At 43.5% G+C, this 72,089-nt stretch overlaps 1 protein-coding gene and 1 non-coding gene across 8 annotated transcripts; both read right to left on the bottom strand.

Annotated features, from left to right (window-relative positions):
• Positions 1-43,634: 43,634 nt before the first annotated feature.
• LOC140198082 (bromodomain-containing protein 2-like) lies at positions 43,635-65,678 on the bottom strand. Of its 7 annotated transcripts, none has more exons than XM_072258964.1 (14): positions 65,281-65,678; positions 62,711-62,781; positions 60,975-61,117; positions 60,305-60,614; positions 57,787-57,924; positions 57,493-57,628; positions 54,180-54,400; positions 52,536-52,898; positions 50,919-51,047; positions 49,726-49,932; positions 48,797-49,020; positions 48,118-48,428; positions 45,760-45,879; positions 43,635-45,236 (listed from the first exon to the last, which is right to left on the bottom strand). In XM_072258964.1, exons 4-14 carry the CDS (start codon positions 60,533-60,535, stop codon positions 45,097-45,099), a joined length of 2,220 nt encoding a protein of 739 aa, XP_072115065.1. In that variant the 5' UTR covers positions 60,536-60,614; positions 60,975-61,117; positions 62,711-62,781; positions 65,281-65,678; the 3' UTR covers positions 43,635-45,096. The 7 variants fall into 7 exon arrangements, with proteins under 7 accessions (XP_072115065.1, XP_072115063.1, XP_072115062.1 ...); XM_072258962.1 differs by lacking the exon at positions 65,281-65,678 and adding an exon at positions 63,976-64,056; XM_072258961.1 differs by lacking the exon at positions 62,711-62,781.
• Positions 54,538-54,677, bottom strand: LOC140198499 (small nucleolar RNA SNORD10). Its single transcript, XR_011886167.1, has one exon. It is a non-coding gene; the product is annotated as a small nucleolar RNA SNORD10 (small nucleolar RNA).
• Positions 65,679-72,089: the final 6,411 nt, after the last annotated feature.

The raw sequence follows: 72,089 nt of genomic DNA, 5'->3' as shown, positions 1-72,089 counted from the left end.
AAGAGTTCGGGACCAGACCCTTCAGCTTGACTGGAAAAAGCGCTGTCTTTAGTCTTGCTGCAGGGTCTTGGGTCAGAACATCAACTGTACTCTATTCCATAGACGCCAGGCCTGCTGAGTTCCCACAGCAGTTTGTATTTGTTGGTTGGAGTTCCAGCATCCGCAGATATTCTTATGTTTGTCTCTCGCTCTGTCTCTCTATCTATCTATCTATCTATCTATCTCTATCTCTCTCTCTCTCTATCGACTATCTATCTATCTCTATCTCTATCTCTCAATCTCTCTCTCTCTTCCTTCTTCCCTCCCTCTCCCTATCTCTCTCTCCTCTCACACACACACACACACACATAGTCAGAATTGCGATTGGCTGTTTATGTTCCCCCCAGACACTCCGCCCTACTCTCCCTACACCAGAGAGGTTGCCTGGCTGGCTCAGTTCCTCTGGTATTCTCTGTACGTTTCTCTAGTTTACCAGCAGCTGCAGAATCTCTTACGCCTCTGCCTGAAGGAACAGCAGAAAACAGACAGGCATACATTAACTCAAAGTTACCTGTTCTTTGCGACGTTCTGGTATGAGATTGCTGTTCAGATAACAATAAAAATAAAACAGTCAATTAATATTCCGCAATTCCAGCCCCCTCAATTTCAGTTTTTCTTTAACAGCCATTGACAGCATTTTCAGTTGGATTTCACGTTCCCTTCACTTAATATCCATGCTTTTCATTGCAGAATATTGAAGATTGAAATTGTTAAGCGGGAAAGTTATTTATTTAAGAAACATTGTCATGAAAAATATAAGGTGGAATGTACACCGATTAATACTATAGAAAGACGGGGAGGAGATTTCAATAGAGAGTTTAACGTTGCTTACTAAACCAGCAACCGGATGGTTTGTTCACGTCACCCACAAGCAGAATCATCTGTTCAAGGACGTTCTTGGTATCTCACAGAAACACTGACAGCTTCACTAGTATACCAACTTAATATTAATATCCCCATTTCTCTATTTCTCTCTCTCACTCTCTCTCTCTCTCTCACACACACACACACACACACACACACACACACACACTGGATCCACGTGTCCGCACTGCAACTCAACAGATGTCGTTTGGACAGAAACATGTCTCACTCACTGGTAGACGAAGCAATCGCCTGCGGCTGAAGACGGTCGACAATGATACGACTCGTTTGCTGCCAGTTCTTTTGTACACTGTCAGCACGCGAGTCCGATTCTGAACCTGAGTTGTCTCACTAAAGGCCCAGTGCTATTAACTTTGATATATTCAGGTGCTTTCAGCGAATCTTCGCGTTATAATCAATGCAGAGTGATGAAACTTTAGCGAAGGCGCATCCTCTCTCAGTACAAGGGCTGTCTTGCTCTCCCTCTTCACCCACTCGGACGGAGTTCTGCAGATGAGCTTTCCACTTCTTCCATTTCCGTTTATCTCTAGACAGAGAAACTGTGCATCTCACGTACACAAAAACAGCAACAAACCTGCTGTACACAGCACTCGCACCAGAAGGTATCAGTCGAGATTCCACTTGGTGGAAGCAGATAGAATAGCACAGTTTAGGAGACATTTACAGAGTTTGAAAATAAAAACCACAGACAGATAAGGATAATGTGCAGGCAGTGAGAATTAGATTTCCGGTATGGACTGCTCAGACGCTGAGAGTCAAAGAGTCATTTCCTGTGGTGCAACTCTCCTCTGTCCTATAAAGCGAGCAAGTGCTACTCAGAACTCCTAACCGACATCAAATGACAACAGCCTTATAGTTTATTCCACGGTCCATTGCCCATTCCCATCAGACATCTTCCTTCTCTTTACCTCTCCTTCTTTCACGTCTCAGTGAATTAATATTCCGCGATTCCAGCCCCCTCAATTTCAGTTTTCCATTGACAGCATTTTCAGTTGGATTTCACATTTCCGTTACTTAATACCCTTGCTTTTCATTGCAGAATATTGCAGATTGAAATTGTTAAGCGGGATAGTTATTTCTTTAAAAAACATTGTCATGAAAAATATAAGTGGGAATGTACACCGATCAATACTATAGAAAGACGGGGAGAAGATTTCTATAGAGAGTTTAATGTTGGTTACTAAACAAGCAACGAGATGTTTTGTTCACGTCACCCACAAGCAGAATCATATGTTTGAAAGATGTTCTTGGTATCTCACAGAAACACTGACTGTTTCACTCAGCATCCCCAGTTAATGCGCAGTACACCCATCTCTCTCTCTCTCTCTATCTCTATCTCTGTCTCTCTCTCTCTCACACACACACACACACACACACACACACACACACACACACACAAACTGGATCCACGTGTCCCGCGCTGCAACTCAACAGATTCCGTTTGGACATGAACATGTCTCACTCACTGGTAGACGAAGCAATCGCCTGCGGCTGAAGACGGTCGACAATGGTACGACTCGTTTGCTGCCAGTTCTTTTGTACACTGTCAGGACTTGAGTCCGATTCTGAAGCTGAGTTGGCTCACTAAAAGTCCAGTGTTGTTAACTTTGATGTGCTCAGGTGCTTTAGGCGAATCCTCGCGTTATGACCAATGTAAAGTGGTGAAGCTTGCTGCGACGACACGTCCTCATTCGGTACAAGAACTGTCTTTCGCAACTTCTTCGCTCACTAAGGCGGAGTCCTGCAGATGAGCTTTCCATTCCATTCATTTCCGCTTTTACCTAGACAGAGAACCTTTACAGGCCTCGCTGACATAGACCAGAGCATGATCGAACCACAGAAGCTGTGCATCTCACGCATACAGAAACAGCAACAAACCTGCTGTACTCAGTTTTCGCACCGATAGGCGTCAGCCGAAACTCAAGTTGCTGGAAGCAGATAGGATAGTACAGTTTAAGAGACATTTACAAAGGAGTTTGAAAATGCAAAACACAGACAGATAGAGACAATGTGCAGGCAAAGAAAATTCAATTTCCAGCATTGACTGCACAGGCACAGAGAGTCAAAGACCCATTTCCCTCGGTGCAAAGTCTCCTCTGTTCTATGAAGCCAACAGATACTACAAAGAGTTCTAACTGACATCAAATGACAACATTGCGATACTTTATCCTACGATTCATTGTCCTTTCACATCAGACACCTCCCTTCTCTTTAACAGTACTTCTATCATGTCTCAGCTCTTCGCATCACCCAATTTGCCCACCCCCACCTTCTCCCTCAACTGATCTCAGCTATCAATGCCCCACCATTTTCTTACGCTAACGTCTTGTTTCTTCCTTTCAAGTCCTCATTAAGGGTCTCAGTCAGAATTGCGGCTGACTGTTTATGTTCCCCCACACACTCCCTCCACCAGAGAGCTTGCCTGGCCAGCTCAGTTCCTCTGGCATTATCTGTAAGCTACTCTCGTTTACTGGCGTCTACAGAGTCTCTTACGCCTCCGCCTGAAAGAATAGCAGAAAACAGATAGGCATAAATCAACGCAAAGTTATCTGTTCTTTGCAACAAGCAGCGACGTATGCATTGCTGTTCAGGTAACAATAAACATAAAACAGTCAATTAATATTCCCCCATCCAGCCCCCACAATTCTCACTCACTGCTAGATGAAGCATCCACCCGCAGCTGAAGAGGGTCGACAATGGTACGACTCGTTTGCCTGCTAGTTCTTTTGTACACCGTCAGCACCTGAGTCAGAAGACACATCCCCATTCAGTACAAGGATTGTCTTGCGCAACTTCTTCGCACACTCGGACCGAGTTCTGCTGTTGAACTTTCTATTTCGTTCATTTCCGGTTTTCTCCAGACACAGAAACTTTACAGGACACAGACACGCTGACATAGACCAGAGCTTCATCGAACCACAGAAGCTGTGCATCTCACGTACACAGAAACAGCAACAAACCTGCGGTACTCAGTCTACGACCAGTAGGCATCAGTAGAGGTTCAAGTTAGTGGAAGCAGATAGAATTGTACAGTTTAAGAGGCAGCTACAGAGGAGCCTGAAAATGCAAAGCTCAGACAGATACAGACAACGCGCGGGCAGAGAGAATTAGTTTTCCAATATGGACTGTGCAGGCGCGGAGACTCAAAGAGCCATTTCCTGAGGTGCAAACTCTCCTCTGTTCTATGAAGCCAGCAGATACTTTTCAGAGTTCTTAGCTGACATCAAATGACAACAATGCGATAGTTTATTCCACGGTCCATCGTCCTTCCCCATCATCACCTCCCTTCTCCTTACCTCTCTTTCCCCCACCCACCTACCTTCCACTAAGCTGCTCTCACCTATCATCCACTCCCACGCCCCACCGTTCTATAATTCTAACTTTTTTCTGCTTCCTTTCAAGTCCTCAGTAAGGTCTCAATCTGAATCGTGGTCCTCGGTTTATTCTCCCTGCCCCTCCTCCTCCGCCCCACCCTCCCCCCAGCATTTTAATTCCACATCCCATCCCCATTCTGATATGTCTATCCACGGCCTTCTCTACTATAAAGATGAAGCCACACTCAGGTTTGAGGAACAACACCTTATATTCCGTCTGGGTAGCCTCCAACCTGATGGCATAAACATAGACTTCTCTAACTTCCGCTAATGCCCCACCTCCCCGTCGTACCCCAACCGTTATTTATTTATATACACACATTCTTTCTCTCTCTCTCCTTCTTCTCCCTCTGTCTTTCTGACTACTCCCCTTGCCCAATCTCTGGGTTCTCCCCCCACCCCACCCCCTTTTCCTTCTCCCTGGGCCTCCTGTCTCATGATCCTCTCATATCCCTTTTGCCAATCACCTGTCCAGCTCTTGGCTTCATCCCTCCCCCTCCTGTCTTCTCCTATCATTTCGGATATCCCCCTCCCCCTCCCACTTTCAAATCTCTTACTGGCTCTTCCTTCAGTTAGTCCTGACGAAGGGTCTCGGCCCGAATCGTCGACTGTACCTTTTCCTAGAGATGCTGCCTGGCCTGCTGCGTTCACTAGCAACTTTGATGTGTGTTGCTTGAATTTCCAGCATCTCCAGATTTCTTCGTGTTTAAGTTGAAGGACCCACTTGGTTTCTCTAAAAACACTGACTGCCTCCCTCAGCATATCACACTATACTTTATTACGAGTTTGGAGAGATTTGGCATGTCAACAAATACACTCAAAAACTTCTATAGTTGTGCCTTGGAGAGCATTCTGACAGGTTGAATCACTGCCTGGTATGGAGGGGCGACTGCACAGGACCAAAAGAAGCTGCAGAAGGTTGTAAATCTAGTCAGCTCCATCTTGGGTACCAGCCTACAAAGTGCCCAGGACATTTTGAGAGAGTGGTGTCTCAGAAAGGCAGCGCCCATTATTTAAGACCTCCAGCACCCAGGGCATGCCCTTTTCCCACTGTTACCATCAGGTAGGCGGTACAGAAGCCTAAAGGCATACACTAGGCGATTCAGGAACAGCTTCTTCCCCTCTGCCATCCACTTCCTCAATGGGTATTGAATCTTTGGACATTGCCTCACTTATTTTTAATATTCAGTATTTCTGTTTTTGCACATTCCATTCCATTTACGTATACTGCCATTGATTAATTTGTTTATTTATTATTATTATATTATTTAATATTAATTTATTTTCTCTACTAGATTATGTATTGCATTCATCTGCTGCTACTAAGTTAACCAATTTCACGTCACTTCATTCTGATTCCAATGCAACCCACCCCCAATTCTCTCACAAGTGCTAGAGGAATTCAGCAGGCCAGGCAGCATCTATGGAAAAGAGTTCGCGACCAGACCCTTCAGCTTGACTGGAAAAAACGCCGTCTTTAGTCTTGCTGCAGGAACTTGGGTCAGAACATCAACTGTACTCTATTCCATAGACGCCAGGTCTGCTGAGTTCCCACAGCAGTTTGTATTTGTTGGTTGGAGCTCCAGCATCCGCAGATATTCTCATGTTTGTCTCTCGCTCTGTCTCTCTCTCCCTCTCTCTCTCTCTCTCTATCTATCTATCTATCTTTCTATCTCTATCTCTATCTCTCTCTCTCCCTTCCTCCTTCCCTCCCTCTCTCTCTCTCTCTCCTCTCTCTCTCTCTCTCTCTCACACACACACACACACACATAGTCAGAATTGCGGTTGTCTGTTTATGTTCCCCCCAGACACTCCGCCCTACTCTCCCTGCACCAGAGAGGTTGCCTGGCCGGCTCAGTTCCTCTGGCATTCTCTGTGCGTTTCTCTAGTTTACCGGCGGCTGCAGAGTCTCTTATGCCTCTGTCTGAAAGAACAGCAGAAAACAGACTGGCATATATTAACTCAAATATTAACTCAAAGTTACCTGTTCTTTGCGACAAGTTGCGATGTTCTGGTATGAGATTGCTGTTCAGGTAACAATAAAAATAAAACAGTTAATTAATATTCGGCGATTCCAGCCCCCTCAATTTCAGTTTTCCAATAATAGCCATTGACAGCATTTTCAGTTGGATTTTACGTTTCCGTTACTTAATATTCATTCTTTTCATTGCAGAATATTGCAGATTGAAATTGTTAAGCGGGAAAGTTATTTCTTTAAGAAACATTCCCATGAAAAATATAAGTGGGAATGTACACCATTCAATACTATAGAAAGACGGGGAGAAGATTTCTATAGAGAGTTTAATGTTGGTTACTAAACAAGCAACGAGATGTTTTGTTCACGTCACCCACAAGCAGAATCATATGTTGAAAGATGTTCTTGGTATCTCACAGAAACACTGACTGTTTCACGCAGCATCCCCAGTTAATTCGCAATATACCCATCTCTCTCTCTCTCTCCCTCCCTCCCTCCCTCCCTCCCGCTACACACACACACACACACACACACAAACTGGATCCACTTGTCCGCACTGCAATTCAACAGATGCCGTTTGGACATGAACATGTCTCACTCACTGGTAGACGAAACAATCGCCTGCAGCTGAAGACGGTCGACAATGGTACGACTCGTTTGCTGCCAGTTCTTTTGTACACTGTCAGGACGTGAGTCCGATTCTGAAGCTGAGTTGGCTCACTAAAAGTCCAGTGTTGTTAACTTTGATGTGCTCAGGTGCTTTAGGCGAATCTTCGCGTTATGACCAATGTAAAGTGGTGAAGCTTGCTGCGACGACACGTCCTCATTCGGTACAAGAACTGTCTTTCGCAACTTCTTCGCTCACTAAGGCGGAGTTCTGCAGATGAGCTTTCCATTCCATTCATTTCCGCTTTTACCTAGACAGAGAACCTTTACAGGACTCGCTGACATAGACCAGAGCATGATCGAACCACAGAAGCTGTGCATCTCACGTACACAGAAACAGCAACAAACCTGCTGTACTCAGTTTTCGCACCCATAGGCGTCAGCCGAGACTCAAGTTGCTGGAAGCAGATAGGATAGTACAGTTTAAGAGACATTTACAAAGGAGTTTGAAAATGCAAAACACAGACAGATAGAGACAATGTGCAGGCAAAGAAAATTCAATTTCCAGCATTGACTGCACAGGCACAGAGAGTCAAAGACCCATTTCCCTCGGTGCAAAGTCTCCTCTGTTCTATGAAGCCAACAGATACTACACAGAGTTCTAACTGACATCAAATGACAACATTGCGATACTTTATCCTAGGATTCATTGTCCTTTCACATCAGACACCTCCCTTCTCTTTAACAGTACTTCTATCATGTCTCAGCTCTTCGCATCACCCAATTTGCCCACCCCCACCTTCTCCCTCAACTGATCTCAGCTATCAATGCCCCACCATTTTCTTACGCTAACGTCTTGTTTCTTCCTTTCAAGTCCTCATTAAGGGTCTCAGTCAGAATTGCGGCTGACTGTTTATGTTCCCCCACACACTCCCTCCACCAGAGAGCTTGCCTGGCCAGCTCAGTTCCTCTGGCATTATCTGTAAGCTACTCTCGTTTACTGGCGTCTACAGAGTCTCTTACGCCTCCGCCTGAAAGAATAGCAGAAAACAGATAGGCATAAATCAACGCAAAGTTATCTGTTCTTTGCAACAAGCAGCGACGTATGACATTGCTGTTCAGGTAACAATAAACATAAAACAGTCAATTAATATTCCCCCATCCAGCCCCCACAATTCTCACTCACTGCTAGATGAAGCATCCACCCGCAGCTGAAGAGGGTCGACAATGGTACGACTCGTTTGCCTGCTAGTTCTTTCGTACACCGTCAGCACCTGAGTCAGAAGACACATCCCCATTCAGTACAAGGATTGTCTTGCGCAACTTCTTCGCACACTCGGACCGAGTTCTGCTGTTGAACTTTCTATTTCGTTCATTTCCGGTTTTCTCCAGACACAGAAACTTTACAGGACACAGACACGCTGACATAGACCAGAGCTTCATCGAACCACAGAAGCTGTGCATCTCACGTACACAGAAACAGCAACAAACCTGCGGTACTCAGTCTACGACCAGTAGGCATCAGTAGAGGTTCAAGTTAGTGGAAGCAGATAGAATTGTACAGTTTAAGAGGCAGCTACAGAGGAGCCTGAAAATGCAAAGCTCAGACAGATACAGACAACGCGCGGGCAGAGAGAATTAGTTTTCCAATATGGACTGTGCAGGCGCGGAGACTCAAAGAGCCATTTCCTGAGGTGCAAACTCTCCTCTGTTCTATGAAGCCAGCAGATACTTTTCAGAGTTCTTAGCTGACATCAAATGACAACAATGCGATAGTTTATTCCACGGTCCATCGTCCTTCCCCATCATCACCTCCCTTCTCCTTACCTCTCTTTCCCCCACCCACCTACCTTCCACTAAGCTGCTCTCACCTATCATCCACTCCCACGCCCCACCGTTCTATAATTCTAACTTTTTTCTGCTTCCTTTCAAGTCCTCAGTAAGGTCTCAATCTGAATCGTGGTCCTCGGTTTATTCTCCCTGCCCCTCCTCCTCCGCCCCACCCTCCCCCCAGCATTTTAATTCCACATCCCATCCCCATTCTGATATGTCTATCCACGGCCTTCTCTACTATAAAGATGAAGCCACACTCAGGTTTGAGGAACAACACCTTATATTCCGTCTGGGTAGCCTCCAACCTGATGGCATAAACATAGACTTCTCTAACTTCCGCTAATGCCCCACCTCCCCGTCGTACCCCAACCGTTATTTATTTATATACACACATTCTTTCTCTCTCTCTCCTTCTTCTCCCTCTGTCTTTCTGACTACTCCCCTTGCCCAATCTCTGGGTTCTCCCCCCACCCCACCCCCTTTTCCTTCTCCCTGGGCCTCCTGTCTCATGATCCTCTCATATCCCTTTTGCCAATCACCTGTCCAGCTCTTGGCTTCATCCCTCCCCCTCCTGTCTTCTCCTATCATTTCGGATATCCCCCTCCCCCTCCCACTTTCAAATCTCTTACTGGCTCTTCCTTCAGTTAGTCCTGACGAAGGGTCTCGGCCCGAATCGTCGACTGTACCTTTTCCTAGAGATGCTGCCTGGCCTGCTGCGTTCACTAGCAACTTTGATGTGTGTTGCTTGAATTTCCAGCATCTCCAGATTTCTTCGTGTTTAAGTTGAAGGACCCACTTGGTTTCTCTAAAAACACTGACTGCCTCCCTCAGCATATCACACTATACTTTATTACGAGTTTGGAGAGATTTGGCATGTCAACAAATACACTCAAAAACTTCTATAGTTGTGCCTTGGAGAGCATTCTGACAGGTTGAATCACTGCCTGGTATGGAGGGGCGACTGCACAGGACCAAAAGAAGCTGCAGAAGGTTGTAAATCTAGTCAGCTCCATCTTGGGTACCAGCCTACAAAGTGCCCAGGACATTTTGAGAGAGTGGTGTCTCAGAAAGGCAGCGCCCATTATTTAAGACCTCCAGCACCCAGGGCATGCCCTTTTCCCACTGTTACCATCAGGTAGGCGGTACAGAAGCCTAAAGGCATACACTAGGCGATTCAGGAACAGCTTCTTCCCCTCTGCCATCCACTTCCTCAATGGGTATTGAATCTTTGGACATTGCCTCACTTATTTTTAATATTCAGTATTTCTGTTTTTGCACATTCCATTCCATTTACGTATACTGCCATTGATTAATTTGTTTATTTATTATTATTATATTATTTAATATTAATTTATTTTCTCTACTAGATTATGTATTGCATTTATCTGCTGCTACTAAGTTAACCAATTTCACGTCACTTCATTCTGATTCCAATGCAACCCACCCCCAATTCTCTCACAAGTGCTAGAGGAATTCAGCAGGCCAGGCAGCATCTATGGAAAAGAGTTCGCGACCAGACCCTTCAGCTTGACTGGAAAAAGCGCCGTCTTTAGTCTTGCTGCAGGAACTTGGGTCAGAACATCAACTGTACTCTATTCCATAGACGCCAGGTCTGCTGAGTTCCCACAGCAGTTTGTATTTGTTGGTTGGAGCTCCAGCATCCGCAGATATTCTCATGTTTGTCTCTCGCTCTGTCTCTCTCTCCCTCTCTCTCTCTCTCTCTATCTATCTATCTATCTTTCTATCTCTATCTCTATCTCTCTCTCTCCCTTCCTCCTTCCCTCCCTCTCTCTCTCTCTCTCCTCTCTCTCTCTCTCTCTCTCTCACACACACACACACACACATAGTCAGAATTGCGGTTGTCTGTTTATGTTCCCCCCAGACACTCCGCCCTACTCTCCCTGCACCAGAGAGGTTGCCTGGCCGGCTCAGTTCCTCTGGCATTCTCTGTGCGCTTCTCTAGTTTACCGGCGGCTGCAGAGTCTCTTATGCCTCTGTCTGAAAGAACAGCAGAAAACAGACTGGCATATATTAACTCAAATATTAACTCAAAGTTACCTGTTCTTTGCGACAAGTTGCGATGTTCTGGTATGAGATTGCTGTTCAGGTAACAATAAAAATAAAACAGTTAATTAATTTTCGGCGATTCCAGCCCCCTCAATTTCAGTTTTCCAATAACAGCCATTGACAGCATTTTCAGTTGGATTTTACGTTTCCGTTACTTAATATTCATTCTTTTCATTGCAGAATATTGCAGATTGAAATTGTTAAGCGGGAAAGTTATTTCTTTAAGAAACATTCCCATGAAAAATATAAGTGGGAATGTACACCACTCAATACTATAGAAAGACGGGGAGAAGATTTCTATAGAGAGTTTAATGTTGGTTACTAAACAAGCAACGAGATGTTTTGTTCACGTCACCCACAAGCAGAATCATATGTTGAAAGATGTTCTTGGTATCTCACAGAAACACTGACTGTTTCACGCAGCATCCCCAGTTAATTCGCAATATACCCATCTCTCTCTCTCTCTCCCTCCCTCCCTCCCTCCCTCCCGCTACACACACACACACACACACACACAAACTGGATCCACTTGTCCGCACTGCAATTCAACAGATGCCGTTTGGACATGAACATGTCTCACTCACTGGTAGACGAAACAATCGCCTGCAGCTGAAGACGGTCGACAATGGTACGACTCGTTTGCTGCCAGTTCTTTTGTACACTGTCAGGACGTGAGTCCGATTCTGAAGCTGAGTTGGCTCACTAAAAGTCCAGTGTTGTTAACTTTGATGTGCTCAGGTGCTTTAGGCGAATCTTCGCGTTATGACCAATGTAAAGTGGTGAAGCTTGCTGCGACGACACGTCCTCATTCGGTACAAGAACTGTCTTTCGCAACTTCTTCGCTCACTAAGGCGGAGTTCTGCAGATGAGCTTTCCATTCCATTCATTTCCGCTTTTACCTAGACAGAGAACCTTTACAGGACTCGCTGACATAGACCAGAGCATGATCGAACCACAGAAGCTGTGCATCTCACGTACACAGAAACAGCAACAAACCTGCTGTACTCAGTTTTCGCACCGATAGGCGTCAGCCGAGACTCAAGTTGCTGGAAGCAGATAGGATAGTACAGTTTAAGAGACATTTACAAAGGAATTTGAAAATGCAAAACACAGACAGATAGAGACAATGTGCAGGCAAAGAAAATTCAATTTCCAGCATTGACTGCACAGGCACAGAGTCAAAGACCCATTTCCCTCGGTGCAAAGTCTCCTCTGTTCTATGAAGCCAACAGATACTACACAGAGTTCCTAACTGACATCAAATGACAACATTGCGATAGTTTATCCTACGATTCATTGTCCTTTCACATCAGTCACCTCCCTTCTCTTTAACAGTCCTTCTATCACGTCTCAGCTCTTCGCATCACCCAATTTGCCCACTCCCTACCTTCTCCCTCAACTGATCTCAGCTATCAATGCCCCACCATTTTCTTATGCTACACACATAAAAGTTGCTGGTGACGCATCAGGCCAGGCAGCATCTGTAGGAAGAGGTGCAGTCGACGTTTCAGGCCGAGACCCTTCGTCAGGACTAACTGAAGGAAGAGTGAGTAAGCGATTTGAAAGTTGGAGGGGGAGGGGGAGATCCAAAATGATAGAAGACAGGAGGGGGAGGGATAGAGCCAAGAACTGGACAGGTGATTGGCAAAGGGGATACGAGAGGATCATGGGACAGGAAGTCCGGGAAGAAAGACGGGTGGGGGGGGGACCCAGAGGATGGGCAAGGGGTATATTCAGAGGGACAGAGGGAGAAAAAGGAGAGTGAGAGAAAGAATGTTTGTATAAAAATAAGTAACAGATGGGGTACGAGGGGGAGGTGGGGCATTAGCGGAAGTTAGAGAAGTCGATGTTCATGCCATCAGGTTGGAGGCTACCCAGACGGAATATAATGTGTAGTTCCTCCAACCTGAGTGTGGCTTCATATTTACAGTAGAGGAGGCCGTGGATAGACATGTCAGAATGGGAATGGGATGTGGAATTAAAATGTGTGGCCACTGGGAGATCCTGCTTTCTCTGGCGGACAGAGCGTAGGTGTTCAGCAAAGCGGTCTCCCAGTCTGCGTCGGGTCTCGCCAATATATAAAAGGCCACATCGGGAGCACCGGACTCAGTATATCACCCCAGCCGACTCACAGGTGAAGTGTTGCCTCACCTGGAAGGACTGTTTGGGGGCCTGAATGGTGGTAAGGGAGGAAGTGTAAGGGCATGTGTAGCACTTGTTCCGCTTACACGGATAAGTGCCAGGAGGGAGATCAGTGGGGAGGGATGGGGGGGACACGAATGGATAAAGGAGTCGCGTAGGAATCGATCCCTGCGGAATGCAGAGAGAGGCGGGGAGGGAAAGATGTGCTTAGTGGTGGGATCCCGTTGGAGGCGGCGGAAGTTACAGAGAATAATATGTTGGACCTGGAGGCTGGTGGGGTGGTAGGTGAGGACCACGGGAACGCTATTCCTAGTGGGGTGGCGGGAGGATGGAGTGAGAGCAGATGTACGTGAAATGGGGGAGATGCGTTTAAGAGCAGAGTTGATAGTGGAGGAAGGGAAGCCCCTTTCTTTAAAAAAGGAAGACATCTCCCTCGTCCTAGAATGAAAAGCCTCATCCTGAGAGCAGATGCGGCGGAGACGGAGGAATTGCGAGAAGGGGATGGCGTTTTTGCAAGAGACAGGGTGAGAAGAGCAATAGTCCAGATAGCTGTGAGAGTCAGTAGGTTTATAGTAGACATCAGTGGATAAGCTGTCTCCAGAGACAGAGACAGATCTAGAAAGGGGAGGGAGGTGTTGGAAATGGACCAGGTAAACTTGAGGGCAGGGTGAAGGTTGGAGGCAAAGTTAATAAAGTCAACGAGCTCTGCATGCGTGCAGGAAGCAGCGCCAATGCAGTCGTCGATGTAGCGAAGTAAAAGTGGGGGACAGGTACCAGAATAGGCACGGAACATAGATTGTTCCACAAAGCCAACAAAAAGGCAGGCATAGCTAGGACTCATAGGGGTGCCCATAGCTACACCTTTAGTTTGGAGGATGTGGGAGGAGCCAAAGGAGAAATTATTAAGAGTAAGGACTAATTCCGCTAGACGGAGCAGAGTGGTAGTAGAGGGGAACTGATTAGGTCTGGAATCCAAAAAGAAGCGTAGAGCTTTGAGACCTTCCTGATGGGGACTGGACATCCATGGTGAAAATAAAGCGGTGGGGGCCAGGGAACTTAAAATCATCGAAAAGTTTAAGAGCGTGAGAAGTGTCACGAACATAGGTAGGAAGGGATTGAACAAGGGGGGATAAAACCGTGTCGAGGTATGCAGAAACGAGTTCGGTGGGGCGGGAGCAAGCTGAGACAATAGGTCGGCCAGGACAGGCAGGTTTGTGGATCTTGGGTAGGAGGTAGAAACGGGAAGTGCGAGGTGTGGGAACTATAAGGTTGGTAGCAGTGGATGGGAGATCCCCTGAGCGGATAAAGTCGGTGGTGGTGTGGGAGACAATGGCCTGGTGCTCCTTAGTGGGGTCACGATCGAGCGGTAAATAAGAGGAGGTATCCGCGAGTTGTCGCTGTGCCTCGGCAAGGTAGAGGTCAGTACGCCAGACTACAACAGCACCATAGACTACTCTATTCCATAGACGCCAGGTCTGCTGAGTTCCCACAGCAGTTTGTATTTGTTGCTTGGAGTTCTAGCATCCGCAGATATTCTCATATTTGTCTCTCGCTCTGTCTCTCTCTCCCTCTCTCTCTCTCTCTCTCTCTCTCTCTCTCTCTCTCTCTCTCTCTCTCTCTATCTCTATCTCTATCTATCTCTCTCTCTCCCTTCCTCCCTCCCTCTCTCTCTCCTCTCTCTCTCACACACACACACACACACACACACACCCAAACACACACACACAATCAGAATTGCGGTTGTCTGTTTATGTTCCGCACAGACACTCCGTCCTACTCTCCCTCCACCAGAGAGGTTGCCTGGCCGGCTCAGTTCCTCTGGCATTCTCTGTGCGTTTCTCTAGTTTACCGGCGGCTGCAGAATCTCTTATGCCTCTGCCTGAAGGAACAGCAGAAAACAGACAGGCATACATTAACTCAAAGTTACCTGTTCTTTGCGACAAGTTGCAACGTTTTGGTATGAGATTCCTGTTCAGGTAACAATAAAAATAAAACAGTTAATTAATATTCCACGATATTTCACACACACACACACACACACACACACACACACACACACACACAAACTGGATCCACGTGTCCGCACTCCAACTCAACAGATGCCGTTTGGACATGAACATGTCTCACTCACTGGTAGACGAAGCAATCGCCTGCAGCTGAAGACGGTCAACAATGGTACGACTGGTTTGCTGCCAGTTCTTTTGTACACTGTCAGCACGTGAGTCCGATTCTGAACCTGGACCGTGCAGACGCTGAGTCAAAGAGTCATTTCCTGTGCCATGAGCTTCCAGTGCCGCAAACTTGCCGATGCAGCACCCTGAAAGCACCTGACCACAGCTGGCTCTTGAGTCTGTCCGAAAACTTCGAGCCTCCGACCTGCCCTCCGACACCGAGCACCGTGCACCATCTCTGCCGAGCGCTTCGACCCCGGCCCCGGCAACAGGCAATAGGCAAAGCCGAGGATTTGGGGCCTTCCCTTCCGGAGATTCTCAATCGCACAGTAGCAGTGGCAGCGAAGCGAGCATTTCAGAAGTTTTCTCCAGATGTTCCTCCGTGCTTCTCACGGCTGTCTCCATCAAATCAGGATTGTGCACGGCATCCTACTTACAAATACGATATCATTTTGGAGCGGCCGCACACACTGCATCGCGCCACCATCTTCTCCTCCTCACCCTCTCCCCAAACATAAAATATCATTTTTAATATCTTTAAAAATAATAAATTAAAATTATCGAGTTATCAATGTATCCAATTGGTCAAAATCCAATAGTCCCGAAAGCCTGCTACTCTGTCATCAGCAAAGTCTGGATACAGGATATCAAAATTGTCCTTCTACAAAATAATTATGAATGTAGATTCAATATACATTTATTATCAAAGTACATATGCACGATGCAACCCTGAGGTTCAAAGCCATGAAACAAAGAAAACTATAGACTCCTTTCAAAGAAAAATATTATCTCCCCACCGCCTCCACTCCCATGCAAGAAAAAAAATTGTGCATAGAGCAAAAAAAAGCAAGCGTAAAACACAGAATACAAAACGCCAACCCACAAGGTCGTCATCGAAGGAGTCCAGGAGTATTCAGTTCAGTTTAATCTAGTGTTGTGAATTGCATTAACTGTACACTGCCCTGATCAAAATTGCACAAAATAGCAACAAACGGAAGGAGTAACCAGAAACCAGAAACACATAACAACATGAGCTACAGAGTCCAGTCCACAAAGCACATCACTAAACCTTGCCCAAGGCCTGGGTCTCCAACACCATTCTCCAGCAGCATGGAGGGAGAAAGGTGCAATTTGAATGCAGGCACCTTCCTCAAGGAGTAGCGAGTGAGGGGGAGAGAGAGAGACCATCACACGCAAACACCTTCCGATGGCAGCAGCAAGTGAGAGGATGGGAGACGGCGCTCAGCACCCGCTCACCATCCACTCTTGCCTCGGTGATTTCAATCTTCCTGGATGCTTTATTTGGTGAGAAATTGAGTTGACCATGGACTTGCACCCCATCTCCAGGCTTTTGGCCGCCAGGCTACATACATCACTTGAAACCTCACTGATCACCCTTGGAACAGCAAAGGGCCGGATTGTTCAATCGACCCGAAAACACACCACCAAAGTGCAGATCTTCAGGCTACAGCAGTAGGAGAACCACACTTGAAATTTTTCAAAAGTGTAAAAGAAGTGAAAGAAGTGGTTTCATGAGCCATCTGAAAGATGTTTGTTGCCCTTGGTTGCATTGTTTGCTGGTGCCATCTGCTTATAAAAAAATGCAGAGTCAACCATACCTCTATGTACTCCATATTTCACAAAGTACTAATTTGAAATAAGGCTTTGATGTTCTGCTGGATCATCAAGTTGTTGAAAGACACACATTGGTCTGGCCTGAACCTCTAGCACAATGGGATATTTGTAAGTGAGTGCTGCTAATCAGCATATTCCAAGCAGTGGCACAGTCGCCGTGAACCAAGTGCTAGGAAAGGGATTGCTATACATCGTAACTTGATAGCCAGCATGGATCTGCTGGACCAAATGACTTGTTCCTGATCTCTATTACTCTACATGTCTGTCGAGAGAAATGCTTTACTCTTCTGTGGTTAAGAAGGCATATGGTGCATTGGGATTGAATTTAAGAGCCGAGAGGTAATGTTGCAGCTATATAGGACCCTGGTCAGACCCCACTTGGAGTACTGTGCTCAGTTCTGGTTGCCTCACTATAGGAACGATATGGAAACCATAGAAAGGGTGCAGAGGAGATTTACAGGGACGTTGCCTGTATTGGGGAGCATGCCTTATGAGAATAGGTTGAGTGAACTAGGCCTTTTCTCCTTGGAGCGACAGAGGATGAGAGGTGACTTGATAGAGGTGTACAAGATAATGAGAGGCATTAATCGTGTGGATAGTCAGAGGCTTTTTCCCAGGGCTGAAATTGCTAGCACAAGAGGGTATCATTTTAGGGTGCTTGGAAGTAGGTACAGAGGAGATATCAGAGATAAGTTTTTTATGCAGAGAGTAGTGAGTGCGTGGAATGGGTTGCCGGCAATGGTGGTGGAGGCGGAAACAATAGGGTCTTTTAAGAGACTCCTGGATGGCTACATGGAGCTTAGAAAAATAGAGGGCTATAGTTAAAGCCTAGGTAGTTCTAAGGTAGGGACACAAAGCCCACACAGCTTTGTGGGCCCAAGGGCCTGTATTGTGTGGTACGTTTTCTATGTTTCTATGTTTCTTTGATGAAATCCACAATTGTGTCTGCGGGCTGAAATCAGCGTGGGGGGATTAATTAAAAGAAAGCAAGTGCAAGCAGTGTAGACATTGTTTGAGCGGCCATTGTGTGAGTGGGACAGTGTTAGATTTGTCTGCCTTTGGCTCAACACGGGTAGGCAGGGAACGACTGAGGCAAGCACAGTCGGAAGTTCTAGGGAGGCAAGTAAGTAAGTTTCTAGTAAGATTTTTTTCTCTCTGTTGGTACACAGCTAGTGTGTAGAGAATGAGTCTGGATGTAGTGGTATATTCTTTGTGTGAGTGGTGAGAAATCTAGGAGACCTCCAATCTCCCTGATAATGAAAGCTGCATGAAGTACATCAAGCTACAGCTCCTTAGAGACCATGTTAAGGAACGGGAGCTGCAGCTGGATGACCTTCAGCTCATACAGGAAAAAGAGGTGATAAGATAAGATCTGCAGGGAGGTAGTCACCTCTAAATTGCAGGAGGGAGGTACCTGAGTAACTGAGAGGAGAGGGAGAGGGAGAGGGTAAAGGTAGCCAGTGCAGGGTACTGCTGTGGCCATTACCCTTAACAATAAGTATACCATTTTGGATATTGTTGGAGGAGTGGGGTGACCTTTTAGGGGGGAGGCCGCAGGAGCTAGTCTGGCTCTGTACTCAGAAAAGAAGTGGGGAGAAGAGGTGTGCAATAGTGATGGGGGAAAGCAGATTCTGTGGGCGTGAAAGAGACACTCAGATGGTATGACACCTCCCGGCTGCCAAGGTCAGGGATGTCTAGAATCAGGTCCACACCATTGTACAAGAGAAGGGTGAACAGCTGGATGTCATGGTACGTATTGGTATCAACACAGAGGTAGGTAACACAAGGAGATCCTGAAGAGGCAATACAGGGAATTAGGCAGTAAGCTGAAAAGCAGGACCTCTAGTGTAGAAATCTTTGCATTGCTCTCTGTGCCCCATGACAGTGAGGGTAAGAGTAGGATGATTTGTCAGATACATGCATGCCTGAGGGATTGTAGCGGGGGCAGAATTTCAGACTTCTGGTTCAATGGGATCTCTTCTGGAGAAAGTATGACCTATACAAAAAAGAATAGGATACACCTGAACCCAAGGGGCACCGATATATTTGCAGACAGCTTTACAAGAGCTGTGGGGAGGGTTAAACTTATTTGGCAGCCGAATGGGAACCGCATGGGAGTAGATATCAGACCACTGGAAAAGGTCACTGGAGAGTTTGTAATAGGGTTCAATGAAATGGCAGATGAACTGAAAAAGTATTTTACATTCCTCTTCACTGTGAAAGTCACTAGCAGTATACTGGAAGTCCAGTAGTGCCAGGGGACAGAGGTAAGTGCAATTTTGATTGCTAGGGAAAAAGTGCTTGGTAGGTTGAATGGTCTAAAGGTAGATAAATCACATAGTCCACGTGGTCTGCACCCCAGGATTCTGAAAGAGGTAGCTGAATAGATTATGGAGGCATTACTTTACTTTACTTTACTTCATTATCGCCAAACAATTGATACTAGAATGTACAATCATCACAGCGATATTTGATTCTGTGCTTCATGCTCCCTAGATTACAAATATTCAATATTAAAAATATTAAAAATAGTAAAAATTAGTAAATTTTAAAAATTTAAATTATAATCATAAATAGAAAATAGAAAAATGGAAAGTAAGGTAGTGCAAAAAAACCAAGAAGCAGGTCCGGATATTTGGAGGGTATGGCCTGATCCGGTTCAGGATCCGTTCAGCAGTCTTATCACAGTTGGAAAGAAGCTGTTCCCAAATCTGACCGTACCAGTCTTCAAGCTCTTGAGCCTTCTCCCGGAGGGAAGAGGGATGAAAAGTCGTGTCCTTGATTATCCTGGCAGCACTGATCCAACAGCGTGCGGTGTAAAGTGAGTCCAAGGACAGAAGATTGGTTTGTGTGATATGTTGCGCCGTGTTCACAATTTTCTGCAGCTTCTAATGATTAATTATCATAATTAATAATGATCCTTCAAGAATCACTGGATTCTGGCATGATTCTAGAAGGATGAAAAATTGCAAATGTCACTCTAAGAAAGTTGGGAGGCAGCAGAAAAGAAAATATAGGCCAGTTTTTCTGACCTTAGTGGTTGCAAAGATGTTGGAGTCTATTAAGGATGAGGTCTCGGGGTACATGGAGACACATGATGAAATGAGTCAAAGTCAGCATGGTTTCCTTAAAGGAAAATCTTGCTTGACAATTCATCGGAATTCTTTGAGGAAATAACTAGCATGATAGACAAAGGAGAATCAGTGGATGTTGTGTACTTGGATTTTCAGAGTGACATTCTGCTCCACTATTCAATAAGAGCATGGCTGATCTGGCCATGGACTCATCTCCACCTACATTCCTTTTCCACATAATCCTTAATACCCCTACTATGCAAAAATCTATCCAACCTTGTCTTAAATACATTTACTGATGTAGCCTCCACTGCTTCATTGGGCAGAGAATTCCAGATTACCACTCTCTGGGAAAAGCAGTTCCTCCTCATCTTCATCCTAAATCTACTCCCCCGAATCTTGAGGCTATGTCCTCTAGTTCTAGGCTCACCTACCAGTTGAAACAACTTTCCTGCCTCTATCTTATCTACCCCTTTCATAATTGTATAGGTTTCTACAAGATCTCTTCTCATTGTTCTGAATTCCAGCAAGTCAGTCTCAGGCGACTTAATCTCTCCTCAATCTGTCCTTAAGGCAAAATCTTGCCTGACGAACCTGTTGGAATTCTTTGAGGAGATTACAAGTAGGATTGATAAAGGGGATGCAGGTGGTGTTTTATATTTGGATTTTCAAAATGCCTTTGACAAGGTGCCACACATGAGGCTCCTTCCCAAGTTAAGAGCCCATGGTTTTACAGAAAAATTACTGGCCTGGTTAGAGCATTGACTAATTGGTAGGAGGTAGCAAGTGGTAATAAAAGTATCCCTTTCTGGTTGGCTACCTGTGCCTGGTTGGCTGCTTGTGCCTGGTTGTCTGCAGGGATCAGTGTTGGGACCACTTCTTTTTATGCCGATAATTCAAGGTTTTGTGTTGGCGCGTGGTCAAATGGTTAAGGCGTTCGTCTAGTGATCTGAAGATCGCTAGTTCGAGCCTTGGCTGAGGCAGCGTGTGTGTCCTTGAGCGAGGCAATTAACCACACATTGCTCTGCGATGACACCGGTGCCAAGCTGTATGGGTCCTAATGCCCTTCCCTTGGACAACATTGGTGGCATGGAGAGGGGTGACTTGCAGCATGGGCAACTGTTGGTCTTCCATACAACCTTACCCAGGCCTGCGCCCTGGAGACCTTCCAAGGCACAAATCCATGGTCTCAGGAGACCAACAGATGCCTATTATTATTATTATTACTCATGGTTTTGCTGTTGGAATAAATGGCATTGTTGCTAAGTTTGTAGATGATATGAAGACTGGTGGAGATACAGGTAGTGTTGAGGAAACAGGTAGGCTGCAGAAGGACTTAGACAGATCGGGAGAATGGGCAAGAAAGTGGAAAATGAAATAAAATATTGGAAAATGAATGGTCATGTACTTTGGTAGAAGAAATAAATGTGCAGGCTATTTTCTAAATGGGGAGAAAATCCAAAAACATGAGATACAAAGAGAATTTGGATTCCTTGTGCAGAAAATCCTAAAGGTTAACTTTCAGGCAGAGGTGACAGTGAGGAAGGGAAATACAATGTTAGCATTTATTTCAAGAGGTCTATAATACAAGAGCAGGGATGGGATGCTGAGGCTTTATAAGGCACTGGTGAGGCACTAGTAAAATCAAGCTAACCCTTCCTTTCTACATACCCCTCTACTTTTTAATCATCTACATGCCTATATATGAATTTCTTAAATGCCCCTAATTTATCTGCCTCTACAGCCATTCCTGGCAGGGGTTTCCATACACCCACATCTCTGTGTAAAAAAAACTTAACTCTGGCATCACCCACCCCCTTATACTTTCCTTCAATTATCTTAGAACTATGACCCCTCATATTAGCTATTTTGTCTTGGGAAAAAGTCTATAAATATCCACTTGATCTCTGTCTGTTAATATCTTGTATACCTCTATCAAGTCATCTCTCATCCTCCTGTGCTCCAGAGAAAAAAGCCCTAGCTCATTCAAATTTATCTCATGAGACATGCTCTCTAATCCAGACTGCATCCTGGTAGATCTCCTCTGCATCTTCTCTAAAGCTTCCACATCTTTCCTATAATGGTCGACCAGAACTGAACCCAGTATCACAAGTGTGGTCTATCCAGGGTTTTATAGAATTGCAACATTACCTTGTGGCTCTTGAATCCAGTCTCTGAATAACGAATGCCAACTCTTCATATACACACATTGTTCTGGAAAAGCTCAGCAGCTCAAGCAGCATCTATGGATGGGAATAAACAGTCGTCGCTTCAGGCCAATACTGTTCATCAAGACAACATGTCATATGTCTTCTGAACAGCCCTACCAACTTATGCAGCAATTTTGGGGAGTCAATGTTCCTCCACGCTGCTAAGAATCCTTCCATTAACCTTGCACTCTCCTTCACATTTGACCTTCCTGTGTGTATCACTTCACACTTCTACTGATTGAACCTCATCTGCCACTTCTCCGCCCAGCTCTGCCTCTAGTCAATGTTCCATTGTCACCTACGACGACCTTCTACAATATCTACAGTTCCACCAACCTTCATGTCATCTGCAAAATTATTGACCCTCCCCTCCACTTCCTCATCCAAACTATGTCTCAATACACAAGAGTAACAGAACAGATCCCTGCGGTACACCACTGGTTACCAACTTCCAAGCAGAATATATTCCATCTGCTATGTTATATGGGAAAAACCATTCTGAATCCACACACTGTGGTTTACCTGGATCCCATGACTCCAACTTTTTGAATGAGTCTCCCACGGGAAACCTTATCAAACTCCATACACCATTTACACCTCATCCACTACTCTACCTCTAATGTGTTTTTTTCACATTCTCAAAGAATTCATTCAGGCTTGTGAGGCATGATCTTCCCCTCACAAAGCCATGCTGACTATCCCTAATCAGACTATGCTTCTACAAATGCTTCTAAGTCCTGTTTCTAAGAACATTCTCCAATAATTTGCCCACCACTGAACCAAAGCTCAGTGGTCTCTAATTAGTAGAGTTATTCCTACTCCCTTTCTCAAACAAAGAAATATACTCTTGCCACCCTTTAACCATCTGGTATTACCCCTGTGGTCAGTGAGGATGCAATTATGACCGCCAAAGACCTTTTATCTCGCTTTCGATAATAACATGGTGTATACCTCATTATACATGATGCATACCCCATTAGATCCTGGGGTGTAATGTCCCTTGGGTACTTCAGTTTCCTCCCACATCAAGTGGATTGATCAGTTAATTGATTACCATAAGTAGCCCCTAATATGTGAATGATATGCGAAGAAATTTTTTTAGTCAGAGGGTGGTGAATCTATGGAATTTGTTGCCACAGGCAGCAGTGGAGGCCAAGTCATTGGGTGTATTTAAGGCAGAGATTGATAGGTATCTGAGTAGCCAGGGCATCAAAGGTTATGGTGAGAAGGTGGGGGAGTGGGACTAAATGGGAGAATGGATCAGCTCATGATAAAATGGCGGAGCAGACTCGATGGGCCGAATGGCCTACTTCTGCTCTTTTGTCTTATGGTCTTATGGTCTTATGATTGGTGGAAACACTAAATGTGCTGGAGGAACCTAGACCCTTCATCTGGACTGGAAGATAAAGTTCAGATAGCCAGGAAGATAGCCCGTCTTTTACAGAACCCCTCTCAGCCACTTATCTCCTACTTTAATCTATGGCATCTGGTTTTAGTTAATTCTGCTATGGGGAAGAATTTCCTACTATCCACCTCATAATTTTCTATACCTCAATCATGCCCCCAAGCGTGTTTTAACGATGTGACCAATTCACTGTCCAGATGAAAAATCTTGTCCCGAAACATCGACTGCTCATTTCCCTCCACAAGTGCTGCTTTCCAGTTCCTCCACTGTTCTTGTGTTTTTCCAGTGTCATGCCCCGAAGCCGTTGCTGCAGCAGTTCCCTTAGCTACCTCCAGATGGCAGAGGTTAACTGCCTGCCCATTTCATGAAACAGCTCCAAAAATTATCAGTCTACTTCTTCTGCAGTGGGGTTCGGATCTTCTGCTGCCTGCCAGGGTCAATGGCAGGCAACGTACCGCCTAATTTGTAAAACCAGTGTGCGCAAAAATCTTGTGCTGTGCAATATGTGCGCACTGAATAATACAGCCAATACAGTATAAATAAGCCAGTTCTAAAATCTGTAGAGAAATCAACTCAAGCTCCACGTTGTCAACACGGTCCGCAGCAGAAACCGGAAAAGGAAATATGATTGTGTACGATCGTAAAATATACTTAATATGCCAACGAGGCAGATGGTGATAACCTTTTGTGCGCAGTTTAAATTCCCTTGTGCGCTCATAGCAAAAGATGAGTGCGTCCGCACATGCGCACACCTTAAGAGGGAACATAAAGCTGGCACCCAAGGCAAAACCGTCTCTTCCAGCACCATCCTTCTGCGGGAGGTCAGCTCAATGGCGAGATCTGGGGCAGTGGAGGGTCCGTCTTGGTGTAAGCCCACACGCTGTCAGTAATATCAGGGACACACAAAATAGTTCAATAATGAAAGTACCAGAAAAATCTTAATAATGGCTAGTCTAAGCCAGTCAGGCACGCACATACACACGTGAACTGCAGCAGCCAGGGTGACGTCAAGTAAGATGTTGGGAGGATACTCCGTTGCTGTGGAGGAGATGTTGCGAATCTCCTTCAACCCACATGGGTTCATTTTGGTAGGTCCAATGTGAAGACAGAATATAATATTAATGGTAAGACTTTGGCAGTGTGGAGGATCTGAGAGATCTTGAGGTCCATGTCCATAGGAGACTCAAAGCCGCAGCACAGGTTGACAGTGTTGTTAAGCAGGTGTATGCTGTGTTGGCCTTCATCAACCCGGGGACTGAGTTCAAGAGCCGTGAGGTAATGTTACAGCTATGTACGACATTGGTCAGACCTCACTTGGAGTACTGTGTTGAGTTCTGGTCACCTCACTACAGGAAGGATGTGGATACTATGGAGAGAGTGCAGAGGAGATTTACAAGGATTTTGCCTGGATTGGAGGGCATACCTCATGAGAATAGGTTGATGTACTCGGCCTTTTCTCCTCGGACCAATAGAGAATGAGAGGTGACCTGATAAAGGTGTATAAGATGATGAGGGGCATTGATCGTGTGGATAGCCAGAGGCTTTTTCCCAGGGCTGAAATGGCTCAGGTAAGGGGTCGTGGTTTTAAGGTGCTTGGAAATAGGTACCGAGGGGAGGTCAGAGGTAAGTTTTTCAAACAGAGTGGTGGGTACGTGGAATGCACTACCGGTGGTGGTGTTGGAAGTGGATGCAATAGGGTCTTTTAAGAACCTCTTGGGTAGGTACATGTAGCTTAGGAAAACAGAGGGCTATGCGCTAGGGAAATTCTAGGCAGTTTCTAGAGTAAGTTACATGGTTGGCAAAACATTGTGGGCCGAAGGGCGTGTTATGTGTTGTAAGTTTTGATATTTTATGTTCTATGTTCCATGTTTAGAATTACAGTAAAAGAGCCACAGGGAATGAAGTTCGTGTAATGGACACCTAGTCAGCATCAAGTGAAAATATAGCAGAGATACCTTTACAGCTTTGTGGATAACACAGTAAGTACCCCACTGTGGACCACCTGGAGGACAAAACCAGCAGAAAGGAGTGCTTGGAACCTGAAGTATTGTGGGAAAGTGCAATTTCAGAGATTACAAACCTCAGATAAATCTTTTGGTAATCTAGAAGTTAACTGTAGAATGCCATCATCAAGAATGTGATGAAGTTAAGGAAATACATGTTTCTAAAGATAGGGATTAGGATTAAGACTGTGTTATGACTGTAGTGGCATCAACACTGGACGTCGAGGTGGAAGGACCTGAGCTCAAATCCAGCCAGGTCCCAACCTGGCCCGGGCAGTAGCAGTATCTGTGCAGAAGAAAGGCCTGGCAACCTACTTCCATATCTTGCCATGAAACCCCTATAGATTATTGCACTGTCCATAGAGTCACCAGCACTCAACAACAACAAAGGCCTAAGCAACGCTTGGGAGGTGTGTGAAGAAATGGTATAAAAGTCACAATATGTGATGACCAGCAGCAGTGATCTCAGTGATCAGTCACGGAAGTAGACCCTGAGCCAGGGACTCAGAGACTAACTTGCCAAGATCAAACCAGAAGCAAGTCTCTCAAGAATGGGGAATATCTGAATATATGTTCTGGATAAGGAGGAGCTTAGGAAGAGGCAATGACCTCTAACGGCAACTCCTTTGCTTACACCTTCGGAAAAAGCTCGATTTCTTTCTTTAATATCTCTATTTTCCCCTTCAGGGTTCTTTTGAGAACACTGACTGTGATTCTTTGTGGGAATGGGACCTGTTCTCAGGGTCTCACGACTGGCCGTTATTCGACACACTAAGAGCTTCATTCAACTTCGGAGATCCCGAGATTTCGTGGCTCTGGAGACGGGGGATCGGAGGTTGGTGTCCGGGCAGAGGATCGGTGTGTCGTGAGAGATGGAAGATCTAAGGTTGTATGCCCTGGGACCCGATATCTTTGGGCACAGAGCTCAGAAAGAGCGTCACAATGGACTTTTAACAACGTAATCCAGCGAGTTATTTGTTATGTCTTCCCTCTCGCTGTGAAACAGAGACACCTCTTTCTCCCTTATTAAGGAGAGAGAGAGCTTCTGGTTTGTCGAATACTAGGTGAACGAGCAGTCTTTGGTGCAACTGCAAATCTTGTCTTTGCTGTTGCTTTGCTCATGCTTGGGTGCTCAGGGGTGGGTGCCAATGCTTTTTGTTGCCGGTGAGGGAGGGGAGGATCGTTGCTTGTTGCCGCTTACGTGCAGGAGGGAGGGGAGCTATGGGGGACTTTGGGGTTCTAACATTTAACTGTCATTTATTCTTTGGGGCACTCTGTTTTTTGTGGTTGGTTGTGAAGAAAAAGCATTTCAGGATGTATATTGTATACATTGCTCTGACATTAAATGTACCTTTGAAACCTTTGATTTTGGAAGTTGTTAGAGTAAACCAGAGTTGTGTAACCAGAAATAGGTGACTACTCAAAAAAATATGGTGAACTTCCGAGTTGTTTGAAGCAATATAGTTGCTGGGAAATGTCGTTGCCTGGTGTGTTTTATCATGTGTTGTGTTCAATTGGCAGCAATATGTACACACACCGATGTATGTATGTATACCTGGCAATTTGCCCAGTTGCAAAAATGTGTGTGCGCACGTACACACACACACACACACACACGCACACACACACACACACCACACACACACGCACACACACACACACACACACACACACACACACACACACCACACACACACACACACACACCACACACACACACACACACCATGGATTTATTTATTAGTTATTAAGAGATATAGCACAGTGACAGGCCCTACCAGCCCAATGAGCCCGTATCACCTAACTATACCCATGTGACCAATTAACCAGCAAACTGGTACATCTACAGAAAATGGGACGAGACTGGAACACTTGAGGAAGCTCACACAATCACCGCGGGAACATGCAAACTCCTTAAAATCAGCGGCAGAGTGGAACCACCGCTGTAATAACATTATGCTAAGTTCTACACTACCATGCTGTCCTTGTCATGATTCAAGACAGCTACCCATCTACCACTTCAAGGGATGGTCAATAAATGTTGGACTTGTCTAAACGATGGACTGAAGAAATAAATAAATAAAAAGTCATGATGTAAGAAACTTTGGTTCGGCTGCACTTGGAATATAGCTTTGCAGCATTACAAGAAGAATGTGAAGGCTTGTTGAGGTTTACCAGGATGCTGCCTGGATTAGAGAGTATGAGCTATAAGGGAAGGTTGGACAAACTTGGGCTGTTTTCTCTCAATCATCAGAGGCTGAAGGGAGACCCGAAAGAAATTTATAAAACTGTGAGAGGCTTAGGTAAACGGCTAGTATCTTTTACACAAGGTCAAAATGTCAGATAGTAGAGGGTATAGCTTTATAGTGAGAGGGGTTAAGTTTCAAAATGTATGGGTCAAGTACTTTTATGTAGAGGGTGGTAACAGGCTGCCAGAGTTGGTGGTGGAAGCAGTTACCATAGTAGCACTTAAGAATCATTTTGAATGGCACATGAATAACCATGATTTTGAGGATTATGTGTCATGTACAGGTATAAGGGATTCAGTTTAATTTGGTACTATGCATGTTACAAACATCATGGGCCAAAAAGCCTGTTCTTGTCTCTGAGGTGAATGTAATCTACTTAAATGCTTGTCTTCAAGTACTCAACTCTTCTACCCTGCAAGAGTAGATCTGACTCACTATCTTATCTATGCCTCCATGGGCCCAATAGTCGAATTCTGTTCATATACCTCATGGCGTTATGGGCTTGTGGTCCCTCTGCATTGTGGGATTGGAACTGCTAATTCCGCTCACGAGGTTGTACTCAGTGACAGTGTTGCTTTGGGTAAGTCCAGACCATGTCCTGGAGGTTTGTCCTTGTTCCCAACGAGCCACCCATTCAAGAACTGGTTTCCTGTCGCACTGCCCAGCTCTCCTGCAATGGGCCACAAACTGGAGAAATGGAATGAGGATCGACTTTAGGGAGAGGTGATAGGCAGTTAAGGAGAAGAGACAAGAAGCCAGAGTAGGGAAATTAAGATGAGGGAACGTGGAGAAGTCAATGTTCATGCCATCAGGTTGGAAGCTACCAAGATGGAACATGAGGTGTTGCTCCTCCAACCTGAGAGCGGTCTCATCATGGCAGAAAAGGAGACTATGGACCAACATGTTGGAATAGGAATGGGGATAGGAATCGAAGTGCTTGCACTTGAAATTCCACTTTTGTTTATGGAGCTGAAGTGCTCAACAAAGTAGTCCTCCAATGCACATTGGGTCTCACCAATATAGAGGAGGCCATGACAGGAGCACTGGATGCAATAGACGACCATAACAAGTGTTACCTCACCTGGAAGGACTGTTTGGACTGAATGGAGGGGGACGTCTAGAACTTACAGGGATAAGTGCCAGGAGGGAGATTAGCAAGGAGGGACGAATGGACACGAGAATCACAGAGGGACTGATCCCTGCGGAAAGATGCAAGTGGGCTTGAGGTAATGATGTGTTGGGTGATAGAGTCCTGTTGAAGATTGAGGAGGGTGCAGAAAATGATGTGTTGGATGCGGAGGCTCATCGAGAGGTAGGTGAGGATAAGAGGAACTCTATCTCTGTTAAGATAGCGGGAAGGTAGGGTGAGCGCTGATGTCCAGAAAATGGAGGAGATGTGGGTGAGGGTAGCATTAATGGTGGAGGGAAGGAAATCCTGTTCTTTGAAGAAGGAGGACACCTTTGATGTTCTGGAAAGGAAACCCTAATCCTGAGAACAAATCAGCAGAGACAAAGGAACTGTGAAAAGGGAATGACATTTTTACAGGAGACAGGGTGGAAAGAGCTAAATTCAAAATAGCTGTGGAAATCAGTGGGTTTATAGAAGATATCGGGAGACAGTTTGTCTCTTGTGGTGGAAACAGATTGAGGAAGATTAGAGAGGCATCAAGGTGGAAGTTGATGACATTGACGAGCTCAGCATGGGTGCATGAAGCAACACCAAAGCAGTTACCAAAGTAGCACACAATGTGGCACAGTGTTACTAAACTGCAGATCAGGGGTTGCTTTGAACTTTCAAGAAATGAATATGTGAAGAGCAGTTGTTCTTGAACCTTGTGGTGTGAGACTTTAGGTTTCTATATCTCCTGCCCAATAGGAGCTGAGTTCGGATGATGGGGATCTTTGAGGATGATACTGCCTTCTTGTGGCAGCACCTCCTATGGATGCCACCAATGGTGAGGAAGGATTTGTCTGTGATGCATTTGGCTGGGTCCACTACTTTGCAGCATCTCACATTCATCCACTTTTTTATTCTTACCATGATGAACCAGCCAGGGTACTTCCAACAGTACATCTGTAAAAGATCGTTAGGGTGTTTGGTGACAAGCTGAACCTCCCTAACCTCCTGAAAATAAAGACACTGGTTCATCTTCCTTGTGATTTCATGTGTCCAAGGAGTCTTTCCCAGCTAGCCCATATCTAAATCTTTCCTATCCACATATTTGTCCAAATGTACTTTGAACGTTGTAATTGTACCCACCTCTACCACATCCTCATGGTGACTCATTCCATATACCCAGCAACTACTGTGTGAAAACCCTGCTCCCCATGTCTCCACTAAATCTTCCCCTTCTCATACTAAACCTTATGGCCTATATGCTTGGACTCCCCTAGTTTACTTGGGTAACAACTGCAGAGAAAGTATAGTACGGGCAGTCAAATAAAGTCCAAGGGCCATGATGAGGTAGGTTATGGATCAAAAATAATTCAACTGAGCCTATGGGAGATCCATTCAAATGTCTGATAATAGCAGGATAGCTGTACTTGAAGCTGGTGGCACCCGCATTGTGAACCACGTGTAGCGCAACATCCAGACTCATTTCCTTAAATCACTTGTTAACTAGAGTGTTGGGGTGCGCAGTTTACAAACTCCGTCAACGTGTTGAAGGCCAATCTGACCCTCCTTCAACTGTTAGTTCCCTAATGTAGAATAAAAGGAGTCAAACAACACACACAAACTGCTAGAGGAACTTTGGTCCTGCTGAAGGGTCTCAGCCAGAACGTTGACTGTAATCTTTTCCATTGATGCTGCCTGACCTGCTGAGTTCCTCCAGCATTTTGTGTGTGTGTTGCTTGGACTCCCAGCATCTTGTTTGTAACAGGAGTCAAGCTCACCTTGGACTTGCCTCATTAGAGGAGCGTATGTGAAATCTTTCAAGCACACCACAGATAAGGGAACTAATGTCAGTTTCCTCAGAGAATTCAGGCCCTAATTAGATTCAATCTACTCCACTGGGGAAGCCCTGCTGTCCACATGCCTGTCACCAGAATCTGAAGACACTCAACTGCAAATTTTCTCTATAGGAGATCACCAGGTGGAGGAAACATTTGAAAAGAAAAATATTATCTCCACCAACACCATGGAGTTCCAGTGGCACAAGGTCTGAATACACATTTTGCTGTTCTTTACAAAGTTGAAATGTTGATAAACCAGCATCCAAATGAAATGGATCCCAGGCTGTTTAGGGATCACAGGATCCACAACAGGAAGTTATAGCTGCAAATGTTAGCTGAAAAGGGTGAAATGAATATGTAGTGTATAGGACAATTAACTGAATAATGACCAACCAATTAAAAAATTGGAGAGAGAAGCATAAATCAGCTGATGTTCAGCTTGCAAGCACCTTTTAGTTTGCAAGCTACAGACTCAAAGCACTGATCGTGTTTTACTCCCCATCATTTCTCCAATATTTCCTCCCCATTTACAGTGCCTATCAAAAATATTCACCCCCCCTTAGAATTTTTCATGTTTTATTGTTTTAGTTTGGCTTTTTTAACACTGATCAACAGAAAAAGACTTTTTTGTCTAAGTGAAAACAGAGTGTAGAGATCACTGTACAAAGTGATCTAAATTAATTACAAATATAAAACACAAAATAATTGATTGTATAAGTATTCACCCCCCCCCCTTAATATGACACACCAAATCATCACTGGTTTAGCCAATTGGTTTTAGAGGTCACATAATTAGTTAAATGGAGGTCTGTATTTGGAGACCTGTGTGGAGTCAAGGTGTTTCAAATAACACCTGTATCTGGAAGGTCCAACTGCTGGTGAGTCAGTATCCTGGCAGAAACTGCACCATGAAGACAAAAGATCAACTCTGCGAAAAGGTTATTGAATAGCACAAGTCAGGAGATGGATAAAAGAAAGTTTCCAAGTCACTGAATATCCCTTGGAGTATGTTTAAGTCACTCAAGAAATGGAAAACATATAGCACAGCTGTAAATCTGCCTAGAGCAGCTGTCCTCAAAGCTGAATGACTCTGCAAGAATGGGACTGGTGAGGGAGGCCACCAAGAGACCTATGACAACTCTGGAGGAGTTACAAGCTTCAGTGGCTGAGATGGGAGAGACCGTGAATGCAACAACTATTGACCAAGTGCTTCTCCAATCACAGTTGTATGGGACAGTGGCGAAGAGAAAACCACTGTTAAAAAAATGCATGAAATCTTGGCTAGAGTTTACCAGAAGGCATGTGGGGGACTTTGAAGTCAGCTGGAAGAAGGTTCTATTGTCCGATGAAACTAAAATTGAGCTGTCTGGCCATCGGACTAAATGCTATGTTTGGCATAAGCCAAACACCACACATCATTAAAAGCATACCATCTCTAACATGAGGAATGGTAGTGGCTGCATGCTTCACTGTAGCAGGCCCTGCAAGACTTATGACGGTGGAGGGTAAAATGAATGCAGCAAAATACAGAGAAATCCTGGAGGAAAATGATGCAGTGTGCCAGAAAACTGCAACTTGGGAGAAGATTTGTTTTCCAGCAAGACAATGACACCAAGAATAAAGCCAAAGCTACACAGGAATGGCTTAAAAACAATAAAGTTAATGTCCTGGAGTGGCCAAGTCAGACTCCAAACCTCAATATAATTGAGAATTTGTGGCTGCACTTGAAAACGGCTGTTCACTCACAATCCCCATGCAATCTGATAGAACATGAGCAGTTTTGGAAAGAAGAATGGGGGAAAATTTCAATGTCCAGATGTGCAAAGCTGATAGAGACCTATCCACACAGACTCAAGGCTGCCACAGGTGCATCTATTAATACTGACTTGAAGGGGGTGAATACTTTTGCAATGAATTATTTTGTGTTTTATATTTGTAAATAAATTAAATCACTTTGTAGAGATATGTTTTCACTTTGATCAGGTCAAAAAAGCCAAATTAAGTCCAATGTGATTCAATGTTGTAAAACAATGAAACATGAAAACTTTTGGGGGGGAAAGTGAATATTTTTATAGGCATTGTATATTAGGATCTTCTGTTGTCAAGATGTACAGCATTTAAATGGGCCATTCAGTCAACCATTGCACCCAATGGACACCCTTCTGCATTAGTTCCATCTCCCAGCACTTGCCTTCTTTCTGTAGACAACTGAAATGCAACTAGACCCTTTTTTATTGAGAGATACAGCCCAGTGAAAGGCCCTTCTGGCCAAACATTGTTATGGAAACAGCAACAGAAAATCCTGCAAAAAGTAGTGGGTTCAGCCCAGTCCATCACAGGTAAAGCCCTCCCACCACTGAGCACATCTACACAGAGCCCTGTTGCAGGAAAGCAGCAAACGTCATCAAGGACACAACTCAGGCTATGGTCCCTTATAGTGGCTGCCGTCAGGAAGAAAATACAGAAGCCTCAGAACCCACACCACCAGGTTCAGGAACAGTTATTACCAGTCAACCATCAGGCTCGTGAACCAGAGGGGATAATTTCACGCAGTTTCACTTGCCCCATCACTCAACTTTCTCGATAATTTATTGCTGATTTATTTATTTTTTATTTACATTTGCAGTTTGTTGTCTTTTGCACACTGATTGTTTGACTTACTGTTGGGTGCAATCTGCCAGTGATTCAATTCTGTTTCTTGCATTTATTGTGTATGCCCACAAGAAAATGAATCACAGGGTTGTATATGGTGACATATATGTACTTGGTAATAAATTTACTTGGAACTTTGAACAAGGTGCGTAACCCAATCACATCCTTGTGATCAATTAACTTACTAACTCATCTATTCTTGGAATGTGGAAGCAAACAGAAGCACCAAGAGAAAACCCATACAGTCACGGGCAGAATTAAACCCAGATTGCCGTCAGTGTGTACACTAACCTCTATGCTACCAAATCACCTGTTGTTCAAAACTGTCCATTTCACTTATGATGTTCTGGGTGAAACTTCCCACCTCTTATACTCCTTTTGAATCTTTCCCCCTTATCCTAAATCTACACCCTCTGCTTTATCTGCTTTTGATGTCAGGAAAGGTTTTCTGCAGTCTGCACTATGGGTCAATTTCATATACTTATTATGTCCCCATACCACCTCCACTCCGAGAACATCAACAGCTTCTCCATTCTCACACCTCCCACCTACACCTCAATGTAATTAGTTATTATATCATCTAATCAGTTATAGGAGTAACTAGTATTCACATTGGCTCAGCAGAAGATAGCAGATAGGTTGCCTCTCTATCTTCAGCCTGTGACTAGTGGTGTGCTGCAGGAACTAGTGCTGGGTCTATTGTTGTTTGCCATTCCATTAATGATTTGGACAACAATGTGATAAACTGAAATGGAGGAGGTGGGTGGAGTGGAGAATAGGCAGCAAGGAAGGCCATCATAGCTTGCAGCAGAATCTGGGACAGTTTGAAAATTAACAAATGGATTTATTGCAAATGTCAGGTGTTTCACTTAGAGAGAATATAGCAAGGCAGACCACACAAAGTGAATAGGCACTGAGAGGTGCTGTAAGAAAGGGCATCTAACAATGCAGCCACATTAATTCCTTTAAAGTTGCCTAAATGGTAAGGTTGTGGAGATCTTCTGGCACATTGGACTTCATAAATTCAGGTATTGAGGACAGGAGTCAGTATGTTATGTTGAAGTTGTGTAAGATGTTGGTAATGCCTGATCTGTAGTGTTGAGCGCAAATCTTACCTACAGGAAAGGTATAAGATTGAAAGACAATAGAGAGTCTACAGTTTAACACGTGGCTAAGGAGTTGATGTAGGAGGGAGGGCATAAGATTTTTGGATCATTGGGCTCTCTTCCAGGGAAGTTGATTTAGCTTGCACCTGAACTGGACGGGGACTAATATCCATGAGGGAAGATTTGCTAGAGCTGCACAGTAGGGTTTAAACTAGAGTGCCAGAACAGCTAGTGAAAAGGTTGTAAAGACAGATGTTGCTAAGACTTCAGACAAAGCCCAGGAACTAAAGAGTTAAGCATGGTGGGACTAATGTCCTGAACTACGTGTATTTTCAGTACAAGAAGTATTGCAGGAAAGGCTGACAAGCTCAGGACATAAATCAACACCTGGATTTATAACGTGAGACTTGGTTGCAGGAGGAGCAGGACTGACAAACAGGCTTCAGTTGTTTTAGACATGACAGAGCAGGAAGGGTGGAATTACTAGTCAGAGAAAATGTCACGGCAGTGCTCAGATAAGACAGACTGGAGAACTTATCTAGCGAAGCATTGTAGGTGGAACTGAGAAATAAGAAAGGCATGACCACATGAACTGAACAATATCACAGACCACCCAACAGTTCTGGAAGAACAAATTTGTGGGGATCGCAGACTGTTGCAAAAAGAAACATATTATAAGGTTGTTATAGTAGGTGATTTTAACTTTCCGTATATCGACTGGGACTCCCACACTTCAAAAGAACAGATGGGATAGCTTGTCAAATGTGTTCAGTAATTTTTCCTTAAGCAGTAAATAGAAGTCCCAACAAGTGTGTAAGACCACAAGACCATAAGACATAGGAGCAGAATTAGGCCATCTGGCCCATCCAGTCTGCTCCACCATTCAATCATGGCTGATCCTTTTTTCTATCTCCTCCTCAACCCCAGTTCCCGGCCTTTTCCCCATAACCTTTGATGCCATGTCTAATCAAGAACCTATCAATCTCTGCCTTAAGTACACACAACAACCTGGCCTCCACAGCTGCATGTGGCAACAAATCCTAAAAACTCACCCCCTTTTGGCTAAAGAAATTTCTCTGCATCTCTGTTTTGAATGGATGCCCCTCTATCCTGAGGCTGTGCTCCCTCGTCCTAGACTTTCCCACCATGGGAAACATCCTTTTCACATCTACTCTGACTAGGCCTTTCAACATTTGAAAGGTTTCAATGAGATCCCCCTCATCCTTCTGTATTCCAGCGAGTACATACCCACAGCCATCAAACGTTCCTCATATGATAACCCTTTATATCCCTGGAAACATTCTTGTGAACCTTCTCTGGACCCTCTCCAATGCCAGCACATTTTTTCTAAGATGAGGGGCCCAAAACTGTTCACAATACTCAAGGTCAGGCCTCACAGTGCCTTATAAACCCTCAGCATCACATCCTTGATCTTGTATTCTAGACCTCTTGAAATGAATGCCAACATGTCATTTGGCTTCCTCACCATTGACTCAACCTGCAAATTAGAAAAATTATAAAAATAAAGGGCTATCGGTAACCCAAGGTAAATTCTAAAGTTAACACAAGTTTGGCATAACATTGTGGGCCAAGGGGCCCGTACTATGCTGTAGATTTTCTATGTAACCTTCAGGGTGTTCTGCCCAAGGACTCCTAAGTCCCTCTGCATTTCAGATTCCTGGATTTTCTGCCCATTTAGAAAAAAGTCTGCACATTTATTTCTACTACCAAAGTGCATGACCATGCATTTTCCAACACTATTTCATTTGCCACTTTCTTGCCTAATCTCCTAATCTAAGTCCTTCTGTATCCTACCCATTTCCTCAACACTTGCTGCCCTTCCACCAATCTTTGTATCATCTGCAAGCTTGGGAACAAAGCCATCTATTCCATCATCTAAACCATTTATACACAGCATAAAAAGAAGTGGTCGCAACACCGGCCACTGTAGAACATCACTGGTCACTAGCAGCCAACCAGAAAAGGATCCTTTTATTTCCACTCACTGCCTCCTACCAAATCAGCCAATGCTCTAACATAGCATAGATTTTGATGCCAAAATAGGCAGGGAGTTCTTGAATCTATGACCAAAGTGTGGCCACTTTGCAGAATATTGATAGAGTTGGTATGCCATTAGGGAATAAGACAGAGCAGGTGACATAAGTTTGTGTAGGTGAGTATTTTGCATCTAGTAATCACAGATGCCATTAATTTCAAAATAAATAAGCAGAAAGATGGGTCTAGTCCACAGGTTGAGATTCTAAATTTAAGGAAAACTTCTATTGTATCAGAAAAGATCAGTCAAGTGTGGATTGGGACAGGCAGTTTTCCAGGAGGCGGTGGGGGGAGTGTTCTCTATTAAGTGTGAGCCTTCAAGTGAAAATTTTGAGAGTACAAAGCTTGTATGCGCCTGTCAGAAAAAAATGACAAAAAAAATAGTAGGTGTAGGGACCAACAAGAGAAAATCTGTGGATGCTGGAAATCCAAGCAACAGACATACCAGTGGAGGAATTCAGTAAGCCAGGCAGTACAAATGGAAAGGAGTTACTGTTGACATTTCAGGCCGAAACCCTTCCTCAGAACTGGAGGAAAAAAAAAGATGAGTCAGTGTTGGAAAGATGGTGGGGGGGGGGGGTGGAGAGAAAGAGAAAGAAGAAACAGGTATAGGAAACCTTGATTTTCCAAAGCATACTGGAAGCCCTGGTTAAGAAAAACAGTGCATAACAGTAGGAAAAATTTGGGCGCTAATGGAACATAAGAAATGCAACAGAACCTTTTCGAAGCGAAGGGAGTTTTATACTACTCGGGATAAAAGAGAGGCGAGACTGCACAGGCGTGTGACGTCAGCCAGTAGAGCGCGAAAGGTTTAAAAAGGCAAGGAATCTTCAACGGCTTTCGATTCGGAGCAAGAAGGCTGTGAGTGAACAGCTTATTTTTTGAAGGGAGTTTTTTACTACTTGGGGTAAAAGAAAGGTGAGTCTGCGCTGGCGCTTGATGTAAGCCAGTAGAGCGCGAAAGGTTTAAAAAGAAGACCGCCATATCCAGCGGCAGCAGAGAGAGAGATAGCAGTATCAGGCTTTGGCTCAACGGGATTAGGCGGTAATGGGACAAGGCGGGGTGGGTTTACCTATGTTATTTGCAGAAAGGAGGAAGTATGTGTGTGAGGCCAGTTTTCTGTGCTCGGTGGAGGTCCTGGAGTCTCTCAGCCTCCTGGACAGCCATATCTGCACCAGATGTGTCGAGCTGTGGCTCCTGAGAAACCAAGTTAAGGAACTGGAGGTGCAACTCAATGACCTTCGCCTGGTCAGGGAGAGCGAGGAGGTGATAGAAAGGAGTTATTGGCAGGTGGTCACACCGGGGCCACGGGAGACAGACAAATGGGTCCCAGTCAGGAGAGGGAAGGGGAAGAGTCAGGTACTAGAGAGTACCCCTGTGGAGGCTGCATCCCTTGACAATAAGTACTCCTGTTTGAGTACTGTTTGGGCGGGGAGGGGGAACAACCTACCTGGGGGAAGCAACAGTGGCTGTGCCTGTGGCACAAAGTCTGGCTTTGTGGTTCAGAAGGGTAGGGAAATGAAGAGGATGGCAGTAGCGATAGGGGATTCTATAGTTAGGGGGTCAGACAGGCGATTCTGTGGATGCAGGAAAGAAACTTGAATGGTAGCTTGCCAAGGTGCCAGGGTCCGGGATGTTTCAGATCGCCTGCAGTGGGAGGGAGAACAGCCAGAGGTCATGGTACATATTGGTACCAATGACATAGGTAGGAAAAGGGAAGAGGTCCTGAAAAAAGACCAAAGGGAATTAGGAAGAAAGTTGAGAAGCAGGACCACAAAGGTAGTAATCTCGGGATTACTGCCTGTGCCACGCGACAGTGAGAATACGAATAGAATGAGATGGAGGATGAATGCATGGCTGAGGGATTGGAGCAGGGGGCAGGGATACAGATTTCTGGATCATTGGGACCTCTTTTGGGGCAGATGTGACCGGCACAAAAAGGATGGGTTGCACTTCAATCCCAGGGGGACCAATATCGTGGCAGGCAGGTTTGCTAAGGCTACTGGGGAGAGTTTAAACTAGAATTGTTGGGGGTGGGAACCAAACTGAAGAGACTGGGGAAGAGGAGATTGGCTCACAAATAGAGAAAGCTTGTAGACAATGCGAGAGGGAGGATAGGCAAGTGATAGCAAAGGGACACGCTCAGACCGAAGATTTGAGATGTATCTATTTTAACGCAAGGAGCATTGTGAACAAAGCGGATGAACTTAGAGCATGGATCAGTACTTGTAGATATGATGTTATGGCCATTGCAGAGACTTGGATGGCTCAAGGACAGGAATGGTTACTTCAAGTGCCGTGTTTTAGATGTTTCAGAAAGGACAGGGAGGGAGGACAAAAGAGGTGGAGGCCTGGCACTGTGATCAGAGATAAAGAGTCACAGCTGCAGAAAAGGTGGACGCCATGGAGGGATTGTCTACGGAGTCTCTGTGGGTGGAGGTCAGGAACAGGAAGGGGTCAATAACTTTACTGGGTGTTTTTTATAGGCCGCCCCATAGTAACAGGGATATCGAGGAGCAAATAGGGAAACAGATCCTGGAAAGGTGTAATAATAGCAGAGTTGTCATGATGGGAGATTTTAATTTCCCAAATATTGATTAGCATCTCCCTAGAGAAAGGGGTTAGATGGGGTGGAGTTTGTTAGGTGTGTTCAGGAAGGATCCTTGACATAATAAGCCTCCAAGAGGAGAGGCTGTACTTGATTTGGCATTGAGAAATGAACCTGGTCAGGTGTCAGATCTCTCAGTGGGAGAGCATTTTGGAGACAGTGATCATAATTCTATCTCCTTTACAATAGCATTGGAGAGAGATATGAACAGACAAGTTAGAAAAGCGTTTAATTAGAGTAAGGGGAGTTATGAGGCTATCAGGCAGGAAATTGGAGGCTTAAATTGGAAACAGATGTTCTCAGGGAAAAGTATGGAAGAAATGTGGCAAATATTCAGGGGATATTTGTGTGGAGTTCTGCACAGGTACGTTCCAATGAGACAGGGAAGTTATGGTTGGTTACAAGAACCGTGGTGTATAAAATGCTGTAATAAATCTAGTCAAGAAGAAAAGCTTACAAAAGGTTCAGAGAGCTAGGTAATGTTGGAGATCTAGAAGATTATAACGCTAATAGGAAGGAGCTTAAGAATGAAATTAGGAGAGCCAGAAGAGACCATGAGAAGGCCTTGACGGACAAGATTAAGGAAAACCCCAAGGCATTCTACAAGTATTTGAAGAGCAAGAGGATAAGATGTGAAAGAATAGGACCTATCAAGTGTGGGAAAGGGTGTATGGAAATGGAGGAAATATCAGAGGTACTTAATGAATACTTTACTTCAGTATCCACTATGGAAAAGGATCGCTGTGATTGTAGTGATGACTTGCAGCAGACTGAAAAGCTTGATTATGGAGATATTGAGGAGGAGGATGTGCTGGAGCTTTTCGAAGGCATCAAGTTGGATAAATCACTGGGACCGAATGAGATGTGCCCCAGGCTACTGTGGGAGGCGAGGGAGGAGATTGCTGAGCCTCTGGCGATCTTTGCATCACCAAAGGGGACGGGAGAGGTTCTGGAGGATTGGAGGGTAGCAGATGTTGTTCCTTTATTCAAGAAAGGGAGTAGAGATAGCCCAGGAAGTTATAGACCATTGAGTCTTACCTCAGTGATTGGTGGAGAAGATCCTGGGAGGCAGGATTTATGAACATGTAGAAAGGTATAATATGATTAGGAGTGGTCAGTATGGCTTTGTCAAGGGCAGGTCGTGCCTTATGAACCTGATTGTATTTTTTGAGGATGTGACTAAACACATTGATAAAGGTATAGCAGTATATATATAGCATATATGGATTTCAGTAAGGCATTTGATAAGGTACCCTATTCAAGGCTTATTGAGAAAGTAAGGAGGCAGGGGATCCAAGGGGACATTGCTTTGTGAATCCAGGACTGGCTTGGCCACAGAAGGTAAAGAGTGGTTTGTAGAGTTCATATTCTGCATGGACCTCTGGAGTGCCTCAGGGATCTGTTCTGGGACCCTTGCTCTTCATGATTTTTATGTGACCTGGATGAAGTGGAGGGATGGGCCAGTAAGTTTGCTGATGACACAAAGGTTGGAGGTGTTGTGGATAGTGTGGAGGCCTGTCACAGGTTACAGCAGAACATTTGATAGGATGCAAAACTGGCCTGAGCAGTGGCAGATGGAGTTCAATCCAAATAAGTGTGAAGTGGCTCATTTTGGTAGGTCAAGTATGATGGCAAAATATAACATTAATGGTAAGTCTCTTGGCAGTGTGGAGGATCAGAGGGATCTTGGGGTCCAAGTCCATAGGACTCTCAAAGCAGCTGTGCAGGTTGACACTGTGGTTGAGAAAGCCTACGGTGTATTGGCCTTCATCAATCGCAGAATTGAATTCAGGAGCCAAGGTAATGTTGCAGCTATATAGGACCCTAGCCAAACCCCACGGAGTACTGTACTCAGTTTTGGTCACCTCGCTACGAGAAGGATGTGGAAACCATAGAAATGGTGCAGAGCAGATGCACAAGAATGTTGCCCCGATTGGGGAGTATGCCTTATGAGAATAAGTTGAGTTAACTCTGCCTTTTCCCCTTGACCTGATAGAGGTGTATAAGATAACAGGCATTGATCATGTGGATAGTCAGAGGCTGAAATGGTTGCCACAAAAGGACACAGGTTTAAGGTGCTGGGGCGTAGGTAGAGATGTCAGGGTGTTTTTTTTTTACTCAAGAGTGGTGAGTGCATGGAATGGGCTGCTGACAACGGTGGAGGTGGTGGATACGATGGGTCTTTTAAGAGACTTTTAGATAGGCACATGGAGTTCAGTAAAATAGAAGGCTATAAGTAAGCCTAGTAATTCCTAAAGTAGGGACATGTTCAGCACAACTCTGTGGGCCAAAGGGCCTGTATTGTGCTGTAGGTTTTCTATGAAGAGCACTTAAGAAATTAGTTTAAGTATTTGGATAGACATAGACTGATTAACCATAGCATGACAGGTTATGTCCAACCAATGTCATAGCTTTTCAAGTAAGTTACCAGGGAAGTTATTGAAGGCAAGGCAGTGGAGGTTATCTACATGGATTTACGTAAGGGCATCTCACAAGATCCCACGGGAAGTTGGACAAGGTTCAGTTGCTGAGCGTTCAAGATGAGATAGTAAATTGGATTAGAGACTGCCTTTATGGGAGAAGCCAGAGTGGTCAAAGATTGTTGCCTCTCTGACTGGAGGCCTGTGACTAGTTGTGTGCCAAAGGGATCTGAGTTGCGTCCATTATTTGTCATCTGTCTCAACAATCTGAATGATAACATGGTTAGATGGAACAGCACATTTGCAGCTGAAACGAAGACTGGGGGTGTAGTGGGAAGCAAGGAAGGTGATCATGGATAAATAAGCTGAAAATGACAGATAAAATTTGATGCACACAAGTTCATGGTGTTGCACTTCAACGGGCCCAATCAGGGTAGGTCCTACACAGTGACTAGCAGGGAACTGAGTGTGGTATCACAAACATCTGGTAATACAGGTCCAAGATTAGTTGCACTGCACATTGATAGGATCTTAAAGAAAGCTTTTGGCACATTGTATGTCATGTTGAAGGTGTACAAGACAGTGCTGAGGCCTAATTTGAAGTATTGTTTGCAGTTTTGGTCATCTACCATTAGAAAGTAAGGTTGACAGAGTATTGAAAAAAGGAAATTATGACAGGAATGTATAGCATGACTGAGGTGGAGCCTGTCCAAATGGAACAACTTTCTTCCCCAACACTGGTGCCAATGGCCCAAGAAATCAAACTCATTTCTCCTACAGCAATCTTTGAGACACATAATTAGCTCTCTGGTCTTAACCTGTGCCATGCACGTGGCTCAGGCTACGTCCACACTATGCCGGATAATTTTGAAAACACTGGTTTCGAGTAAAAACTACAGGCGTCCACACCGTGTTTTTCAAAATATTTCTGTCTACATTAGACGGATATTTAGGGGAATCTCCTCCTACTGGGCATGCGCAGGACACAGAAAACCAGCGAAGAGGAAATGGTATACTTGGTGCACCTTTGTCCAGTTACAGAGCAGAAAAACTTAAAAGGAATTGCTCTTGGCTCTTGCGCAGGACTTAAAACTTAAAAAAAAACTGGAGTGTATGGAGGCAACCAACAGGGAGTTCACGGACAGAATGACCTGGCTGACAACAAACATGCAAAAACTGACTAACTGTTGCATTAATAAAGCACCTTGTTAAATGTATAAAACATGTCTGCATCAGTGTTATCTTGTATTTCCATACAATGTTACATTAAGCTGTTACACATCTATTGTCAGAGAAGTACTTGCATAAATAGATAAACCACCTTGGTTCTCGATCCTCCAAAATATTTCGCATGGAATTTAAACTGGAGGTGGCGGAGGGTGTTTTCTGTCCTTACCTTCATACAAGTACAGAAAACAGGGCAAAGTGAGTACACTTATTTATTCAGTAAGCTATGGGTCAAAGCATTTGTTGAGTACATTTCTAACTCTTCTGGCTTCAGTCTTGTTGCCATCTGTTCTGAAATTGTTAGGTTCTGCGAAGCGCAGAATCAAATATCGCTGTGATGATTGTACGCTCTAGTATCAATTGTTTGGCGACAATAAAGTAATAAGAAGAAAAAGAAAACAATGAAATGCCACGCTGCCGCCATCTGTTGTGGCACGTCATGACAGCCGTTTTAAAAAGCTCAGTTTACCATGTCCACACTGCAAGGGATATTAGGCCCTTCCAGTTTTATTCACTCTGGAGACTGTTTCTGAAAATCTCTTTGCAGGGGATGAAACTGCCGTTTTAGTGTGGACAGAGGGTCAAAACGGAGAAATGGCTTAGTTTTCAAAATTATCCGGCGTAGTGTGGATGTAGCCTCAGATAACATGCCACATCATCACCTTTTTGGTTCTTCACTTTAATTTGGGGTCAGATTCTGCTGAGGGTATTTCTTACACTTTACATATGTTGTTTGAAAATAAACTAACAATTGGTTAAATTAACCTGTAACAACACTTAAATTCATGACTTTGGAAACTAATGTGATTTGAAAAATAAAAGCAAATTAGATCCATTTCCCTCAGGTGTACACAGTATCCCTTCTTTAAGGTTACTCTTATTCTCACCCAATTCTATGGAAATAGTGCTCATCTTAACAACTTGTCAAATGAAAAGCACCTAAACCAACAAATCAATTTAATAAACTGACAGTTTTAAAGAACATTTTTACTGTACAGCATTGAGAACTCAAGGTTTAACAAATACATTGTCACATACAAGTTGTTAACTGCTACATGAGGTCCAATTCTACAAATAACAAAAAAAAACAAGAACGGACTGTAGAAAAAAAACTTTACAGATTAAGATAAAAAATAAAAATCACCTTTACATTAAGAAACATGCTTCTCAATTGTGCATCTTTATATATACAATACTTGTTAAAATCTCACTCTACACTCTTATACCTGCATCAACAGGCACATTGGTTCAGTCTTTACAATATAAAACATAATTATTTTGTAACAAAATAAATAAAACACCACATAACTGGATGAAAAAAAGATTAAATTTAGCTGTCAGCTTTTCATGTAACCTTTGCAGAAGTGAAAACTACAACTAAACTGTACACATTAAGAACAAAATCGCCCCTCCAAACTAGGTTGTGCGTGCACCAAGATGGCACCAAGTAGGAGGATAACCCAGCAAGACTATCCAATCAGCCTACTCCAAACCAAAAGAGGGGAAATAAGATAGGCACAAAGCAATTGCTTACACACTGTGCACAGACCAACACCACCTTGGTACAGCATTACTGCTCTGCATTCAAGTACTGGATGTGGAAAGAATAAAAATGGGCAGAGCACAAGCCCTTCTGCTCATCATGTTCAGTTGATTACTGCTCCCACATGCTTTTCAACCAAACCAGAAACTCAGTTTGTTACTGTGACCATTCACAGCCAAGATGGAGCTTCATCTTCGAGCCACATTAAAAGATGCAAAGAACTAAAATCTCAAAAACTTCAAAATACTTCCTCTGAAGACTGCTGCATTACATGGGTTTCAGATTGACAGTTCAGAGACCAACAGCTTAAAACGTTTTCAAAATGGAAAAACACCTTCCAAAACAAAACTGCTTACAGCAACTCTACACAGGTAGGTTCAAAACTGCTCACCCCGCATACTGAATGCTCCATGATTTTGCGCAAGGAGGACTCTGTTTAGAGGCTGCAGTCTCCTTTGACCTGGCCAAGATGCCTCAACTGAAGATGGAAGAGGAACCAAGCAACAGGCTTAAGCACCCCATAGCACCCTCCCACACCCCAACTCCAGTCCCCACTTGGCCCCAAAAACAGCACACATTTTGGAGACAGATGAGTTATGAGATCTAGTTCATGTGTTAAGGAGTGGATAATTCTCTGTCAGGTCTGTCCTTGTGATGCATCACATGTATTTTTTTATCCTTTCCTTTTTTTGTAAAAAAAATAATCACATCAAACCATGTACACTGCAGCCAGTAACGATGGGCACATGGGGACAGGATACCTCCCAAGTTTGGTTCATACTTCTTCTGACCCCGCAGATTAGTTCGAACCAACCCTAATCTAATTTCCACAAAAAGAAACGTGCCGAAGCATTCGCCAACTCTAACCAGAGTCAGAATCACTAGTGTCTGATGAACTTGATCCGCTGGAAGTGCTACTGGTGTCAGATCCCGATGAACTGCTGCTGCTGGCACTGAGCCGTGAAGGACCCGCTGGCTGAACTGGATCCGGCTTCTCAGTTGCTACAAAAAGAAATCTCATTTAAAACAACTCCTCTTACCAAGTATTCAATATAATCAATCACAATGAACTCTGCGGCCAATGGGCACATTATGTGACCTCTAAAATACGTAATTTCTCACCTCATGAATCTGGAGAGAATTAATGTAAGAAATAAAAATGGGATTGATGTAGGATTTATATGGGTGGTCAATGCCTTGTCACACAACTCAGTGGGCTGAATTCTATGTGGTTATGACATACTTAAATGCTGCCCAATGGCCCTCTAACACCCAACCCCTTTTTGAGCTGTCAACATTGTTCAAGACTTGCAGTGTGGGAACTACTTGAAATATTTTACGGCTGTGGTCAGCTTATTATCGCTAATTCCAAACAAATCTGTACATTGACTGCAGCCTGCTCACAACCCACATCTAATTAAACCCCAAATGCATATTTTGAATTAAGATTACATTACTGTAGGTTACCCAAGAACAAGAGGGACTAAAAAGGAACATCAGATGAATTCTCAATTATCAGGCATACCTTTCTTAGGAGGTTTTTTACTTGGATTCAGCTGGCCACTAACATCCTGTAGGCGCTTTTCTAACTCTTTCTTCTTCTCCATGGCCAGCTCCTCCTTGGTCTTTCCTGCTTGTTTTTTGGCTGGAATATCAAATGCAATAGTTGAAAGCAACAATCGGGTAAAAGGCCTTTCAATTCTAAGTACAGGAACACCTTTCACAAGGAAAACGTATTCCATCCTAAATCACACTTAAATGGTGCTGAAAAACTGAGTTCTTGTCCTACGCTACTATCGGGTAGTAAGTTCCAGTTTCAATTTCAATGCAACGAAGTGGGTAAAGTGAGAAACATATACAACCAAGGAAGAGAATAGTATTATAGGCAATAGCATTCTCATCCTCACAAGCCTGCCATCTTTATCCCAGGGATTAGAGATGACCAGATTTGTTTAAGGTTGTTATGGCCAGGGAATCCAGAGGGGATAAGCTCCCACTACCCATTAAATGCTCCCAATGGTGTGCATCTCAAATAGTCTCTGACAACCAAGTCCATCTTCCAGTCTTCAAGTGAGGCTTAGCTACTAAGCCTGGTGGAACAGTTTCTACTGACAGGAGGGTTAAAGGCAGGTAACTGGCACCTTAAAACCAGTCGCTTTGGGTAGATTAAGCTAGTCAGTCATGGTTGGCAGCTCATCTTGAAAGAAAATTGATCTCAAAAGCAGCTATACCAATTCATAGGGAAGGCTTCAGGAATAAACCCTGAAAGGGGAGGGAGAGTGAAAGAAATCAGGAGTTGGGAGTCTTGTAAGGCAGTCCTATACTGAGTTTAACACTGACTAGCAGCTTCTGCAATGCTGCTGGTGCCAAACTGTATTAGTCTCTGGCATTCCTTTGGATTATCAACTTTATGCGCAATAGCTTGCTCTCCGTATCGTATAGTCCTAGTTTGCGTACTGGCTTAATACTTATTTATAGCCTGATTTATACTTCTGCGTAGCCCTAGGCCGTGGCGAGCATGCGTTGTTCTGTCTGCATCACTCTGCAATTCACCGCCAAAATGCTAGTTGGCGGTGGGGTTTCTAAGCCACTGTGTTGAGTTTCTTCGTGAGAGACACAGACAAGGAAATGCATTTCAAGTATTTTCGGATGTCAGCAGGTAGATTTGACGATTTGGTTCATCGTCTCCAACCACTTATTTCGCATCAGTGTACAGACATGGCAGAGAAAAACAACTGGAAATGCGATGCTACCAAGCGGACCAATCACAGTTGTTGCAGTCTGCATCACTGTGATGAGCGAGTTACTTTTTTGGGGAGATGCATGTCACCCTACGGCATAGGGAACGTGGTAACTACGGCGTACTTTTGACGCAGAAGTATAAATCAGGCTTTACATGCCATGCAGACAGCTGGAATGCATGGTTAACCCCGATCAAGGGAAGGCCTCAAGAGACCATCAGTCTGGCAAGTGCTCTGCAATAAACGCCCTAGAAAGGCCTCTGTTGTAGATGGCACAGAATGTAGCCCCATACTGAAGGAAGTATTTATGCAGTAGGGGAGGAGATTTATTAAGAGGGTTACTTTGTCCCATATGGCACTGACACAATGCTGTTGAAAACACACTCATCCACGTTAAGTAAATCACAATTTTGAAGTACTACACACACAACAGACATTGGAAAGTTGGGAGCCAGTATCTGACCTTTGGAGCATAATACAAGCAACGAGGAAAGAACAAAACTGTTCCTTCAGAAGATACATGCATCTCTCCAGCCCATATATGTTAAAATGCACCAGTCAAGAATCTGCTCACCCTCTTCACTTATGAGATTTCTTTTTCTTCCACACCATTCTCCCAAGTCATTTAAGCTACCATTCTCCTTGAACATACAGCACTAGAGAATATGTAAACTTTCCAACTGACATGAACATTTTTATACCCTAGACTAGCCAATCCCTCAGAATCTCCTTTTTGACACCCTCAATTTAACTTTAAACGCTAATGCTAGAAGGACACTAAAGGCAGTCCCCAAATTATAGCACATGGGCAACAGAAGTTTGTCAATACATATTTATAAATTAGTTCCCAAATAGCAGATACACAACAAAATAATGTCGCATTGTTTTTAAAATCACCTTTCATTTCCTGACAGATGCACAGACATTCCACCTTCCCATAACTTTTGAACCGAGCTTTTTACAGCAATGTAGAACCTTCCTTTAACATGGGAAACATGTGCACTTCCCAAATTGCACAACTACTGTTGATGTGACCAGCAAATGCAATTTTTCAGAATAGTAACAGTGTCTACACATAAGGACAGGCTGAATACTGGTCTCAATATCAGAAATGCCCAAACTGTAACACACTTCAAACTTACAGTAAGGTTTTCGAGGTTTCTTCCGTAAACAGGACATTACATAGCGTTCAAGCTCCCGAAGAGTGGATGGTTTAAGAGTTTCAAAGTCTATCTCAATCTCATCAGGATTAGAGTCTCGAAGTGACGGTTCCCTTGACTGAATGATGTGTACCACACGACCAAGCTTGTCACCTGGCAGTTTGTTAATGTCCAAACTTAACTGCCGTTTTTCATCATATGTCATGGGTCTGCAGTTATCTTCCTCTTCGGAATCATAACCAGGTGGTGGTGGTGGTGGCGGTGGAGGAGGCTGCTTTGCCTTCTTAGACTGCCTATAAACAAGCCCAAAAATGCAACATTAAATAAAATCTTCTCTAGCAAGTAACCAAGTACCCAATTCCTGAATTGGACCAGTCATTGACAAAGGAATGGCAGTTCAAACTCTGGCACCAAAATATAGAACAGCAATATTAAAAGGGAACCCAAGTCCAGTCACCAAATGCTGATATCACCCATATGTTCCCAGAACAAGCACTCACTTAACATGGTGCACAAAAGTATATGCTGCATCATACCTCTGTATAAAGCAATCCAACGTTAATTTTTAAATATTTGCAGATTTTTAAAACTAGATCCAAAGGTAACATTGAAATTTCAACACAATTCAGTCTAGTGTTAATGCCAGTCAAGTAACACTCACTTATTGTTACCACCCGAACTGCTGCCTCCAGACGCCTTTTTTGACTGTTTTTTCGGTGCTGCTTTTGACTTGGATGGCTTAAGCAGTTTGTCATCTTCATCTTTCATCTTGTGCTTCTCTTTCTTCTTCTTTTTATCTCTCTTTTCTTTCTTGTCCCGTTTTTTCTTTGGTTTGGACATAGGAGCCTGTGATAGTGCTGCTAACTGCTCATGAACGGCTCTTAGCTACAACAGAAAACATCATTTAATTACAACCCATCCTAAAATACAGCTCTACCTTTCTCCTGGAAGAAGCTGCATTAAGAATGCAACAAAGTTATTTCCTATTGGCCCAAGACAAAAGTGCTGAATTGAAAAATATTTGCAAAAGAATAAATTTCTCAAATTAGCCCTTAAAATGAAAGTGTGGGGCAACATTAAGGAAACTGGACTTTTTCCTGTTTCTGCTTGAAATAGCAAGTCATTCTTATAGCTAGAAGACCAACTACCCTCATTTGTAAAAGAAGTGAGGCACATGAACCTAACCACATTATGCATGTAGAGATTTGGCATAAGAGACAGCACAGTAGCGTAGTGGTTAATGAAACATTTTACTGTGTCAGAGATTGAGGTTCAATTCCCAACACAGTAAAAAAAATTTGTACTTTTTTCCCATATTCATGGATTTTCTCCAGGTACTCCAGTTTCCTCTCTCATTCCAAAGGTGCACAGGTTAGTAAGTTGTGGGCATGCTATGCTGATGCTAGAAACAGAGACACCTGTGGGCTGTTCCCAACAAATCCTCCGACAGTTTGTCATTGATGCAAAACAATGCACTTCACTGTATGTTCCAATGAACATATCTTTTCAAAGGAATTAGTTATATCTGTCACATATAGTTTCATTGTTAAAACAAGTCCCAACAAATAAGTCAATAGTATTAGTTCAAACCTGCTCCTGTAGTTCTGCCAAACGGTTAGCTCGCTCTTCTTCAGAATCATCTGAGCTCTCAGTGTCTGACGAGCTCCCACTACTACTGTTACTGGAAGAATCAGATGATGATTTTGACACAACAGGAGGGAGAGTAGTTGGTGCAGGTGGAGGTGTGAAGTCCAGAGGCTCATCTGGCATCTTGGCAAAGCGGAATTCAAAGACATCCTGAAATGAGAATAAATGGAACTTCTTTAGCCAAGTGACTGGTGCACACCATGATGTAATTCAGTAATGACAGCTTCAAATGCCAAGAACATACAAGATGTCTACAAGGTTAAAAAAAAACCTATAGAGAGCCAGCCTAACAAGAGTAAAAAGATAAAAGGAGGGCGAAGGGAAACAAATGCCGATGACTAAAATCCCATCAAGCTGGCTGGTAAACCAAAAAGGTAGTTGTGTTGGTTGGGCAAGTAAATACAAATGCATAAGAATGCACAGGTCGAGACACAAAGTATAGCTGAACATTGCCAAGACTTCAAATCAGAACTAAGTAACAAAAGGGTGGTGAGAAAGTCCACTTTGGCTGCAAAATTATGATCAATCAACAAAACACACAGCAGAATTCATCAGATCGATGCTACCTCATTGGCATGGATATTTAAATTTTACCAGCTGAATCTAAACCTGTAAATGTTGGGCTAAACTAGTCAAAAAGATGAACCTATTTAGAGGTACAGCACAGAAGATTCTTCAAGTCCAACAAGCCGCACCGCCCAGCAACCCACCTATTTAACACTAGCCTAATCACAGGACAATTTACAATGGCCAATTAACCTCCATCTTTGGACAGTAGGAGGACTCTAAAGCACCCAGAGGAAATTTACATGGTCACTGTGAGAACACAGAAACTCCTTAGGAATTGAACTCAACACCCTGAGCTCTAATAGCATTGCACCAACAGCTATGTAGCACCCATAGCAACAAACAAAAAAAAACACTTAAGTGTTTGTAACTGGCTGTCTACACATTTCCAGCCATTTCCATCTCTGCATTCCAAGATATAGAACATTTTGCCTCTAATTAGTGTCATTTTATGCTCTAAAACAGGCCACTATTCAAAATAAAAAGCAGGCAATCTGCATTACACAGTAGCAAAAAAAAAAATCAGCTTATTAAAACACACATTCCTCTTACACCAAAGGTGAAGGTACCTGCAACTTCCTGGCCATGGCGACCACATCATGATCAGGCGGATTATACTTGTAACAATTCGAGAACATTAATCTCACATCAGCAGCAAATTCCTGTGCATCCTGGTATTCACGCTCATCCATTTTCCTCTAAGAGGAAAGACAAAAGATATTTAACAAGCTGCACCACAGGAATAGAGTGCAACTTTATCTGCCAACAGCACATTAAAGTAGAAACTGACTGGAACACTCATCTCTTCATTCAAATCTAAGCATTTTATTAGCACTCTTAACTTTAAGTAGCTTCTATGACAGGATAAATTTCACATTGAATTTATTCCTTCCATCAAGTACGTCAACAAAGCAAAATTTGCTACATTTAAGATCTGCTGAAGGGCTTCAGCCCAAAACGTCGATTGTACTCTTTTCCTAGGTGCTGCCTGGCCTGTCGAGTTCCTCCAGCATTTTGAGTGTGTTGCGAGGCCAACACCCACATTTATTATGAACGTTTACGTGGAAGTTCTATTTTGCAGCTTTACGTAATAATTATATTCATCATTAAAATATGTATCAAAAAGTAGTTTATCAGGCACTTAGCCATTTTATGTACAATTAGACATGACGGTGGGCAACTTTAGGTCATTCTACACAGAAAGCCACAATCTTACCACTTTAGAAGTAAAATTCCAATTAACCAAATAGTATAACTTATAATTTAAAGTACCAAATACACATTATTTCCACAATTATTCTCAAGCTTCAGCAATTAGAAGTTACTAAACAGGGAAAATGGCACTAAAAATTACACAACTCTTAGTTATGTTCAGATGTATAGAGAAGGCCTAGAACTAGGATGTCAGGCCTTCTGTAAAAGACAAAAGGAACGAGGGTGAATCTCAATTTCAAGGAACACCAGTACCATGCCACGGCACTAAGATTCCACCATGGCAAACAGCAGGTAGTTCTGCGTATCTAGCATGTGGCTGAATTTTGTTCACAGTACACTTTAATTATTCCTGTCTAGAAGTTCAGCGTTATCTGTACTCTTTTTTTTTTGAAAAAAGTTAACACTGGAAATACTCTAGTTTCAATGTTCAGGCTAACTGCATCTTCTAATACTGCTACTTGAATTTATGAATCATAGCTCAGACTTTTCTGAGCTGTTAGCAGTTCATTCAGCTTGGAAAAGTTGCAATGTCCAAAGGCACAGAAGGATCTGAGTAAGAACTTGAAATGTTTCCACATATCTGCACGAGTAAACAAATGTGCATACACCCATTTCCAAGCAAGAGTATGTAGCCAACAGCACAACAGTGTGCCAAGAAATTCAGTTATAAAGGTACAGTGAAACCTGCATTCAGTAGTCATCTTTGAGACTGAAGGGAAAAAAGGTTGATTAAACTTGAAGTTCATCCCATGAAAAATTACTAGTTTCTTTTTGTTTTAAAGAAACAAAAAATGTTACCTCAATGGTAGAGAATTGCTTACAGTGGGAGCTAGACAATTAATTTTGTGAGAAAAGCCCTTGGCTGAGAAACAGAACCATGAAGATAGGAACCAGTTGAGCGTACAGGTTTCACTGTATCCAAGTATAAACAATATGATGATTTGAGAATGTGTTGCTTGGATGCAACATACTTTTATAGTACTCAGGTCCATGGGATGCTTGATAATATCATGGTAGTCATGAAGCCCAAGAGCTTTGGCATCCACAGGTTTATAAAAGGGCCAAGCATATGCTGCATGTTTCTTTGACAGAAGCTCCTTCAAGATGCCATTGCAGTACTTCAGCTGTTCACTCAGTTTGCCTTTTTTCGAACTCTGATGCTGCTGGGAATCTGGCAAGTCTTTCTTTGGTGGTTTGATTGGTCTGCCACTCTCACGCCTAACTGGAATCTTTGCAGCTTTGCTTTCAGTTACCGAAGGAGATGACTCGCCACTTGTAGTGACAACTGAGGTGGTTGGAGTTGTTGTATCTGCTTTCCTCTTCACTCCTTTCTTCTGTAAAGAACAGAATCTATTACTCATAGTAATTGCATTATTGCTCACAATGAATAAAGTAGCAAACTTTTCTCCACCAAGTCAACACTAAAAATAAAACTACAAGCTATTAACAGACATTTTAAGATACCAGCCTACGCTTTGCAGTCACAAGCTTACAAACCCCATGGAACACATTCTATAAAGAACCCACTACGCATTTCCCCAAGAGCCTCCAAATCTGAAGATTTACAATTTTTTTTTAAAAAATGGTCCATCAACGATGCCGCACATGGAGTACTGCAAATAGTTTTGAGTCCCTTATCCAAAAGATTACAGGAATTAAAGGGTTAACACGTGAAAAGCATTTGACCATGTTTAGAAAAACGAGGGGAGATCTCAATGAAATTTGAAACTCCGAGATAGAGTGGATGGAGAGAGGATATTTTCTACAGTGGGCGATACTAGGACCAGAGGGCACAGCATCAGAATAGAGTGACATCCCTTTAGAACAGAAATGAGGAGGAATTTCTTTAGCCAGAGGATGCTGAATCTGCACAATCATATTTAAAGTGGAGGCTGACAGGTCCAGGTTCTGGATTAGTAGGGGCATTAAAGGTAATGAAGACAAAGAGACAGCAGGAGTGTGGTATTGATAGGGATAATGAGAGGGATGATGGAATGGAGCAGACCTGATGAACCAAATGGCCTAATATAACTTAAGGTCTTATAAAGATCAAATGAAAATTTCTAAAGCCTCCACCCAGTTAGGAACACGATTATAGCAAAGTAACCACTGCCATCACTTAAAAAGGGCTGATAATCTTCCTCTGGCATGTCAATCTATTACTTGCAAAGTATGGAAAACAATAACTGAAATAGGTAAATGAAAGCATCATATACAAGACCAAACACCCATCTGCCACAAAGCATAAAAGCACACATTAGGACAACTTATCTGGAGTAAAATTATTCAGCAAGGGATGACAGACAACAATGAACTCAAAAGCAGAGCTAATACTTTCTTTTTGGGAAGCAGGTTGTTTCAAGTGCCCCATGATAGTCACTGAGAAGGAACTACAAAATAATGTAACATTCTGCTAATATTTTAATTATTACAATATTATAAATAACCACTGAACTACTACTGGAAGCTCATTAACCAACATTCCTCTTTCTTAACAAGACATTAGATCACATTATATATGTCGAAAGCTACTTTCTTTCAAAGTACTCTCTTTTCTCCAGCTACACCCCCCCCCCCAACCTGATCCTCCACCCTCAATTATGAGACCTGCTTACCTTTGTGACAGGTTGTGCAGGAGGTGGTACTGCCAAAGCAGACTGAGGTGGAGAATGCGAAGACTTGTGTACAGTTGGTGTAGATATAACTGAAGTCTGAGACACTTCAAGCACAGGTGTGGGTACCTCTGGTGTTGGAGGAGAGTAGGCAGTTGGTTGAGACGCTGACGATACCATTGGGACTTGAGATACAGTCACTCCTCCAGGAGCAGAAGGCACACCTGTAGAAAAGCACCAATAAGTATTTAAAAACTCACTCAACACAGGTAACTATTTGGTATACTATATTTTAAATGGACTTCAATCCTTCCCCCCCCCCAAATAATAAATGTATTCAAACCCTAAAATGGGCAACATCCATTTTCAGAATTCAAGGCATGATCATGTTCCTAGAATCTTCTAGTAACCAACATCACTCGGTGACAAAACGTCAGCAAGGAGACAGTTACAAGATAAAACTCTAGGATCAGTTGACACGCATGTGTTCATCATGAAATGGCACAGCATCAACTCCCTTCCCATTTTCATTCAAGTATAATTCTACGATGGATTAAATGCAAATCTTGGGTATGGATAAGAGGATAGTAAAACTGTACAACTGACCACATTTGGCATATCAGGATGTTTATTGTGAAGTCTATTTATTCACAAAGAAAACAAAAAAGGAGCAGATCAAAGAGAATTACTACTGGACTACAAATCAATGTGGCATGTAGTCAACATAAATTTCAATTAAAACTATCTTAAATAGATGACAGATGAGAATCTGGTCACAGACAAGATGTACTAAGGTTCTGCCTTTGACTCCTGCACCAGCTCATGCATGCTTAAAACTGCATTTAAAATAGTCATTCAGTGGGTGTTTACTTTACTTGAAAATAAAAATGGCAAAAATAACAGTCACTAGAGTGGAAATTAAGGCATTTGATATTCATGGATGCAGTAATTGGACAGTTTACTTCATCCTACAGGCAGAATTCAGGAGTGTGGTGGCAGCATAGGACTGTCATGTGCAAAAATGTACACCTCAGGGGAAATGTAAACGAGAAGGCAGCGTAGCAGTTAGATCAACGCTATTACAGCTCAGGGCATTGGAGTTTAATTCAGTGTCATCTGCAAGGAGCCTGTACATCCTCCCCATGGACTGCGTGGGTTTTCCCCAGATGCTCTGGTTTCCTCACACAGTATAAAAACACACCAGGTAGGTGAACTGGTTATTGTATAGTGTCTTGTGAGTAGGTTAGGGTTAAATGGGGTTGCTGGGGCAGTGCTGCTCGAAGGGCCAGAAGGTCCTACTGTGCACCGTATAACTAAATAAACTAATGAATGATTATCATCCACAAGCAATGCACACAAACCAGTAAGGAACTATGCCTATATTATGCTAGGGGAAGGGAATTTCAGATCAAATTGAAATGGTATTGAAGGCAAGATCTAGTCACTATCCCTCTCAAGATCAATAAAATGTGAATAGCTAAGAGGTATCAAGTTCAAGGAGTTAACTTAAAGAACAGGACCAAAAGATGGAACCTGGACTACCCAAGCCACAAACAAAATGATGTAGTGATAAAGTTAATATAAGAATAGAAAAACCTAAACAAAACAGAGCAGGGCAAGTGTGACCCAACTATTGGAAACACTTTATACAGAGTACATGCAGTAAACTAAATAGCCAGTTCCAAACCAACAAACTTGGAGAATATAACAAAGCAGCCATTAGTAATGGATAGCTGAAGGGGCCTTAGTTCTTTGCTCTGATACTGGTTTTGTCAAGACTGAATTAACAACAAAAAGAGAAACGGTGAATGAGGCAGGTGGTAGGAAATAGTTGTGTAGAAGTAGCCTCTAATTAGATTACACAAACACAAGGAAATCTGCAGATGCTGGAAATTCAACCAACACACACAAAATGCTGGTGGAACGCAGCAGGCCAGGCAGAATCTATAGGAAGAGGTACAGTTGACGTTTCGGGCCGAGACCCTTCGTCAGGAACTTTGACTGTACTTCCTATAGATGCTGCCAGGCCTGCTGCGTTCCACCAGCATTTTGTGTGTGTTGCACTAATTCGATTATGTTCTCTTACTAGAGGTAATTTGAGGTACAAGTATTCAAGGGAAAACATGGTTAGAAGGTTAATGCAGGTAACTCTCCTAGTAGCAGATGTAACATGAAGGCCTCCAACTGCAGATTCAAGGCCTGCAGATATCAAAAGCCTAGTTCTGGGCAAATTTAAGTTTTATAGATTGATAGTATGAAGCAATGTGATACCAAGAAAGCAAAATTTCATTATTAGCTAGGCAATGCATGGACATGCATTAGTGCTCAGTTTATATAATTGAAGCAAGAGTTCCAGACTCCCAACCTATAACCAAGAAACACAAATTTAAAAAGAGTAGCAGATGCTGACAATTAGAAACTCAAAAGCAGTAAGAATACAAAAAAACTTCCAAGGAGCACAGTGCTTTGTTTAGATTAGGAACATCAAAACGATCCCTTGAAAACAGAACTCTTGATGATGCAAATTAAAATATGGACGTTGCAACAGACATGTTGACTGATTATTCTGCTGCAAATTTTACAAGCAAAGATTCCAGACATCAAGAAATAGGAATGTTGTTGTTAAAGAATGACAAACACTGAAGAATTGGATGGAACAGGAAGCCACATATGCAGGTTCGAATTTCAATCAGGAGACATTTGAAGTATAGATGAAAGTCGAATAGCGAAGAGGCGAAGACACAAATATACAAATTGACAAAGCTATGACAAATGAACCCACAGTGGAAATGGCTACATCTGTAGTTTCTAAAGCGTGAAGAAGCTAGATTCAGTTGTGATTCGGGGGTCAAGGTACAGATTAAAATGTTACAGGTCCAGAAAATAATCAAATAAGCCAATAGAAGGCTGGCCTTACAGGACTGGAACACAAGCGGGTAGAAGCTACGCAAATCCCTGGCTACACCACAACCGGAGTACTGCGAGTAGTTCTGGGCACCACACTTTAAGATGGACATATTGGCCTTGAAGGGAAGTGCAAAAGATTTATCAGAACGGCACACTAACTTTAATTGTTTAATTATAAAGGAAAATTATACAAATCAGGAATGCATTTAAGATACAGATGTTTAAGGGAAAAGCTAATTAAAGTTTAAGATAATAAAAGAATGGGTGCCAATAAAACCAAAATGTCGGAAACAGAGATCTGTGGAAGACGGAACAGATAACATTTTGAGTTGAAGGTTCTCAGCTGCCACTGTTTCCAAATTTAAGTAACAAAAAAAAGGTACATTCTGATGCCAATGCTTGCCCTTACCCCCGGTCTTGCGGCCTTTAGAATGTTTTGATTTTGGAGCTGGTGTTAGTTCCACTTCCTCCTGGGGCATCTGTGCCACTTTCTGTAGAAAAAGTTTCTCCAGAGTCTGAGCCATCAGCACAATATCATCTGTAGGCTGTGAACAATAGGTAACAAAAATTACACCTCCCAGGAAATCTGTTCATTAATATCACACCATATTCAAAACATAATCAAACTAAATTTAAAATTCTAAGATCCCCAATTAATGATTGCGTTAATGGAAAGCTTCAATGAATTGGAAAAAGCATTTACCTTGTTGTAAATGTAACAGTTGGTAAACATTGTGTTGAAGTCCTGCATGCACTCACTGGCACTCCAGTAGTAATTATTCTCTAAACGCTTCTTGATAGTACCCATATCCATCGGCTGTTTGATTATCTTGTGGTAATCCTGCAATAAAATAATTAAACATTTTGTGAAGCTTTCCAAACATTATTTATATTATCCATTAGTTCATTGAGCAGAGACTCTCATACCGACATTAGCATTTTCTCATCCCAAATGAGGAAACAGCTAAAGAAAGTCATACTGTTTTAGACAGTAGATTCATGATTATCAAATTTACTTATCAATTTAATCTAATTACCCAGTTTCCATAGTGGGATGTTTTAAACTGCCTCTCTGGGTTCAGCTATTTCATAGACTTAATAAATTAGCTTAAATTGATTAAAAATAGTGTGACACATGGCTAAGTGGTCAGGGCATTGGACTAGCGATCTGAAGGTCATAGTTTGAGTCTTAGCCAGAGCAGTGAGTGTGTCCTTGAGCAAGGCACTTAACCACACAATGCTCCAGTCTACCCAACTGAGGGGTTAACCTCACAATAGACTGATGTCCTATCTGGGGGGTGGAAGAGTCTCGTACTCTCAGTCACCTCACACCACGGAAACCAGCATGAGCACCAGCCTGATGGGCCACAAGGCTCATGACAGACTTTAATCTTAATTAAATCACAAAATCGCAGCGGTGGCCCAATGTTTAAGGAAAAAAATTATGAAAATCCCTCCTAGGCTTCACAAAATGTTGACTCCAAGAAACTGGTTCAGCGATATCGCCTATGTATTTCGGCACAATCCCAAACAATGCAATACATTACCCATGTGCAGCATTATGAAGAACTGTTCAAGGCGTGGACATCAGAATGATGCTTATTCAAAGACAGGGGAACTGTTTCCCATGGCCTAGTCATAGTGATATGCCAAAAATCATTGATAAACCTCACATCTCTAGTCTTAAACTGGTGCTTTTGTCTACAATATTGGTATAAATTTTATTTCTTCTGCAAAATACTTGAAATATGCCTCACTAGAAACAGCCTTTCCATCTAATTCAAATTGCCTGTTAACCTGAATGAGTATGATGAATAACACACAACTTTCCCTGTATTGCTTATTCTTTCACGTATGGCTTTTATTGACCAAGTGAAACCCGAGTCATAATTAAATGGTAACTGACTATTCAGCATTGCAGGAGCAGAACAGCATTTCCCAAGATAAATAATGGAACAAGCCAGGAATTGAACTTGATCTGGGTTCAATCACAATCTTACCTATAGCAAATCTGCACAGACTCAGTATTACTGATGCATTTTCAAAGCAAACCCAATGTATCCAAAGCCTTCAGCCAATTACAGTAATGCAATACAATATATGGTTCCTTTCAACTATGTTGACAGCAGCTATTCTCATAAGACAGCATCACACAACCATCATGCTCCAGGAACAAACATCACTAACAAAGCAACCAGGTAAATGATGAGTTTTGGGGTCAGTTGACACACATTACCAGGAAGTAGTTGTTTGCTGACCCTATGGCAAGGAATTTAAAGCTTTTATGGTAAATATGCAAAAGTCTGGCTAAGGGGCATAATCTCCAAACTATATTCTCCAAATTTCACGACATGCAGGTGATAATAAACCTGATTCTGATTCCAATAGCTATTTAAGTGGCTTGCTGCAAATAGTTACCTGTTAATTATTGCCAACAAGAGTTGACTATTTTTTGGCATTTTAGCTGGTTTAAATATAGCACAATTCAGGAAGCTATTATTCTGCAATCCAAGAGTGAGGGCAGAAGACAACTGCGTGACTACCAGGCCAACAAAAGTTAAGAGAGTTAGTCTGGAAGGCTTCCTTTACCACATCACCCACTCTCCTTCACATCACTGCCCACCACCATAACACTAGTGGGCCTCCAAGAAAGAGGATAAAAGTTAAATGAACATTTGAGTTAGGACAGCAGTCAGGTCATTTAAAAAGTAGCTTGTATGTAGTGTACTTAGGAGTCATAACCTGCAAGGTTACAGGCCCAAAGACAGGATTAGTCTGCTTAGCCCCTTTTCAACCAATATGAACATAAAATGAGAGGGAAATCATCAGCGGAAAATAAATGGGGATAATAGGGTTGGTGGGAATCATGTGAGCTGACATAAACTTAACCAGCCAAATGGCCACCTCCTAGGCTGGAAATTTTCTAAGACCCTTTCTACATTTATGAAATAGTATCTTACCCATGTTGTTGTGTTCCTCTCCGCACCCTGTATTTCTTTAGCTTTTTTTAAAAAAATGATGCCAAATTGCTGGCTTGACACTTAACACAGTCTCAAGTTCCAGTGAGAGATACTTGCCTCTATTTAATTCCCCATTCCCTATAGATGCATTATGAATGATTCTCCATCCATTCAAAATATTGCAGTTGTTAGTGCACTGTATAGGAATTCACCATACACCACACATAATTCACAGCTTCCACAGAAGGACTTCTCACTCACCGGGAGACTGAGTTTTACTGCATCCACTGGCTGGTAGAATGGCCATGCAAACTGATGCTTCCAAAGGGCTTTCATGAGCACTTTCTGCATGTACTGGACCTGGTTGGTCATTCGCCCAGGTTTCTTAGGATTTGAAACCTCTGGTGGAGGAGGACTAACAACAAAATTGTTCTGAGAATGAACGGAAGTAGACATGGCCACCGTGGGACTCTCAAAATCTTCATAAAGCATAGATGGTTTGCGGATGCGCTTCCCAGATGCTGGATCACCAGACAGCCCAGTTATCCCATTACCAGCGTCCCCCTGTAACCTTTGATTTAAAAAAAAGAAAATAAACTTAACACTCACCACACCAAATACCCCAATGTTACAGAAATGCATCTACACAACACATGGGTTCTATGGTATATTTAATCCACAGAGCACTGTGTTCAGATGGTGGCTTAAAGTCTCCAGACTATTCCTTTGCTATGTTTATATGGTAGATTTTTTTTGGTATTCTGCAGCAGGACAATTGACACCTGAACATTTGAGACCCATTATAGTGAAGAGTACCCAGACATGCCCTCCCATCATCACAGTTATCCACTATTATCCTATAAACACTCAAACCTTACTAACTGTATAGTGTAATTTACAAAAATAATAAAATAAAATAAAAAATACCAACCACTAGGAAACCAGGCTAACAGTTGCTCGTTTGCTGAGAATCCCCTATAGAGGCAACTACTTAAAGGCCTGGCTGTAGATCGTCTTCTTTGTCGTCAGTACTGTTCAGTCCTGATAATTCTAAGTTCATCATGGGGAATTTTGCTATAAGAAACAAAAAGCAAAAAAGGGTATACAAAGTTCAAGTGCTTAAAAAAAAATAGCAGCATTCAATTTGTCACTTACACCCAGAAACAGAACCCATTTCCAAAACTTCAAATTAATAAATACTGGCCAAAGCAGATAAAATGCTGCTCAAGATCCAAAGCACAAAATCAGAAACTCCACACTTCAAACCATCCATATTAGTGTCACATGATCACCACGTAATCCCACAAAAAGCTTACAACTGTACTCCAGCATGAATTACCTTGTACCAATTTCTCACCACCTCAGTAGATTCTCACAGTAAATACAAAATGCCTTATGTAAAAAGTTAGTCAAAAAACATTAACTTGTACAATCTAATAATTCCTGACTCTATATATTGTCAATGCTAACGTTTCAACTACAAACAAGGATGGGTTTAAAAGCAGATTAAGGCCATATTTATGGCTATAAATTGCCCTGAACTCCAAAAAAGCCCATTGGCAAGCATATCTATCCGATTATTGTTTACATTATTACGCTATTTTAAAGGGTCTTTTTGAATTTAAACCTGTTTCTAATTACAATCAACAATTCAATAGTCACACCATAAATAGTACAATAGTATCATGTGCAGTGGCATGTAAAGTGGTAAAAGCACATAACATTTCCAAATTATCCAGTCACTAACAGCCAATAATATCAGCAGGTAACTAACCCTACCAGAACTTGAGAATCAGATCAGGAGCAACACATCCAGGTTAAAAGTTACAGCAACTGTGTGCAGTTAGGAGAGAAGATATTGTAGCTAACAGGCGCAGTAGGCTCCAAGTAGCTTGAAGATATAGAAATACCATTAGGAGTACACTGAAACACTTAAAACCATATAACACAAGAGATTTCACTCAGTGCAGACTTGTGGGATTTGATTTAAAAAGGTTGAACAAGACAATGGAACAATCTGAACACGCTTTACAGTTTTTATACAGTACATGGATTATATCAAACCAGTTTGTATTAACTTGGAACAATCGTGTCCTCTGGAAAAGTAGGGACCATATTCCAACCCACTCAAGGCCTATGAAATAGTACTGCCAACATGCATCCTCACCAAAGGTCACCATCAGCCAATGCGCAACATCTTTAACTTAGTGGCTAGTGAATAACCCCAATTGACTTAGCCCAATACAAAACTTCACCTAACAACCACTTAAGCAAAGGAGGAAATTTTCACCAAAACCAAGAGGTTAGTGCAGTTTGTGACCACACACACTCCCAACAATTCAAGCTTCCCACTAAATGCTAAAGCTAACCCTCAATCCCATTTCTCTTTACGAAAGGAACAAACTTCTGGAGCTCAACTGGTGAGTATGCATGAAGGCAAGAATACAAATTTAACAGCAGAAAGGCATGACTAAAAAATGTAAACAATGAAATACCGCAAAGGTGAACTAAACTTTTGATTTCCATAGTCAAACACAACATGAATCATCAAATCCCTGAGGGACACCCTGGGATAAAGTAGTAATTGCCAGCCAATATCATTCACTGAAACTGCAAACTCAAGAGTAAATAATGCTTGAAAAATATACAAGGTGGCCTGAAACTCACTTATCTAAATAGGCTTGTATCAATTCCCAATCCCTGTTCTGTTTTCAGAAATGAGAAATAGCGATAAGCACCTGAAAAAAAATTGTTTGGGGGGGGGGAGGGGAGGAGAGATTAAAAATAAAATTAAAGGATATTTGGGCACCACGTGTGACCTCAGTTTAAGTAGTTATAGGAATACTGGCATACAAAAAAAATCCACAGCAAAAACACATACAGTCCACACTTCAGATAGTATTCCTTAGCAATGACATTTGATGTACCAGCACACGCCCACTATGCTACAATGACACTTTTCCACATGGCTACTTGTCCAGGAGCCCCTCCCTCGCTGCCTCAATAAAATCATATTTGATTTCCAGAGCTAAAAAGTCTGTTCAATACCTACACTATAGGAACAATGGCATTTACAAACAACACAAATGACTCTTTAGTGCTGAAATTTTAAAGAAATCCAAATAAAAACAAAGCGTAAGATGACAGTTTGATAATTTTTAATTTGACAAATATCAGTACAGTGCAAATAGTTAACAATAATATACCACCGTATTATTTCCAATTCATTGACCCCATCAGACTGAAATTTGTGAACATGAACCCATGTGTTGTACTAGAATAATGTATAGAGATACGGAGTCAAATTAATGTTAAACAAATTACATGCAGGGCTAGCAAATTTTTTTCCAACAAGACAGTAGCTGTTCCGAATTTTTGCCAGTTTTCATGGTAGCTTTCAAACTGAAAATCATTATCGAACATCGGACAGAACTTCAGTGGCTTTTAAGTTTTGGGACGCAATAAATACTGAGAATTGCATATGAAAAATATTGTTGACCGAATGCATTATCCGAATAGTTTATATAAAATATACTGTATACATATCCTCTGAACTTAAAAGCCGCAGCATTTTGGAAATGTGGTTAAAAAGAAAACGGATAAAACTACACATGCAGAACAGAGAAATATTATCCTTTTGGTCAGAACGCTGTTCAGATAAATCGAAATAGTCATGGAAATGATTGCTACAATTTATTGATTGTGGTATCGGCCCTGGTTGAGTGAGCGCACTCCCCTGCAACCCAGCCCGGATGTGTACTGTATGTATATACTGTTTGTGAATGGCAGAAAATGGCGGCCCCGGCTGCCGGGCCTGCTCCAGCTCCCCGGGTACTCTCTCCGCGTCTGGCAATTTCTGCCTGTTTGCCCTTCCAATTCTCTTCAATACTCCTTCCATTACACGGCCGAGGATCTGCACTGCTCTGCCGTACCTGTCGAGCCCCGGATGAGTGGCCGTGTCCATCAGATGCCGCCTGATTGCGCGTCCACTCGCCTCTCTCGACGTCTCTCCCGCTCCGGTTTCAGCAAAAAGCAAATGGCGCCGCAGCGCTCGAGCACGCCATTTTATACCCAGCGCTTCCCGGCGGCCGCCGCCGATTGGCCGAGCGCGGCAGACAGTCCGCCCGTCCATCACACGCCGCGCACGGCCATTGGGCGGTAAATGTCATGTGAGCAGGGAGCCCGGGGCGCAGCGGGCTGGGATTGGAAAGCGCGACCGAGTCACGCGGCCGGCCCGGCGGCGGGGGCGAGGGGGAGCGGGGATAAGTCAGCCATTACACAACAGGGAGGGGTAGGGGAAAAATAATCAGATGGTTAGGCAAAAGAGGGGAAGGGAGGTTAAACAGAGACGGATGTAATAACAAGGGGTAACAGCCCAATTGTGACTCCTCAAGCGGGGACTGCACCCGGGAGTGGGAGGGAGGCATCCAATCGTGGCAGCTGAGTTCCTACAGTAGACTCCCCGTCAGGTTGCGGGGTGAGGGCAGTAAAGGGGAGCAGGGATTATAACGGGGAGGAAGAAAGGCGGTGGTGTACTACTAAAGCCGCTGTTGCCCGAGGAAGCTGCCTGTGATCCGGCGGCTGGGTGAGGCCGCCATCTTTGGCAGCATTACACAGCAAAAATAGGATAGGTAGAGGATAACCAGCCCACCGCCTAACCCGCAGAGACTCGGGTGCAACAACCCGCCCCCTCCCCTTCCCACCTAAATTGCCACCTCAGCAACGGTGCCCGTTTTCCACCCACTGCCTGAATTTGTTAAAAAAACAAGCTGAAGCCGAAAGGGTGAATCAAGGGCCACAAATATGATGTAACAGAAGGAACTGCGTTTGCTACGCCTCCCCAACAGCGGGCAGTCGCCTCCGTGCTTTTAGCCCCAGGACACTAAGTAATTGTGTCCCAATTCTTTCACTTTAACATCCACAATGTTTTAAAATAGGCAATATAAATTAGCTTGACAGTTACCAAAGGAGAATGGAGATTTTTTTTAACATTTATATATTCGTGTAATTTTTCCTGAGGTGAACGGCCGGGCCCTATCCGATATACATTAAAGCCGTGCGCTGGAGGCCGTTTAGCCAGCGATTAATTTTAAATTTAGTTCGAAATCTTGTCCCAGCTTCCATTTACTAACGGCCACTACTTCGGCAGCTCGACGGCTAATTGGCTCCCGCCGGTCACATGACACAGCAGCCTCCCCTCGCCGACAATTCACCCCGAAATCAAACTCGTTCCTCACCTTGTGCCCCGCGGCCGCGCTGCCTTCGCCTCGGCCGTCTCCTCTCCTGTCCCCTGCGTCGTGCTCGAGTACGGCCGCTCATTTTTAACCGCCCTTTTTCCTCCATTTTCCACAAAATGTTAACAAAGAAAAGCTCCGGCTACGTCAGCGCTCGCCCCGCAGGCGCCCGCCCATTGGCCACCTCCGGTCACGTGACGAACAGTCGGCGTTTAACCACTTTTTTCTTTGTCCCCGTCGGTCTTTTTCCGGCATTCTCCCCTCGAAATGCAACAGTAACATCACAATGCATCGATTCCCGTGAATATCAGTTCTGTAGCGGCGGCGTTTACATGCTCTTTAACCCTCTCGGGTGTCTCGACTGTGATGGCGGCTTCGGGTTAATGTCGGCGTGCTACCGCTTGGCACCGTACTGCGCGTGCGCAGAGAGTGGGGGAAGGGAGCGGACAGGCTGTGCGCACGCGTAGTACCAATTCCCTTGTCCTCATGGATTTGCACCTCACATCTTTGTTTCTATGTTTAGCAAGGTTTAGGGCTCTGCAGCAAACCTTTGGTGCAAAATTAGGAGCAGGACAAAAATCAAATTTAGCGCACAACTGAGCATAACTTATAAAAGCTGTACACAAGGTAAATGACACATTCAGTATCTGCAGTGCCAAAAATATTAAAATGTCTGACAGCAACAGCTGTTCAGCAAGGGTAAAACTGATATTTTGATATCAAAGCCCACACGCTCGATGCTGCTTCGTAACCAAAATTTAACTTTATTCTAGTACCTGATTAACTTGAAATACTCAGTATCTGAGTAAATTGTGCAACATTAAAAGCAGCCCACATGTTTAATGTCTGTGCTAAATAAATCAGTAACAGTCAAGCCAAAGGCGTACATGTATTTTCCCTTTCCCAAAGTCATTCAGTTAGTCGTGCGACAGCAGCTGCAAACATGTCAAGAGAATTAAGAAGGGAACTAAAGTCACTGGAAAGTTCCCCTACCAAGGTCTAATTTCTAAATGTAAACTCAGAGTACTTACAGAATAATAGATTTGGTTGCTAATGAATGCTCATCTTGAGATTAGGTTTATATGTGAACACAAAAGTGGGGCAATCAGTAGTTTAGAACCAGAAAATGGTTACAGCATGGAAGCAGTCAGTTTAGCTCATAATGTCCTTACTGCCAATATGTAAGAGAAATCCAGCTAAATTGGCTCGACAGAGGCTATATCCCAGTTTACTACAGGAAGTGAGTGAAAAGATTAATGTTCTTTAGTAATAATCTTTGCATCCTCACTATCCTCAGGAATAGTTTCAGATGATTGGAGGGTGGCAAATATTATTCCTTTGTTCAACAAAGGGAGTGGGGATAACCCTGGAAATTATAGACCAGTAAGTCTCATTTCACTGGCGGCAAATTATTGGAAAGGATCTTTTCCAATGCAAGCATTTGGAGAAGCATACTCTGATCAGGGATGGTCAGCATGACTCTGAGAGGCACAGATTATGTCCCACGAGCCTCACTGAATTATTTGAGGATGTTTCAAAACAGGTTGATGAAGGGAGAGCGCTGGATGTGGTGTATATGAATTTTAGTAAGGCATTTGATAAGCTTCCCAATGGTAGGCCCATTCAGAAAGTCGGGAGTCATGGGATCCAGGGAAACCTCTCCATGTGGATTCAGAAGTGGTTTGCACATAGAAGGCAGAGGTTGGTTGTAGATGGAACATATCCTGCCTGGAGGTCAGTGAGTGTAGGAGGGTGAGAATGCTGTGGAATGCTCTGCCTCAGAAGGCAGTGGAGGCCAATTCTCTGGATGCTTTCAAGAAAGTTAAATAGAGCTCTTAAAGATAGTGGAGTCAGGGGATATAGGGAGAAGGCAGGGACAGGGTAGCGATTGTGGATGATCACAGTGAATGGCAGTGCTGGCTGGAAGGGCCAAATAGCCTACTCCTGCATCTACTGTCTATTGAAAAGTGATTTGATGGGTGTGTGCAAGATGTTAAGAGGGATAGATAGAGTAGACAGGCAGAGACTTTTTCCCAAGGCAGCAATGGCTAATATGAACGGGCATGATTTTAAGGTGATTGTTGGAAAGTATGGGGGAGGGGGAGGGTTGTCAGAACAGGTTTATGACACAAAGAGTGATGTGTACATGGAACATGATGCCAGGAGTGGTGGTAGAGACAGATACATTAAGGATATTTAAGAGACTGTTACAAAGACACATGGATAATAGAAAAATAGTGGGCTACATGGGAGGGAAGGGTTTGATTGATCTTAGAGTGGCTGAAAGGTTGGTACAATATCTTGATTCAAAAGACCTTCACTGTGCTGTAAAGTTCTATGTTAACAACACTGACATTGAAAAATCTTCAACCAGTAATAACTTTCATTTAGAGATGAGGAGGTTAATTGATTAACTCAATCAAGTTAATTCACAAGGTTACCTAGAGAACATTAGGTCCAGGAGTAGCAAATGCCATCACATTTCCTTACTCCTGTAATCAAATGGACTCTCAATGCAGTAAAACTCCAATAATTTAGTGTCCAATTGATCAGAAACTGTAATGGTACAGCAACTGGCTCAGCAGGGCTCAGTTTCCATACTGGGTCTCTGTTTCCCATGTTCCTTTCATAGACACTGTGACCCCTTTTCCTGCACTCAGTTTCCGAGTAAACTTAATATACTACTGTGCAACAACCAAATACAGGCTGTACCTGGATTACGATTGGTTTCCATAATATTATTAAATTCAATAGCCTGAGCAAGGCACTTAACCACACATTGTTCTGCGACAACACCGGTGCCAAGCTGTATCGGCCCTTGCCCTTCACTTGGACAACATCAGTGGCGTGGAGAGGGGAGACTTGCAGCATGGGTAACTGCCGGTCTTCCATACAACCTTGCCCAGGCCTGCACCCTGGAAACTTTCCAAGGCGCAAATCCATGGTCTCTCGAGACTAACGGATGCCTATAAAAAACAATAACCTACATGCTGTAGACATACTGTTAGTGTTCCATCTAAGGAATGGCAGAACTAGTTTCCTCTCTCTCGAAGTGTCCTGTCCTACCAGTATTAACTGCTTATACAGTATGTTACAACTGATCACATCTACCATTTCCACTGGCAGCTCATTCCACACTCTCACTACCCTCTGATTGAAGAATTTCCCCCTTTGATTTGCATTAAATATTTTGCCATTCACTCCAACCCTTAAACTTCCAGTTCTAGTTTTCTGTGCTTGGTGTCAGATGTGGGAGGTCCTGGAGACTCCCAGCCTCCCAGATGGCCACATCTGCACCAGGTGTGTCGAGCTGCAGCTCCTTAGGGACTGCGTTAGGGAGCTAGAGATGCAGCTCGGTGACCTTCGTCTGGTCAGGGAGACTGAGGAGGTGACAGAGAGGAGCTATAGGTCTGAGGCCTGGGGAGACAGATAAGTGGGTAACAGTCAGGAGAGGGAAGGGCAAGAAGCAGGTGCTAGAGAGTACCCCAGTGGCTGTCCCCCTTAACAATAACTACTCCTGATTGAGTACTGTTGGGGGAGATGGCCAACCAGGGGAAAGCAACAGTGGTTGCGGCTCTGGCACAGAGTCTGGCCCTGTAGCTTAGAAGGGTAGGGAAAGGAAGGAGATGGTAGTAGTTAGGGGGTCTCTGTGGTTAGGGGGTCAGACAGGCGATTCTGTGGACGCAGCAAAGGAACACAAATGGTAGTTTGCCTCCCAGATGCCAGGGTCCAGGATGTTTCTGGTCACGTCCACGATACCTTGAAGTGGGAAGGAGACGAGCCAGAGGTCGTGGTACATATTGGTACTGACGACATAGGTAGGAAAAGGGCGGAGCTCCTGAAAGCAAACTACAGGGAGTTAGGAAGGAAGTTGAGAAGCAGAACCTCAAAGGTAGTAATTTCAGGACTACTGCCTGGACCACGTGACAGTGAGAATATGAATAGAAGGAGATGGAGGATAAATGCGAGGCTGAGGGATTGGAGCAGGAGGCAGGGATTCAGATTTCTGGATCATTGGGACCTCTTCTGGGGCAGGTGTGATCTGTACAAAAAGGACAGGTTGCACTTGATTCTGAGGGGGACCAATATCCTGGCTGGGAGGTTTGCTAAGGCTATTGGGGAGAGTTTAAACTAGAATTACTGGGGGGGGGGAACGAACTGAGGTGATGGAGGAAAGGGAGGTTGGCTCACAAATGGAGAAAGCTTGGAGACAGTGTAAAAGGGAGGATAAGCAGGTGAAAGAGAAGGGATGCACCCAGTCCAATGGTTTGAGATGTGTCTATTTTAATGCAAGGAGTTTTAAACAAAGCGGTTGAGCTTAGAGCATGCATCAGCACTTGGTGCTATGATGTTGTGGCCATTACAGAGACTTGGATGGTGCAGGGGCAGGAATGGCTACTTCAAGTGCCAGACTTTAGATGTTTCAGAAAGGATAGGGAGGGAGGCAAAAGAGATGGGTGTGGCACTGTTGATTAGAGATAGTGTCAAGGCTGCAGAAAAGGAGGAAGTCATGGAGGGGTTGTCTACGGAGTCTCTGTGGGTGGAAGTTAGGAATAGGAAGGGGTGAATAACTTCACTGCGTGTTTTTTATAGGCCGCCCAATAGAAACAGGGACATCGAGGAGCAGATAAGGAGACAGATTCTGGAAAGGAGTAATAATAACAGCGTTGTTGCGATGGGAGATTTTAATTTCCCAAATATTGATTGGGAAGGGTTTAGATGTGGTGGAGTTTGTTAGGCGTGTTCAGGAAGGTTTCTTGATACAATATGTTGATAAGCCTACAAGAGGAGAGGCTGTACGTGATCTGGTATTGGGAAATGAACCTGGTCAGGTGTCAGGTCTCTCGGTCGGGGATCATTCTGGAGATAGTGATCACAATTCTATCTCCTTTACCATAGCTTTGGAGAGGGATAGACAAATTAGGGAAACGTTTAATTGGAGTAAGGGAAAATATGAGGCTATCAAGCAGAAACATGGAAGCATAAATTGGAAACAGATATTCTCAGGGAAACGTAGGGAAGAAATATGGCAAATGTTCAGGGGATATTTGTGTGGGGTTCTGCAAGTAAGTCCCAATGAGACAGGGAAGGGATGGTAGGGTACAGGAACCATGGTGTATAAAGGCTGTTCTAAATCTAGTCAAGAAGCAAAGAAGAGCTTATGAAAAGTTCAAAAATCTAGGTAATGATAGCGATCTAGAAGACTATAAGGCTAGCAGGAAGGAGCTTAAGAATGAAATTATGAGAGCCAGAAGGGACCATGAGAAGGATTAAGGAAAACCCCAAGGCATTCTACAAGTATGCAAAAAGCAAGAGGATAAGACATCAGAGAATAGGACCAATCAAGTGTGACAGTGGAAAAGTGTGTATGGAACCGGAAGAGATGGCAGAAGTACTTAACTGGTCTGGATGTCCAGTCCCGATGTACTTCCATCCCCCATCAGGAAGGTCTCAAAGCTCTACGCTTCTTTTTGGATTCCAGACCTAATCAGTTCCCCTCTACCACCACTCTGCTCCGTCTAGCGGAATTAGTCCTTACTCTTAATAATTTCTCCTTTGGCTCCTCTCACTTCCTCCAGACTAAAGGTGTAGCTATGGGCACCCGTATGGGTCCTAGCTATGCCTGCCTTTTTGTTGGCTTTGTGGAACAATCTATGTTCCATGCCTATTCTGGTATCTGTCCCCCACTTTTCCTTCGCTACATCGACGACTGCATTGGCGCTGCTTCCTGCACACATGCTGAGCTCGTTGACTTTATTAACTTTGCCTCCAACTTTCACCCTGCCCTCAAGTTTACCTGGTCCATTTCCGACACCTCCCTCTCCTTTCTAGATCTTTCTGTCTCTGTCTCTGGAGACAGCTTATCCACTGATGTCTACTATAAGCCTACTGACTCTCACAGCTATCTGGACTATTCCTCTTCTCAACCTGTCTCTTGCAAAAATGCCATCCCCTTCTCACAATTCCTCCGTCTTCACCGCATCTGCTCTCAGGATGAGGCTTTTCATTCCAGGACGAGGGAGATGTCCTCCTTTTTTAAAGAAAGGGGCTTCCCTTCCTCCGCTATCAACTCTGCTCTCAAATGCATCTCTCCTATTTCACGTACATCTGCTCTCACTCCATTCTCCCGCCACCCCACTAGGAATAGGATTCCCCTGGTCCTCACCTACCACCCCACCAGCCTCGGGGTCCAACATATTATTCTCTGTAACTTCCGCCACCTCCAATGGGATCCCACCACTAAGCATATCTTTCCCTCCCCCCACCCCTCTGCTTTCCGCAGGGATCACTCTCTACGCGACTCCCTTGTCCATTCATTCCCCCCATCCCTCCCCACTGATCTCCCTCCTGGCACTTATCCTTGTAAGTGGAACAAGTGCCACACATGCCCTTACACTTCCTCCCTTACCACCATTCAGGGCCCCAGACAGTCCTTCCAGGTGAGGCAACACTTCGCCTGTGAGTCGGCTGGGGTGATATACTGCGTCCGGTGCTCCCGATGTGGCCTTTTATATATTGGCGAGACCCGATGCAGACTGTGAGACCGCTTTGCTGAACACCTACGCTCTGTCTGCCAGTGAAAGCAGGATCTCCCAGTGGCCACACATTTTAATCCCACATCCCATTCCCATTCTGACATGTCTATCCACAGCCTACTGTAAAGATGAAGCCACACTCAGGTTGGAGGAACAACACCTTATATTCCGTCTGGGTAGCCTCCAACCTGATGGCATGAACATCAACTTCTCTAACTTCCACTAATGCCCCACCTCCCCCTCGTACCCCATCCGTTATTTATTTTTATACACACA

The sequence above is a fragment of the Mobula birostris genome, chromosome 5 (assembly GCF_030028105.1).
Source record: "Mobula birostris isolate sMobBir1 chromosome 5, sMobBir1.hap1, whole genome shotgun sequence".
NCBI classification, from domain to species: domain Eukaryota; kingdom Metazoa; phylum Chordata; class Chondrichthyes; order Myliobatiformes; family Myliobatidae; genus Mobula; species Mobula birostris.
Note: the sequence above shows the minus strand (reverse complement) of the source record. Positions and strands in the feature narration are given on the sequence as shown.

What these genes read in the sequence shown, in the direction of transcription:
- LOC140198082 (XM_072258958.1), bottom strand. Translation starts at nt 64,175, where the DNA reads ATGGACGGGCGGACTGTCTGCCGCGCTCGGCCAATCGGCGGCGGCCGC. An exon ending in CTGCACAACCTGTCACAAAG is followed by an intron (nt 52,899 to 54,179) that starts GTAAGCAGGTCT and finishes TGTTCTTTACAG; the next exon opens with AAGAAAGGAGTGAAGAGGAA. An exon ending in TGGACCTGAGTACTATAAAA is followed by an intron (nt 51,048 to 52,535) that starts GTATGTTGCATC and finishes CTTTCCTCTTAG; the next exon opens with AGGAAAATGGATGAGCGTGA.